This window comes from Apodemus sylvaticus, chromosome 2 (genome assembly GCF_947179515.1).
Source record: "Apodemus sylvaticus chromosome 2, mApoSyl1.1, whole genome shotgun sequence".
Lineage (NCBI taxonomy): Eukaryota > Metazoa > Chordata > Mammalia > Rodentia > Muridae > Apodemus > Apodemus sylvaticus.
Genome location: NC_067473.1, coordinates 25,741,971 through 25,814,059, shown reverse-complemented (window position 1 = coordinate 25,814,059; position 72,089 = coordinate 25,741,971). Strand labels below are relative to the sequence as shown.

At 41.0% G+C, this 72,089-nt stretch overlaps 2 protein-coding genes and 1 pseudogene across 2 annotated transcripts; 1 reads left to right on the top strand and 2 right to left on the bottom strand.

Annotated features, from left to right (window-relative positions):
- Positions 1-33,583: 33,583 nt before the first annotated feature.
- Positions 33,584-52,170, bottom strand: LOC127677785 (disks large homolog 5-like). Its single transcript, XM_052172789.1, has 6 exons — positions 52,106-52,170; positions 42,214-42,401; positions 41,180-41,339; positions 39,090-39,233; positions 38,272-38,455; positions 33,584-33,727 (listed from the first exon to the last, which is right to left on the bottom strand). Exons 1-6 carry the CDS (start codon positions 52,168-52,170, stop codon positions 33,584-33,586), a joined length of 885 nt encoding a protein of 294 aa, XP_052028749.1.
- A 183-nt stretch (positions 52,171-52,353) lies between these two features.
- On the top strand, positions 52,354-57,019 carry LOC127677784 (guanine nucleotide-binding protein subunit alpha-12-like; annotated as a pseudogene).
- A 924-nt stretch (positions 57,020-57,943) lies between these two features.
- On the bottom strand, positions 57,944-61,049 carry LOC127677783 (disks large homolog 5-like; the record flags this gene model as incomplete). The annotated part of the gene is made up of 3 exons (XM_052172788.1): positions 57,944-57,961; positions 60,123-60,303; positions 60,937-61,049. Coding segments are annotated over 3 exons (312 nt in total), but the record flags the coding sequence as incomplete, so codon positions are not given.
- Positions 61,050-72,089: the final 11,040 nt, after the last annotated feature.

The following is a 72,089-nucleotide window of genomic DNA, read 5'->3' as shown; positions in this document are numbered from 1 at the left end:
CTTCTGCATCAGGAGCCGGCTGTGCAGGTTGCTAGAAACACAATCTTCATAGTAAGATCCTGCAGGCTCCTCCTCCCATTCCTACATCAAGGTTCCATTAACCCCACCAGGACCTAGGTTCCCATGAATACCTAATGCAGTACATCTCAATACATTATTAAGAGGTACACAGAGAATAGCAACTTGAGGGAAGAAAAAGTGATTGCTGCAGTCCAAACACAAATATGGTTGCATGTCTCTCCAAAAGAACGGGGTATCTGAAACTATCCATGGCAGCCCAATGCATTTCAGCAACATCAATTAGTAGGTTGCAGATACCCTCAATGCAGGTCAGTAGAACCAAGAGGAAGGCATTGTATCCATTTGTTAGATCACATTTAGCTCTGTAAAACCATCCCTGAGTCACACAAATCTAGTCATGTACTATAACCCTCTCATGATCTGAATCACTCTTCTAATGAGAGGCTCCTGATGATGCCTGGACAATGTTAGGGTGAGTAACAGTCTCTTACAGACTTTGAAACTGACAGGAGAAGTCCCAAGGCACAGTGATGGCCAAAAGGCCAAAAAGGTAGAATCAGACCTGCAGACTCTCCAGTCCAGGAACAAAGGAAGTCAGAAATGGCCATTGCACACCTGGTGACCTCCATGAACAGTACTTACCGATAGAAGTTAATCTCCTTCTTGAGATCCTGTAAGTTCTGTTTGGCCTCAATATTCTCCTTCTCTAAGGTGTGTAGAAATGTCATAATCTCCTTCTCCTTTAACTTCAATTTTTCATATAACGGATTTGGTGTGTAGTATGGTCTGTCCCCAGGAAGATAGAACTCCATGAACATGTGCTTTTTTTTAAAAACACCTTTTCAGAAACCAAGACACATACACATTTAAGTATTTTAATTAATTAATTAATTAATTTATTTATTTATTTATTTATTTATTTATTTATTTATTTATTTATTTTGGTTTTGTGAGACAGGGTTTCTCTGTGTAGCCGTGGCTATCCTGGAACTCACTCTGTAGACCAGGATGGCCTTGAACTCAGAAATCAGTCTGCCACTGCCTCCCAAGTGCTAGGATTACAGGCGTGTGCTACCATAGCCCTGCTGAAAATGTGTTTCTTTTTTTGTCCTATTTTTTCTTCGATATATTTTATATTTATATTTCAAATGATTTCCCCTTTTCTGACTTCCACTCTAGGAAATTTCCATAAGCCCTCTTCCCTCCCCCTACTCCCTCATCCACCCCTTCCCACTTCCCTGTTCTGGTATTGCTCCATTCTGCTACTGCTTTCCATAACCAGGGGCCACTCCTCCGTTCTAAGAACACATGAACACAGACTGGGTCTTGCACTCCCAGCACAGGAAGGTCAATTCCTGGATTCTACATGCTGGGATCTTTTTCATCTTTGGAAACTTTTTATCCTTTCCCAAGGACAGCATAAGCTATGTATCCAGATGGAGTGTGCCCTGGCTCCCTGTGTTTACTCATTAGCTCTGGAGGGGCAGTCTAGTTCCTTGTGCTCTCAAGAGCCTAGGCCACAGGTCATTGCCAACTAGACACCTGTGATTATATTTTCTCTGTTTTCACAATAAGTATTGTAATTCCTGGATAACTAATACTTTAGAGGCAGACATTACACATAATTCTTGAGGTGATACCATACATAATGACCTCTTTATAATCTGCCCAAGAGATGCAGCTGTATGCATAAGTGTGCCCATGAAGGGAAGGATCAATGCTATTTAATTTGATTCCTACTTTAACCACAAGAATCTCTGTCTCCTCTGCCCTCCCCTCCCCTCCTCTCCTCTCCCCTCTTCTCCTCTCCTCTCCTCTCCTTCCCTCCCCTCCTCCCCCATCCCCTCCCTTCTTCTCCCCTTTTCACCCCTCCCCTCTTCTCTCCTCCTCTCTTCTCCCCTCTCTCTCTCTCTCTCTCTCTCTCTCTTGATTTTTTCCCCTGAGGCAGGGTTTCTCTGTGTAGCCCTTGCTGTCCTGGATATCACTCTGTAGACCAGGCTGGCCTCGAATTCAGAAATCTTCCTGCTTCTCCCTCCCAAGCATATTAAAGCCATATGCTACCTCTGCCTGGACTGACCAGAACTATTTAAAGTAGGGGCTCCCAGACATCAGCACTCAGCTCACCTTGAAACAGCATTTAAATCCTCAGTCCAAAACACAGAGCACAAGATTCCTAAGTGTGGGGGTAAATATAAACACATAAAACAGAATCACATGTATGTACATGTAGAAGCAAACAGACTCATAGACTGGCACACACAAATTAGGTGAAAAGGACAGAGAGCCACAAAATGAGAAATAGAGACAGAATGAGAGAGAATAGGATGAGATTCAGACGAAGTGTATGCAACATTACTGTCTCAGAGTACCCTGGATGCCAGAGTTCCCTGAATTTAGAAGAGTAGAGAGGAATATAAACATTCAAAAATTCTTTCCCAGGAGATAACACAATCTTGTGCACCCCCACACATGTACACACAAAAAACAGACATACAGTCATGTATACACACATAAGAAGGAGAAAATTAGACACAGTCACAGAATGAGAAAGAGTGAATCTGAGACAGAATCAGAGAGAACACAACGATATGCAGAAGAAATACAACATTACTGTCTCAAAGTATAAGACACACAGAAAAGAGGAACAGGCAGATCCTCAGGCGTCTAGTCAAGAACTGAGATGAACAATGTGGGACCAGGCCCCGCCTTCTGCATCTAGCAGTTTCCAGCACTCAGTCAGCTACCAGTCCAGTACAAACACTCACAGCAAACTCTCAGCTCCTAAAACCTCACAAAGCACCTCCTTTCAAGGGCTTTCAAAATGCTTTCTGGGAACTCACTCTCCATTTTCTGTATCCCTGAATCAGACCACAAGTCCCACTTTTGACCTGGAGGATGCAGAGGACTCAATTTCCCATCTTACTCCTGTGAAAACTGCAGGTTCTGCCTCTCCTCTAATAAGGGTTTAGGGACATGAGGTTTTGCCCAGGGATATCATGAAAATAATTCTTCCTATGATTCACCATCTTAAAAAGACAAGTGTGGCATTTTGGACTCCATACAAACACCACAGCATTTGGAGGGATGCATACCTCTTGTTCATGGCTCCCTCTGTGACATAGATCAAGCGATCTCTCAGCTCATTTCTCTCTTGGGTAACGAGCTGCAGCTCTCTGGTCAGCCTCTCCTCTTCCTCCTTGGCCTGCTTCTTTCTCAGGAGAGTTACAGGAGATGATGTCTGCCTGCCAGCCCCTGTAGGTAAAAGAACACAAGTGAACTTAAATGTTGGGAATGCATAGAGTGTAGACAGTCTACTCTGAGGCCTATAAAGTAGGACAGCAGGACTTAGAACCCAGTGACACCACACAGAGTTTCGTCCAGGCTTTAGATGCATCCTCAGTGGACCTCAGTTCTCCCATCACTCTATAGAGACTAGGAGATGTAAGCAGCCATCTGTGTCCTCTGTCTCCCTATGTATTCTTATGATGACCACAGAGATGGCTTCTCCTGGCTAATTAACAAATGCACAGAGTGAAACTTGTCCTCAGAGTACTCAGTTCTTCGGTTTCTCAAGTCACATGATGAATTCATGATGTTCAGATCTCCTACCCTGTTACTCTTGGCCCATGACATAGCCTTAAAATGTCCTGCATGGGGAGAACATGGCTAACACACTGACCAATTATTTCCTCTACTGAAACACCAAACACTCCAGCAGTGGCCAGAGGGTGGAGTCTCTGGGTGTAGTTACAGTACAATAATACCTGCCGCTCACAACCAATGATAAGCTAAGGAGAACATTGAGGGAGAGGAAATCAGAGTAGTTCTGAGAATAAGAGGTGATGGCCAGGGGTCACAACTCTCTTCCTTGTACTACTGTCAGAGAGAAACTGAAGCTAAAAGAAGCGTGGTAGTGAAGGCATTGATGCCCTGCACCTTAATTGGTGTAGGTTAGATCCTCTGTGACTCCTGATGGTCTCATTGTGTCCCCAATTAACAACCATAATACCCAGTGAAAGAGAAAAATTGGAGTTCACATCATTACAGCTTTGATCTTGCCATATCCTGCTTTAAGAGATGAAAAAATAATGTTCTGATATACTTAATGTTCAAAAGTTGTGAAAATCCTGGAATCTCTTTTGCTTCCAAGAAGCTTCAATTCCTTTGTCGCATTTCTAGAAAGGCCAGCTCATGCCACCCTGGTAGGAAGCTCAATATCCACTTCCCAGTACTTACTCCACATTCTCCATGACCTCCTTTGTCCTTCATTGCTCTCAGATGAAAGGCCAGCTTCCTTCCTCCTCTTTCTTATCTCTCTGCATCCACATTGGTTCCCTGAAAAAGTTGTCTAATTTGGGCGAACATGTCTATCAATGTATCCTCTAGACACTGACTGGGAAACCTCAGGGCTTGTGCTGTTGCTACAATACTGGTGACATCATAGCTCATGCCAAGATCTCTCCAGGAGACAATAGAATGCTCAAGAAGGGACTGCTGATGTCATGGGTTACAGCCTTCTGCTCCCTGCTAATTTTCTTCCTTAACAAGAAGCTGAGGTGCCCTTTCCTGGAGACTCTCCTGGGACATAGCCTTTGAGCCCATCACCCTTACAAAGCCAGGGTTTCCTCTAGGCTTGATTAACATAACCTCAGCAATCCCTGTGCATTTAACTGAGGGTTTTTTTCAAACCATTCTCAGAAATGTATCATCCTACCTCACATTTCCCTCAATCAGCAATATGAGACATTAACATCTCAGATTATCTACTGAGATATCACTCAAGTTTCAATATGCAGTCAAAACGTTTCCTGTCTTATGTACAGGTGCATGAAATCACATCCAGAGCCTGCAGGGCAAATTAATATGTGGATGTATGTTAGGGGCTACACTCATGAAGTCTTCTTCTTAGCATTTGAAGTTGCCTCAAGATGTCTTAGCAGAGAAAGAGTTGCACACATCATAGTGTTGGCAAGAGTCTGGAAATCAGTTGGCAGAGGAAATTAAAAAAAAAAAAACTTTCCTGGTTCCTCCCTCCCCATAAATTCCATAAGCACTCTTCCCTCCACCCATTCCCTAAACAACCCCCTCCCACTCCTCTGTCCAGGTAATCCCCTACATTTCTGCATCAAGACTTTCCAGGACCATGGCCCTCTCCTTCCTTATCCTTGGGAATCATTTGATATGTGAATGTGTCTTGGAATTCAGAGCTTCTGAGCTAATTAATATCCACTAATCAGTGACAGCATTTCATGTCTTAAGATGATGTTTTCCAGTTCCAATCATTTGCCTAAGAATTTCATGATTTTTTTATTTTTAATTGCTGAGTAGTATTCCATTGTGTAAATATATCACATTTTCTGTATCCATTCCTCCATTGAGGGACATCTGGGTTCTTTCCTGCTTCTGGCTATTATAAATAAGGATGCTATTGTGAAGGGGGTCATTTCCATAACTTCTTTCTCAGCCTGCTTATCCTTTTAGTATAGGAAGGCTACTGATTTGCTTGAGTTGATTTTATAACCTGCCACTTTGCTGAAGTTTTTTATCAGCTGTAGGAGATCTCTAGTGGAGTTTTTTTGGGTCACTTAGGTAGACTATCATGTCGTCTGCAAATAATGATAGTTTGACTTCTTCCTTTCCAATTTGTATCCCTTTGACCTCCTTGTGTTGTCTAATTGCCCGAGCTAGTACCTCAAGTACAACATTGCAAAGATAAGGAGAATGTGGGCAGCCCTGTCTAGTCCCTGATTTTAGTGGTATTGCTTCAAGTTTCTCTCCATTTAGTTTGATGCTGGCTACTGGTTTGCTGTATATTGCTTTTACTATGTTTAGGTATGGGCCTTGAATTCCTGTTCTTTCCAAGACTTTAAGCATGAAAGGATGCTGAATTTTGTCAAATGCTATTTCAACATCCAGTGAAATGACCATGTGTTTTTTTTCTTTGAGTTTGTTTATGTAGTGGATTGCATTGATGGATTTCCGTCTATTGAAAAAACCCTGCATCCTGGGATAAAAATAAATAAGTAAATAAATAAGGATGCTATATACATAGTGGAACATGTGCCCTTATTGCATGCCAGGGAATACTCTGGGTATATACCCAGGAGTAGTATAATAGTGTCCTCTGGAAGTATCCTGCCCAGTTTTCTGAGGAACAGCCAGACTGATTTCCAGAGTGGCTGTACCAGCTTGCAATCCCACTAGCAGTGGAGGAGTGTTCTGCTTTCTCCACATCCTCGCCAACAACTAACTCCTGAGTTTTGAACCTTAGCCATTCTGAGTGGTGTGAGGTGAAATCTCAGGGACGTTTTGATTTGCAATTCCCTGATGACTAATTATGTTGAACATTTCTTAAGGTGCTTCTCAGCCATTCAAAATTCTTCAGGTGAAAATTCTTTGTTTAGCTCTGTACCGCATTTTTTTTTATTTTTTTATTCGATATAATTTATTTACATTTCAAATTATTTCCCCTTTTCTAGCCCCCCACTCCCCGAAAGTCCTGTAAGCCCCCTTCTCTTCCCCTGTCCTCCCACTCACCCCTTCCCACTTCCCCGTTCTGGTTTTGCCGAATACTGTTTCACTGAGTCTTTCCAGAACCAGGAGCCACTCCTCCTTTCTTCTTGTACCTCATTTGATATGTGGATTATGTTTTAGATATTCCAGTTTTCTAGGTAAATAACCACTTATTAGTGAATGCATACCATGATTCACCTTTTGAGTCTGGGTTACCTCACTTAGTATGATGTTCTCTAGCTCCATCCATTTGCCTAAGAATTTCATGAATTCATTGTTTCTAATGGCTGAATAGTACTCCATTGTGTAGATATACCACATTTTTTGCATCCACTATTCTGTTGAGGGATACCTGGGTTCTTTCCAGCATCTGGCAATTATAAATAGGGCTGCTAGGAACATAGTAGAGCATGTATCCTTATTACATGGTGGGGAGTCCTCTGAGTATATGCCCAGGAGTGGTATAGCAGGATCTTCTGGAAGTGAGGTGCCCAGTTTTCGGAGGAACCGCCAGACTGATTTCCAGAGTGGCTGTACCAATTTGCAATCCCACCAGCAGTTGAGGAGTGTTCCTCTTTCTCCACACCCTCTCCAACAACTGCTGTCTCCTGAATTTTTAATGTTAGCCATTCTGACTGGTATAAGATGAAATCTTAGGGTTGTTTTGATTTGCATTTCCCTAATGATTAATGAAGTTGAGCATTTTTTAAGATGCTTCTCCGCCATCCTAATTTCTTCAGGTGAGAATTCCTTTTTTAACTCTGTACCCCATTTTTTAATAGGGTTGTTAGGTTTTCTGGAGTCTAACTTCTTGAGTTCTTTATATATATTGGATATTAGCCCTCTATCTGATGTAGGATTGGTGAAGATCTTTTCCCAATTTGTTGGTTGCCGATTTGTCCTCTTGATGGTGTCCTTTGCCTTACAGAAACTTTGTAATTTTATGAGGTCCCATTTGTCAATTCTTGCTCTTCTTCAGGTGAAATTTTTTTGTTTAGCTCTGTACCCCATTTTTAATAGGATTATTTGGCTCTCTGGAGTCTAACTTCTTGAATTCTTTGTATATATTGAATATTACGGTTATCAGATATAAAGTTGGTGAAGATCATTTCCCAATTTGTTGGTTGTCATTTTGTCTGATTGATAGTGTCATTTGCCCTACAGAAACTTTGTAATATTATGAGGTCCCATTGTCAATTCTTCCTCTTAGAGCATAAGCTATTGGTGTTCTGTTTAGGATATTTTCCCCTGCACCCATGTGCTCATTGCTCTTCCCCAGTTTCTTTTCTATTAATTTTTGTGTGTCTGGTTTTATTGGAGGTCCTTGATCCATGATCCACGTGGAGTTGAGCTTAATACAAAGAGATAATAATGGATCATTTTGCATTCTCCTGCATGCTGACCTCCAGTTGAACCAGCACCATTTGTTGAAAAGGCTACCCTTTTTCCACTTGATGGTTTTAGCATTTTTGTGGAATATCAAGTGAACGTAGGTATGTGGGTTCATTTCTGGGAGTTCAGTTCTATTCCATTGATCTACCTGCCTGTGACTGTACCAATGCCATGCAGCTTTTAACACTATTTCTCTGTAGTACTGCTTGAGGTCTGGGATACTGTTTACCACAGAAGGTCTTTAACTGTGGAGAATAGTTACATTCTCTCTCTACAAGTGTTTCTTGCTGGAAATAGGAGAAGTGGAAATGATCTTCCCCATTCGTGAAAAATGGAGCATAAATGAGGACTGGGACACCAGCAGTGTCTCCTGGCCTTTGTATGCTTAGACTGGGTTCACAGGGAAGGTGGAGTGACAATTTTGTGTCCCTGTAATCCTGAAATCCTGGATGTGTCAGACCTCCTGGGAGTCAAGTTGCCTCTGGGATCTTGTAATCCTTTTGTGACCAATCCCCTGGGATCCTGGAACCCAGGAATACTGTGATTCTGGTCATGTTAGAGCATGTAGGATTATAGTTTCCTCTTGGTGTTGCTGGACTGCCTTCAGAGTTAGCAACCAAGTTAAACCAGCCAAGACTGAAATGTACCCATACTACTGGTCGGGCATGTAACCTGTGTTTCTGGATCCCACTAGTCCCAGTTATGTCCAGTGGTGTTAGAACAGATGTTTTGTCCTCCTTATGTATCATCCTATGATCCTGGGTGTTTTAGAGCTCCTGGAAGTGGGACTTCTGGGTGTTACAATTCTGTCAACAGAGTTCATGACCAAGGTAAACCAGCCAGTCTAGTGCCCTAATCATTTAAAAGAGAGATATTAATAAGTAAAACCTCAATAAATGGGAAATCACCCCCTCTAATAAATCTCTCAAAAGAAAAGTTATCAAACAAAATTTTTTACAAAAAACTTGAAACTTGGTTTTTTTTTGGAATCTGTTTTGGACAACAATTACATTCTAGAAAATAGTGTATTACTTCTGACAGTGTGTTACTTCATATATTCCTTGGCAAAACTGACACAGTTATACAATTACCTCAAATATGAATGAGTGACTTAAATTAAGCAAAGTTTTCTTTGTTTGTTTTTTAAAGTTCTAATTGCCATAGTGGATAGGGAAAATAAAAGGAAGTGTAACTAACTCATGAAGAACTACAGGGAACATATTTTTCTTTTAATTTTTTATTAGATATATATTTTTTCTTTTAAATTTTTAATTAGATACATTCTTTACATTTCAAAAGTTGTCCCTTTTTGTGGTCCCCCCTGAAACTCCCATAACCCATTTCTCCTATCCCTGTTCCCCAGTCAACCCACACCAGCTTCCCTGTCCTGGTGTCCTGATATTCCCATAAACTGCAGCATTGAGACTTCCTGGACTCAAGGGCCTCTCCCTGCTTTGATGTCCAAAAACTCAGGAGACAGCAGTTGTTGGTGAGTATTTGGAGAAAGAGGACTACTCCTACACTAGTAGTGGAATTGCAAGGTGGTACAACCACTTCAGAATTCAGTTTGGTTGTTCCTCAGCAAATTAGGCATATTACTAATAGAGGATTCTGCTATACCACTCCTGAGAATATACCCAAAGGATTATCAACTATTTAATAAGAACACATACTCTACTATGTTTATAGTAGCCTTATTTATAATAGCCAGAAGCTAGAAAAAACCCAGATGTCCCTCAAAAGAGGAATGGATACAGACAATGAGGTACGTTTACACAATGGAACTATTCAGCTATTAAAAACAATAAAATCATAAAATTCTTAAGCAAATAGATGAAACTAGAAAATATCATCCACTCACTAATAAGTGGATATTAACCTAGAAAACTGGAATACCCAAAACATAATCCACACATCAAATGAGGTACAAGAAGAACAGAGGAGTGGCCCCTTGTTCTGAAAATACTCAGTGAAGCAGTATAGAGCAAAATCAGAAGAGGGAAGGGTTGGGTGGGAAAACAGGGGGACGGAAGGGGACTGATGGGACTTTCGGGGAGTAGGGGTCCAGAAAAGGGGAAATCATTTGAAATGCAAATAAATATATCAATAAATTAAAAAAAAAGAAAAGAAAATATCATCCAGATTGTGGTAACGCAATCACAAAAGAACACACAGTACCATGGTACATGCTCACTGATAAGTGGATATTAGCCTAGAAGCTTGGGATAATCAAGATACAATTCACAGACCAAATGAAGCTCAAGAAGTAAGAATTAAGTATGGATACTCTCATCTTTCTTAGAAGGGGGAGCAAAATACCCACAGGAGGAGGAACAGAGACAAAGTGTGGAGAAGAGCCTGGGGGAAAGATTATACTGAGACTGCCCCTCCTAGGGATCCATCCCATATACAGTTACAAAACCCAGTCACAGTGCTTGCTGAGAGGAGCCTGATATAGCTGTCACCTGGGAGGCTCTGCTAGCGCATGAAAAATACAGAAGGGGACACTCTCAGCCAACCATTGAACTGAGCACAGGGTCCCCAATGGAGTAGCTAGAGAATGGACTACAGGAGCTGAAGAGGTTTGTAGTTCCATAGAAGGAACAACCATTTGAACCACCAAGTATCCCCATAGCTCCCTAAACCACCAACCATGGAAGAACCCATTGCTCCAGATGTTTATTCAGCAGAGGATGGTCTTGCTGACCATCAAAGGGAGAGAAGGCCCATGGTCCTGAGAAGACTCGATGCCCCAGTATAGAGGAATGTCTGGACAGGCAATCAGAGTGGGTGGATTGGTGAGCAGGGGGAGGGGTATGGGTTAGGGGATTTTCGGTGGGGCTGGGGAGACCCAAAGGTGGAAAACATTTTAAATGTAAATAAAGAATATATTTAATAAAAAAGAATCAATGAGTCATTTTGACTAAAATAGTGTAGGTGAGGATTATTTACAGTTATGTGAAGACTTAAAGGTAGGTGACTCTACAAAGTTTCCCATGAACCCCTCTGGAAATTGCAATGTAGAGCTCTCTTTATGATTCCCAGCAGTGTTACATGCAGATATTCCCAGAAATACAGCAAGTCCAGGTGTCTCTCTTCCCAGCTTGTGTTTCTAGCTTTCTTAACCTGGCCTTGTGTAACCTTTTTAATTTTGAGATTATTTGAGAATTGTGAGTCTCTCATTTCCATAATTGAAGGAGCCTTCTCCTTCCTTTATAAGTAAAATCAATTTTCACTAGTTCAACTAGAAACTCCTGAGCATTAAGGAGCCTTTCCTTAGTATGGTCCCTTTAAATTCTGAGAGAATTGTTACACAGTAAAGAAATCACCGTACTTATGGTGGTGCTATGTTGAATGATTCCTGACCTTTATTACAATGTCTAGGTAAATAAAAATTGAAGGGATCTGTGAATAAACAATTGTCTTATGAATGCATTTCAAATATATTATTAAAAATATACAAATAAATAAAAAGAAAAATTCTTCCAATGTATACAGTTGCTTGTTTTTCAGTTTATTCCAGGTGTATTCAAGTTGACACTAAAAATAGAGATCACACTATATAGAAACAAAATAAACTAAGAAACAATGTGTGCATATATATGTTTAAAAATATGAGTGTGTGTGTGTGTGTGTGTATGTGTGTGTAAGTGCTTCATTGAGATGTATTGGATCCCATGAAATGTTTGTTCAAGAGTATAAAGTAATCCAGTTGTGTGATTTCTTTTTATTTTCAAGCTCATCCTTCAGAAAATAAACAATTTTTTCAAAAGTGAAAGCAAAAAAGTAATCTCCTTTCAGCAAAGCCAATAGAAGATAGCAACACAAACCTCAATTGTTCCTTAATACCTCTTAATATTAATGTTCTCAATTTCTCCATAAAAGACATAGACTAACAGACTGGATACATAACAAAAACCCAGTATTTTGCTGCATATAGGAAACACACATTGGTGGCAAAAAGAGACACTACCTCAAAATAAAAGGCAGGGAAACAATTTTCCAAGAAAATGGTCCCAAGAAACACGCTGCAGTGGCCATTCTAATATTGATTAAAATCAAGATTCAACCAAAATTTTTTTTTTGATGAGCAGATCATAACTTTTTTTAATTAGATATAATTTATTTACATTTCAAATGATTTCCCCTTTTCTAGCCCCCCCACTCCCCGAAAGTCCCGTAAGCCCCCTTCTCTTCCCCTGTCCTCCCTCCCACCCCTTCCCACTTCCCCGTTCTGGTTTTGCTGAATACTGTTTCACTGAGTCTTTCCAGAACCAGGGGCCACTCCTCCTTTCTTCTTGTATCTCATTTGATGTGTGGATTATGTTTTGGGTATTCCAGTTTTCTAGGTTAATAACCACTTATTAGTGAGTGCATACCATGATTCACCTTTTGAGTCTGGGTTACCTCACTTAGTATGATGTTCTCTAGCTCCATCCATTTGCCTAAGAATTTCATGAATTCATTGTTTCTAATGGCTGAATAGTACTCCATTGTGTAGATATACCACATTTTTTGCATCCACTCTTCTGTTGAGGGATACCTGGGTTCTTTCCAGCATCTGGCAATTATAAATAGGGCTGCTATGAACATAGTAGAGCATGTATCCTTATTACATGGTGGGGAATCCTCTGGATATATGCCCAGGAGTGGTATAGCAGGATCTTCTGGAAGTGAGGTGCCCAGTTTTCGGAGGAACCGCCAGACTGATTTCCAGAGTGGTAAAAAGGAGAAGGAAAGAAACTTCATACTAGTCTAAGGAAACATTTACCATTATGAACTCTCAATTCTGAACATCTATGCTCCAAATGCAAAAAAAACCAACATTCATAAAAGAAACTTTATTAAAGCTCAAAGAACACACTGCACCTCAAACAATACTAGTGGGAGATTTCAACACCCCACTCTCATTAGTGGGCAGACCATGGAAACAAACTAATCAGACACATTGAAACTAATAGAAGTTAATTGGGATCTTTCAGAAGTGACATACCCAGTTTTCGTGGAACTGCCAGACTGATTGCCAGAGTGGTTGTACTAATTTGCAACCCCACTAGCAGTGGAGGAGTGTTCCTCTTTCTCCACATCCTCGCCAACACCTGATGTCTCCTGAGTTTTTAATCTTAGCCATTCTGACTGGTGTAATGTGAAATCTCAGGGCTGTTTTGATTTGCATTTCCCTGATGACTAGTGAAGTTGAACATTTTTTAAGATGTTTCGCCACCATCCAAAGTTCTTCAGGTGAGAATTCTTTGTTTAACTCTGAACCCCATTTTTAATAGGGTTATTTGGCTTTCTGGGGTGTAACTTCTTGAGTTCTTTGTATATATTGGATATTAGCCCTCTATCTTATGTAGGGTTGGTGTAGATGTTTTCCAAAGTTGTTGGTTGCCGATTTGTCCTTTTGATGGTGTCCTTTGCTTTACAGAAACTTTGTAATTTTATGAGGTCCCATTTGCCAATTCTTGATTTTAGAGCATAAGCTATTGATGTTCTCTTCAGGAACTTTCCCCCTGTACCGATGTCCTCAAGGGTCTTCCCCAGTTTCTTTTCTATTAGATTCAGAGTGTCTGGCTTTATGTGGAAGTCCTTGATCCATTTGGAGTTGAGCTTAGTACAAGGAGACAAGGGTGAATCAATTCTCATTTCTGCATGCTGACCTCCAGTTGAACCAGCACCATTTGTTGAAAAATCTATCGTCTTTTCATTGGATGTTTGCAGCCCCTTTGTCAAGGATCGAGTGGCCATAGGTGTGTGGGTTCATTTCTGGATCTTCAATCCTGTTCCATAGATCTGCCTGCCTGTCACTGTACCAATACCATGCAGTTTTTAACACTATTGCTTGGTAATATTGCTTGAGGTCTACCACTCCTGGGCATATACCCAGAGGATTCCCCAGCATGTAATAAGGATATATGCTCCACTATGTTCATAGCAGCCCTATTTATAATAACCAGAAGCTTGAAAGAACCCAGGTATCCCTCAACAGAAGAATGGATGCAAAAAATGTGGTATATATACACAATGGAGCCATTAGATATATACACTATTTCAGCCATATATACACTAATTCAGCCATTAGAAACAATGAATTCATGAAATTCTTAGGGAAATCGATGGAGCTGGAGAACATCTTACTAAGTGAGGTAACCCAGTCTCAAAAGATCAATCATGGTATGCACTCACTAATAATTGGATATTAGCCTGGAAAACTGCAATACCCAAAACATAATCCACACATCAAATGAGGTACAAGAAGAACAGAGGAGTGGCCCCTGGTTCTGGAAAGACTCAATGTAGCAGTATAAGACAAAACCAGAACAGGGAAGTGGGAAGGGATGTGTGGGACAACAGAGGGAGGGAAGGAGGCTTATGTGACTTTTGGGGAGTGGGGGACCAGAAAAGGGGAAATCATTTGAAATGTAAATAAAAAATATATCGAATAAAATTTAAAAAAAAAAATAAAAGAAGTTAATTGTGGCTGTCCTACAAGTTCAGAGGTTCAGTCCATTATAGTCACGGCAGGGAGCATGACAGCATCCAGGCAGGCATGGTGCTGGAGGATCCAACAGTTCTACATCTTGTTCTGAAGGCAAACAGGAGAGGTCTGATATCCTTAGAAGCTAGGAAGAAGCTCTCAAAGCCCACCCCCACAATGACTTACTTTTTCAACAAGGCCATACCTACTCCAACAAGACCATACCTCCAATAGTGCCAATCCCTGGGCCAAACATATACAAAAAAACACAATTATAAAAGTTAGCCACCACTAATAAAACTTCCAGGTTTATATCATCTTGGTTTATAAATTTCTCATGACTCAATTTTATAATATCTTTAGAAACAGGGTTGACTATCAAACTCTGGATGTTGACCAAAAGCAATAGCAAGTCTGTAATGTGTATGGATGGGAAGGTATCTATGGAAAACCACTGAACAACAATTGCAAAAGAAGTAACATCAATCTGGTGATAGAATTTGTATTTCCTAGACCAGATGTCTATAAATTTATTGTTCTCCTGCTGCAGGTTAACTCCATTTAAATTGCAAGGGTTCTCAGCCTTCATAATGATTCAGCCCTTTAATACAGTTGTTTGCCTTGTGGTGACCAACCTCCAACTACAAAATTATTTTGTTGCTTTTATTTACAGTTCTGACATTAAGTCATAACTGTAATTTTGCTATTGTTATGAATTGTAATGTTAATATCTGATATATAATATATCTGATATATTACCTTCCCCCAAAGGAGTTGCAACACACAGGTTGAAAACAGCTACTCCTGTGTGTGTGTGTGTGTGTGTGTGTGTGTGTGTGTGTGTGTGATTTGTTTGTTTGTTTTGCCTCTTTGTCAAAACCCAGATGAATGTAAGAGCATAGCCTAATATCAGGGTTCTCACTATTACTCCATTAGTCAATGTGTCTCTTCTTATGATATTAATATATTGTTTTTAATACTATGACTTGTAATCAACTAAAAATTATCAATGGTAATGGGTCCACCTCTGTTTTACTGTTTTATTATTTAAGATTATCTGGACTACCCTGCTCATTTGTGATTCTGTATTAGTTTTTAGATTCTTTTTCCCCTATTCTATGAAGCTCTTTATTGGAATTATGATGGGATGCATTTAAACCTTTAGATTGATTCTGGTAGGATTCCATATAACAATATTAATCCTATTATATTTGAACATGGAAAGGCATTCCATTTTTTGGTTTCTTATTCAATTTTTTCTGTGTCTTATTGTTTTCATTGTATCAGATTCAATGCATTCCCAGCAAAAGTTTAAAACAATTAATTACAGTTCTTGATAGAACCCTTCTTACATTCATATGGAAAAGCAAAACAGTGTGTTATTTACATTTTCCATTACTGTGAAAAGACACAGTGACCAAAGCAAATTTGTTATAAGAGACAACATTTAATTGGGGCTGACTGACTTGTTCTGAGGTTCAGTCCATTATCATCATTGAGAGTAGAGCAGAGTTCAAGATGGAGGAGCTGTGAGAAGGAGGGGTGTCTTCTGCATGCAAACAGGTGAAGGCTATCACAAAGGAGGTCCTCAAAGCCCAACCCCACTGTCACACATCTATTCCAAGGAGGTCACACCTTTTAACAGTGCTATTGCCTTAGTCAAGCATATTGAAACCACACATTCCATTCCCTGGCTAAAATAAGCTTGTTCAAATGGATGAGTCTATTGTGGCCATACCTATTGATACTATAACAGAAAATATACTTAATCAAACTCAGATGTCCCATGGACCCTAGGAGGTTCAAGAATATTAAAAGTCCAAATTCATTGTCTCTTCTTGCATACACACAATCTCTAAAGTATAATCCCTATAAAATCAAAAGAAGATGTAGATCACATGTGTCTAAAATGACAGGATATATACTGCCATTTAAAAATGTCATACTGAGAAAGTTCCAGACTAAAGGAAGACAAAACCACAGCTTCTCAAATTGCAACTCTTAAGTTTCCATGTCTGAACATCTATGTTCCAAATGCCAGGGCACCCACATTCATAAAATAAACTTTACTAAAGCTAAAAGCATGCATAATAGTGGGAGATTTCAACACCACATTCTAATCATTGGACAGTCCAGGGAAACCCAAAGTTAACAGAGACAGAATGAAACTAACAGCTGCTACTGACAATGGAATAACAGATATCGAAAGAATATTTCATCCTAAAACAGAAGAATATACCTTCTTCTCTGTACCTCAAGTTCACCATCCTCTTGATCACAAAAAAAGCTTGAACTGATGCAAGAAAATTGAAATAATCTGATGCATCCTATTAGATCTCCATGGACTAAGGCTGGTCTTCAATACCAACAAAAACAACAGAAATCCCACATACACATGGGAGCAGAACAATACCCTACTCAATGCAAGGTGGTCAAGGAAGAAATAAGAAGACATTTTAGAATTTAATGAAGATGAAGTTACAACATATTCAAATTTATGGGACACAATGAAAGCAGTGCTAAGAATAAAATTCATAGTTCTGAGAGCCTCCAAAAAGAAACCGGAGACAGCATACACTTGCAGCTTAATAGCACACCTGAGAGCTTTAGAACAGAGAGAAGCTAATACACCCTGTGGATTGCATGAGGAATAGAATGCAGGAAATTATCAAAATCAGGGCTGAAATCAACCACGTTGAAACAGAAAGATCGATACAAAAAAAAAAAAAAAAACAAAAGCAAAAACAAAAACAAAAAAACAAAAAAACAAAAAACTAGGAGCTGGTTCTTTGAGAAAATCAACATGATAGATTAACTTTAGCCAGACTAATCAGAGGGTACAGAGACAGTATCCAAATTAACAAAATCAGAAATGAAAGGGGAAAAATAAGAACAGAAACTAAGGAAATTAAAAAAATTATATTTCTGTGTATCTTAAGAGTCTGGCGTTTCCTCCGAAAACTGGGCACCTCACTTCCAGAAGATCCTGCTATACCACTCCTGGGCATATACCCAGAGGATTCCGCACCATGTAATAAGGATATATGCTCTACTATGTTCATAGCAGCCCTATTTATAATTGCCAGATGCTGGAAAGAACCCAGGTATCCCTCAACAGAAGAGTGGATGCAAAAAAATGTGGTATATCTACACAATGGAGTACTATTCAGCCATTAGAAACAATGAATTCATGAAATTCTTAGGCAAATGGATGGAGCTAGAGAACATCATACTAAGTGAGGTAACCCAGACTCAAAAGGTGAATCATGGTATGCACTCACTAATAAGTGCATATTAACCTAGAAAACTGGAATACCCAAAACATAATCCACACATCAAATGAGGTACAAGAAGAAAGGAGGAGTGGCCCCTGGTTTTGGAAAGACTCAGTGAAGCAGTATTCGGCAAAACCAGAACGGGGAAGTGGGAAGGGGTGGGTGGGAGGACAGGGGGAGAGAAGGGGGCTTGAGGGACTTTCGGGGAGTGGGGGGCTAGAAAAGGGGAAATCATTTGAAATGTAAATAAATTATATCGAATAAAAAAAATTAAAAATAAAGATGTTGCAATCCCAATTTATTTTTCAGCCTTTACCATTTCAATAAAGATGTCTACTGACTTTTATAATTCATGTTGTATCTAGATACTTTGCTGTAGTTGTTTATCAGCTGTAGTTCTCTGGTACAGCTTTGGAATCACTTACATCATTTTCTTTCTTTTTTTTATTTTTTTTTTATTTTTTATTTCCCTTATGAACATCGATGCAAAAATACTCAATAAAATTCTTGCCAACTGAATCCAAGAACACATCAAAACGATCATCCACCATGATCAAGTAGGCTTTATCCCGGAATGCAGGGTTGGTTCAATATATGGAAATCCATCAATACAATCCACTACATAAACAAACTCAAAGAACAAAACCACATGGTCATTTCATTGGATGCTGAAAAAGCATTTGACAAAATTCAGCATCCTTTCATGCTTAAAGTCTTGGAGAGAACAGGAATTCAAGGCCCATACCTAAACATAGTAAAAGCAATATACAGCAAACCGGTAGCCAGCATCAAACTAAATGGAGAGAAACTTGAAGCAATCCCACTGAAATCAGGGACCAGACAAGGCTGCCCCCTTTCTCCTTATCTTTTCAATATTGTACTTGAGGTACTAGCTCGGGCAATTCGACAACATAAGGAGGTCAAAGGGATACAAATTGGAAATGAAGAAGTCAAACTATCATTATTTGCAGATGACATGATAGTCTACCTAAGTGACCCAAAAAACTCCACTAGAGAGCTCCTACAGCTGATAAACAACTTCAGCAAAGGGGCAGGTTATAAAATCAACTCAAGCAAATCAGTGGCCTTCCTATACTCAAAGGATAAGCAGGCTGAGAAAGAAATTTGGGAAATGACCCCCTTCACAATAGCCACAAACAGTATAAAGTATCTTGGGGTGACTCTTACCAAACATGTGAAAGATCTGTATGACAAGAACTTCAAGACTCTGAAGAAGGAAATGGAAGAAGACCTCAAAAAATGGGAAAACCTCCCATGCTCATGGATCGCCAGAATCAATATAGTTAAAATGGCCATTTTGCCAAAAGCAATATACAGATTCAATGCAATACCCATCAAAATCCCAACTCAATTCTTCACAGAGTTAGAAAGAGCAATTATCAAATTCATCTGGAACACTTACATCATTTTCAAATTCAGTACTTTAACGTTTTCCTTTACCTTTTCTATCCTCTTAATGTCGTTTTGGTTTATGATTGCTCTCACTAGAAATTAAAGGACTCTAATGAATATATTGTGAGAGAGTGAGTAGCCATTCCTTGGCCTTGATTTTAATTAAAGAACTTTAAGTTTCTCTCCATTTAATTTGATGATCTCTATAGACTTGGTATTTATTAATTTTATTATGTTTAGTTATTTGCCTTTTATCCCTGCACTACAGGACTTTTAGAGTTTGATCTTGTCAATGATATTTTATCCATCTAATGATCATGTGGTTATATTTCTTTCATTGTGGTTAATTGGTAGATTGCATTACAGTGTTTTCCTATATTGTACCATTCTTGCACTCTTGAAAAGAAGCCTACTTGATCAAGGTAGAGAATGTCTTTTGTATGTCCTTGGATTCAGTTTGCAAATATTTTATGGAATATTTTTACCTCAATGTTCATAATGGACATTGTTCTGAATACCTTTTTCATGATGAATATTTGTGTGCTTTATGTATCAGTTTGACTGTGGCCTCAGAGATTGAGTTTGGCAAGATTTCATCTATTTTTATTCACTGGAAGTCTTTAAAGATTGTTGGTATTAGCACTTTTTTAAAACTCTGGAAGAGTTCTGCACTAAAATTATTTGAACTTTTGCTATTTGTTTTGGGGAGTATTTTGATGACTGTTTCTATTTCCTTAGGGGTTATAAGATTACTTTATCACTTTTCAGATCTGGATTGAGTTTGGATAATTGATGTCTGTCTAGAAAGTCATTTAGGTTATCCATTTTTTTGGAGTATAGGTTTCTGAAATTAGAACTACTGATTGTTTTCAAGCCACCAGTGTCTATCGTTATATCCCCCTTTTCATTACTGATTTTGATAATTTGGGTGTTTTCGTTCTGCCTTTTGATTAGTGAAAGTATTGTCTACTTTGTTGATTTTATCAAAGTACCAGCTCTTCATTTCCTTGACTATATTATTCTCTTTTTTCAGCCCAGATTTTATTTCCTGCCATCAAATCCTATCTCTCAGTGGTTTCAGGTTTTGCCTGACATTGGGAACTGGATCATGCAATAAATGAAGCTCTTGCTGTTTTGTGTGTGGTTGATGTATACCACAACTTTACTGGACACATTATACAGCCAGCATTTAGAATGTATTTAGCTGTTCCATCATGTCAGTGTTATCTGCAAGTTGTCATGAGACATTAACAGAGCCCTATACAAACCTCTGTTTGTCAGAAGTCAGTCAGAATGGATGACAGAATGCTTTTAAGCCTGGGAATGGTTCAGTTAGCTGGGAGAGAAAATACAGCAGGATATTTCACATTGTACATTGAGGACAATTTAGTCTGGTTAGAACTGACAGGAAATATCATCTCATGTCACAAGCGTCAGTTGAAAAATCCATGTTAATGTATGCATTTGCTAGTGTCTATCAATCAAACCAAAAACTGTGATAACCCATATGTGAGTAGGCTTATAAAGACACAGACAACTTACATGTTCTAAGATTCTCAAGGAAACCCCACAAATACAATAGTAACCTGGTAGTTTGTTCTAAATCATGTCTCACCTTGTTCCCATTGTGCTACTGATGACTCTTTCTCCATAAGAATCAGCTTGTAAAAGCCAGAGGACCTAAGGTAGAGAATAACCAAAGCCTCTCTACCCTGATGCTCTGGAGGCTGAGCTAAATGCCCTGGTTTTCCAGTAGCTGTTTGTGGACCCACTGGCTTACTTCCTTGACATTTTTAACACTCTGACTATCCTAAGATGTCAGTTAGTCAGTTCCATTCAAAAAGTAAGAGTCACTAGGAAGAAACTATCCATGTCCTCTCAGAACTTCTTTGGCAAAAGAGCAGCTCTACCTGTCCCTCCTAGGTTCCACACTTGCACAGTCATGCTTTCCAGTGGACACATGTGCTCACAGCTGCAGGCTTCCTTCTCTGTGGCTGCTCTTGAGCTTCCTCTCAAAGCTCGTAGATCCGCACTCATTTTTTTTTTGTTAGCAAGAGTGATTCATTATCCCAGCACAGCCTATAGGAGGCCAGTCTCCATTCTGAATTTCACATATATGCCTAGTTTACAGTGTCATCCCATATGAGAGGGGAAAAATCTGCACTAAAATTGAAAATAAGATTACTGGGGCAAAACCTAAATGCCCACAGAGCAGTGGTAATATCAGAGACCTGTACTGATGCCTGGCAGCATAAAACCATGAGCATGTGCAGCTCAAGTAATGGTACCTAAAAGTCTCCTGAGATGTCTGCACTCAATTTTATGTGATACAGTCCACATAACATATCACATGATCTGGAAGGACAAGGGCCAAGTGTAGGAGATGTGATTAAGACTGACAGGTTAGAAAATCTAATGCTGACAGAAGACCAACATGGTACCTAACAATCATCTACTGCAACTGCCTGCAGTTATATCGAATGCATTACCTGGAAGGGAAGCTGGGGATGAATGGGAAGACAGTGAGAAAGGAAGGAGACCATGACCACAGATTGCTGATCAAGGTCCAAGTATTAATCAGTGACTAAGAATTTAAAGTTGGGGGCCAAGATTCTTTCCCCCAAGGTTTGAGAGTCTGCTCAGCCTGTGTTGGCTCTACCTCTCCACGGCTAGGTGGGTAGACTGCTTAAATTAGGGAATTGTAGATCTGGAAGAACACTGGACGTCACCTTGGTCTGAGCACTCCCCTCTATGTGTAGGAGATTGTTGCAAGCACTGAGGTCTGGAATTCCTGCTAAAATGGCCGCTGGGTGTAGGAGTCGGGCAAAATATACAACAGAAGAAATTATTGCTTCTTCCTGCTTCTGAGGCAACTGCACACAGGCAGGTCACATACATACAGTAGGAAAACACACAATTGCCATTAATAATAAATATGAATCTAAACAGCCACCAAACCAAACCAAACAAAACAAAACAAAAACCAGAAAATGCATGATCAATGACAATAACACCTGTACATGAGAATACATGACAGCATGGATCTATTATGGCAGTAATTAAATCATAAACTGTGTATCATTGGGGGAAACCACAATATTCATACAGAAAGACATTGCCTTATATAACCTAGTTGAGGTTGAATTCACTCTGCATCCCAGGCTGCCTAGAGCTTACAGAGATCCATCTCTGACTGTGAGATCTAGGTCTACAGAAGAGGACAGAACACATGAATAAGAAACATTGTCTTAAGAGTCCCGAGTCACAAATAAATTTTTATTCCTCAGAAATACAATTTAAAGAAAATAGGCTTCAAATGACAATTACTATATGAAACAAAGATCTCTCACTGTGCTTTTAGCAACACAGATGTACAGCCTGTTTCTCCTCTTGTACATATTGTGGCAGGGCAGTCACCTCAGTTATCTCTCAAGGGGTGTTTTCAGAACAGGAAAGGGAACAACTTATGAATTGGGTGGCTCACTGGCTAGGTATTTAGGGCCTATTCACCATGAGGAATTGAATTATGTAGAAGAAGATTCCTCCAAGGAGTTTTTTGGCTGTTGAGAATGGAGCTCAGCAGGGGGCTCCTGAGGTGGCAACTCATTCTGCAGTAGGCCCTCTTCCTGGGCTGTGGAAATTTCAGCTTTTGCTACAGTTTTGGAGACCTAGAAGAGGAAGGGTCTTATTAAGACAGAAGCTTGGTCAGGAACTAAATGTCAGCTGTCAGGCTGCTGCTTCCCACCAGCTCAACAGGAATGTTATCATTGACCATTTAACTGACACCATTGGTGTTGTAAGTTGAGGTAGGGCAAAATATCCAGTAACATTTACCAAATACATGGGCTGACAAGCTGCTACTCAGACATCTATCAGTGCATAACATGAAATGGGCAATTGGAAGAGACCTCATTATGTTGCAGGAAGTAAGGAAAATGCCACAGGGCACCCAGATCAGTGACAATGAGCAGCAATTATTTTGTATTTTCATTTGTATTTTAACCCTGTAAGATGTTTCCATTTTGGAAGTCACAAGATCCTTTCATGACCTCTGTTGCAGGACCTAGAACTAACTTGTTCTAAGCTCTGCAAAGCATCCCACCTATCATTACCACATGGAGGAAACTGGCATGTTATTGATCTTTCATCCTTACTAGTCTTCACATTAAAGAGGAGTAGCAAGGTATACTTGCCAATACTTCAGTATATCACAAGTGACTAACATCTCAGAATACTTGTGCATAGACTGAGCAATGAACAACTACATTCCATGAGGTAGATGGCTCCTTGGGAGTGTGGATTAGAAAATGCTGGGTGAAAGCAAAAATGGATGCAGTGGGCAAATGTTCTCAGTCAGTAATAGCCAAGCTGAGCTGCTTAAACTTACCTGATGTTGTTGGTCCTGGAGAATTCTGGACTTCTCCTTTTCGAATTTATCATTCAGATTCAAGTCAATCAGGTATTGCTGAATGATGGTCCAATTAGCATGTACTTCCTTGTTCTCCTGCTTCAGTTCGTCCAACCTCTTATTCATAATGTCTTTCTGTATCAGGAGGCAGCTCTCCAGGTTCCTGGAAACACAATCTGCATGGTAAGATCCTGCAGGCTCTTTCTCCCATTCTTACATCAAGGTCCCATTAACCCCACTAGGATACAGGTTCCCATGGAGAACTAATATTTCCATGAGAGCTGCACAAAGTGAAAATAGCAAATTGAGGAAAGAAAAAAAAATTATTGCTGCAGACCCAACACCAAAGGGTTGCATGTCTCAGCAAAAGAAAGAGGGATCTCCAACTATTCATGACACTGCAATGCATTTCAGCAATATCAATTTGTAGTTTGCAAATCCCCTCAAAATAGGTCAGTAGAATCCGGAGGAGGACATTCTATTCTTGGGTGGCATCACATTCAGCTCTGTAAAACCATACCTGAGCCCCACAAACATAGTAATGTATAATAAATTTCTCATCATATATATCACTCTTCTATTGAGAGGCTCCTGTGGATGCCTGGACAATGCCTGTAGGAGTAATGGAGTAAGGAGTCTCTTAGAGATTTTGAAAACTGATTCCAAAAGTCCCAATGCACACTGAATGCTAAAAAGCAGAACAGATAGTACCAGTCCTGCAGACTCTCCAGTCCAGAATCAAGGAAGGCAGAAACATACATTCCATACCCGGTGGAATCCCAAAACTATACTTACCGATAGAAGTTGATCTCCTTCTTGTGTTCCTCGAATTTCTGTCGGGCCTCAATGTTCTCCATCTCTAAGTTTTGTAGAAATGACATGATCTCCTTCTCTTTTAACTTCAAGTTTTCATAGAATGGATTTGGTGTATAGTAGGGCCTGTCCCCAAGAAGACAGAGCTCCATGAACTTTTGCTTTTAGGAACACATGAACTCAGACTGGGTCTTGTATTACCCCAGCCCAGGAAGGTCAATTCCTGGGTTCTATATGCTGGGATCTTCTTTATCTTTGGAAACTTTTATTCTGTCCTAAGGACAGCAGAAATTAGGCATCCAGATGGATGTTGCCTGGGCTCCATGTGTTCACTCAGTAGTGCTGGAAGGGCAGTCTAGTGCCTTGTGCTATCAGTAGCCTTGGCCACAGGTCTTTTCCTACTACATACCTGTGATTATATTTTCTCTGTTTTGACAAAAGTATTCTACATCCTAGATAATTACTTCTTCAGAGGCAGACATTATACATAATTCTAGAGATTAGACCATCCATCTCAAATGTTTTATAATGGACCAGCATAAGCACATATATGTACAGGTACACACACACACACACACAGAATGCCACACAGAAAGAAGAAGGGTAAAGGTACACACAGCCAGAGAATGAGAAACAGAGACAGAGACAGAAACAGAGATATCAAATTAAGAACCAGTAGAACCAGTACTGTCTCGGAATATACTGTTTTTCCCAGATTCCTGAATTTCAGAGTGGAGAGAAATATAAACAAGAAAAATTCATGCACAGGGAAAATACAATCATATGCACACACACAAGTGTACACACACATGGACACAGAAATACACACACACAATCTTAGGTATACACTTGAGAATTAGAAAAGGAGACAGAGTCAAAGAATGAGAGAGAACATGATTCAGAGACAGAAGCATCAAGAACAATAGCATCTTGAACTCTCAGAGTATAAGGCATACAGAAAAATAGGAACAGGCATGAACCTCAGGTGTCTAATCAAGCACTGAGATGAACAATGTGGGACAAGGGCCTTCCAGGTGCATCCAGGAGCTTCCTTCACTCACTTAACTGCCAGGCATGTACAAAAACTCACCACAAACTCTCAAGTCCTAGTGCCTCACAAAGCCACCTCCTCTCAAAGTCTTTCCATGCACACTCTGGAAACTCACTTTCTATAGCCTCTATCCCTGAATTCTCTTTTCAATTGGAGGGATCAGAAGGGACTATTCCCCATCTCAGTCCTGACCCAGTTTCAGGTTCTCTCTCTCTTCTAAGATGTATTTAGGCACATGAGATTGGGTACAGGGACATTATGAAGATATATCTTTCTAGGATGAATCACCTTAAAAAGATTATCATGACACTGGTGATCCCAGACAAATAACAGAGAATTTGGAGGGATGCATACCTCTTATTCATGGCTCCCTCTGTGACATACATTAGGCGTTCTCTTAGAAGATTTCTCTCTTGGGTAACGAGCTGCAGCTGTCTGGTCAGCCTCTCCTCTTCCTTCTTGGCCTGCTTCTTGCTTAGGATTGTTGCATGGCATGATGTGTTCATGCCAGCCTCTGTAGAGAGAATAACACAAGTGAACTTACATGGTGGCAATGCACAAAGTGTATACAGATGACCCTGAGGCCCATAAGAAGGACAACATGCCTAGAACCCAGTGACAACACAGAGTATGGTCCAGGCTTGAGATGCCTCCTCAGTGGATCTCAGCTCTCCCATCACTGTACAGAGACCAGGAGATGTAAGCAGACAGGTGTGTACTCTGTTTCCCTACACATGCTTATGATGACCAGAGAGATGACTTCTTTTGGCTTATTGACAACTGCTAGGGGTATATCTTGGCTTGAGAGCGCTCAATCCCGGGGTTTCACATGTCAGATGATAAATTCACTATCCACATTTACTTCAGTGCTTGGAGATGCTCAGATCTCCTGCCCTGTTACTTTAGTCCCAGGACATTGCCATCAAAGGTCATGCAGGGGGAGAACATGGCCAACACACTGATTAATTTCCTCTACTGAAACAACAAACACCCCAGAGATGGCCAGAGGATCTAGTCTCTGACTCAGTGTATCAACACTTACAGGTCTTTGGTTACAGTACAGAAATGCCTGCCACACACAACTAGTGATAGAAATAGCTATGGTGGAAACTCTGTTAAGGAGTGGAGGTCAGAGGAGTTCTGAGATCAAAACGTTATTCCCAGGAGCACAACTCTTTCCCTGGTACTACTGTCAGAGAAAAGCTGAAGCTAAAAGAACCCATGGGAGGGGAAGCAGTGATTCCCTGCCCTAAACTGGCATAGGTAAGTCCCTCTGTGACTCCTGATGGTCTCGTTCTGTCCCCATGTAATAACCAGAATACCCAGAGAAAGTAAAGACTTGGAGTTCTCAGCATTAAAGCTTTGACATGGCTTCTCCTACTTTAAGGGATGTAGAAAATAATGTTCTGACATCCTTGATGTACAAGAGTTGTGACAATCATGGAAATTCTTTTGTTTCCAAGAAGCTCCAATTCCTTTGCCCCTTTGCTAGAAAGACCAGGTCAGTCACTCTGCCAGGAAGCTCAACTTCCTTTCCCAGTACTTAATCCACATTCCCCCAAACACATTCTTAGTCCTTCATTACTCTCAGATGAAAGGCCAACTTCCTTCCTCCTCTCTCTAGTCTTTCTTCCATCCACATTGGCACTCCCAAAATGTTTGCAGAGTTTGGCAAACATGTTCATCGAAGTATCCTCTACAAACTGAGTAACTCCAGTGCTTCTCCTGTTGCTACAACACTGGTGAGATCACAGCTAATGCCAAGAACTCTCCAGGAGACAATAGAATGTTCAAGAATGGAATGCTGATGTCATGGGTTATGGTATTGGCTTCTTGCTAATTTTTTCCCTATACTGACAGGAAACTTAGGTGTGCTTTCTTGGAGACTCTCCTAGGTCATAGCCATTGAGCATATCCACTAGCCATTGATCCATTGAGATCCAGAATGACCCTCTTTACCCTCCCCTGTCCCCAGTCCCACTGCCCTAGGAACCTGCCTAGTGCCAGAAGGTCAGGAATGCACAATCAGCCACTGCTCCCAGACCCTAGCATAGCTCCCTGCTGCTTCCAGGCTCCTCCCTGTCCTTTCAAGGCTCTGGGCATTGAGGAGCCAGAAGATGCTTGGTGCTACCTTTTGACATTGTTCACTGCTAACATCACCCTGGAGAACAAAATCGCATAAAAAAAATTAAGATTTAACAGTTTTGTGTTTGTCCTGTATTCATAGCTGCTCTCAGCAGCAGGTTGAACTAGTCTGAGCAGTTAATGATTCAAACTCTTGACCAAGTAATTTATGTCTAATAAAATATCTCCGTGAGGGTGTGGGGCTTAGGGGAGGGCTTGAGGGGAAAAATGGATCAATTGGCATTCTACTACATTCTTAACTCCACTTGAACCAGCACTATTTAATGGAAATGCTGTCTTTATTCCACTGGATGGTTTTACCTTCTTTGTCAAAGATCAAGTGACCATAGGTGTGTGGGTTCAATTCTGGATCATCAATTCTATTCCATTGAACTACTTGCCTGTGCCTGTTCCAATGCCATGCAGTTTTTGTCAATATTGCTCTATAGCCTAGTTTGAGGCCAGGGATAGTGATTTCACCAGAAGTTCTTTTATTATTGAGAATAGTTTTCATTATTGTGTGTGTGTGTGTGTGTGTGTGTGTGTGTGTGTGTTATTTCAAATGAATCTGAGAAATTTTCTTTCTAACTCTGAAGAATTGACTTGGAATTTTGATTGGGTTTGCATTAAACCTGTAGATTGCAAGATTGTGAGATGACATTTTACTCTGTCCATCATGCTGATCCTCGGGCTTGGGACATTTTTCCATCTTTTAGTTCTTTGATTTCTTTCTTCAGGGATTTGAAGTTCTTGCCAAACAGATTTTTCACTTGCTTCATTAGAGGTTTAGAGTTATAACAAGATATTTTATATTATTTGTGACTATTTTGAAAGGTATAATTTCCCTAATATCTTACTCAGCCAATTTATACTTTGAGTAGGGGAATGGCTGATGATTTGGTACAATTAATTTTACATCCAGCCACTTTGCTGAAGTTGCAGGATCTCTCTGGTAGAAATTTTGGGGTCCCTTTTGTATACTATCATATCAACTGAAAAGAGTGATATTTTGACTTCTTCCTTTCCAATTTGTATCCTTTTGTCCTCCTTGTATTGTCTTATTGCTCTAGCTAGAACTTCAAGTACTATTTTGAATAGGTAGTGCTTTGCCTTGTCCCTGATTTTAATTGGATTGCTTTGAGCTTTTCCACATTTAGTTTGATGTTGGCTATTGGTTTGCTGTATATTGCTTTTCTTATATTTAGGTATGAAACTTGAATTCCTGATCTCTCCAATACTTTTTACATGAATGGGTGTTGTCTTTTGTCCAGTGCTTTTTCAGTATTTAATGAGATAACCATGTGATTATTATCTTTGAGTTTGTTTATAGAGTGGATTACATTGATGGATTCCCATACATTGAACCATTCCTGAATGAAGCCTACTTAATCAAGGTGAGTGATTGTTTGGATGTGGTCCTTGATTCAGTTTGTGAGAATTTTATTGAGTATTTTTGCATTGATATTCATAACTGAAATTGGTCTGAAGTTTTCTTTCTTTTTTGGTTCTGTTTATGGTTTTGGAATCAGTATAAATGTGCCTTCATAGACTGAATCCAGTGATGTTCCTTTTGTTTCTGTTGTTTGAAAGCATTTGATGAGTATTGGTAGTAGATCTTCTTTGAAGTTCTGATAGAATTCTGCACTAAAATCATCTGTCCCTGGATATTTTTGCTTGCAGGACTTCTAATGACTGCTTCTATTTCTTTGCAGGGGTGTGGTGCTATATAGATGGTTTATCCTGATTTAATTTTAGTAAGTGGTATCTGTGGAGAAAAATTATCTATTTCATCCAGATTTTCCACTTTTGTTGAATACATTCCTTTTTAGTAGAATCTGAATCTGAGTAGATTTTTTTTGTATTTACCCAGTCTGTTGTTATTTCTTCCATTTCATTTCTTATTTTGTTAATTTGAATAGTGTTTCTATGCCCTCTAGTTATTCTGGCTAAGGATTTATCTATCTTGTTGATTTTCTCAAAGAAACAGCTTTTGGTTTTGTTGATTCTTGGTATAATTCTGTTTCTTTCTCCTTGATTGATTTGCATCCTGAATTTCATTATTTCCTGCCATCTACTCCCCTTGAGTGTGTTTGCTTCTTTTTGTTCTAGAGCTTTCAGATGATCAGTTAAGCTGCTAGAGTAAGATCTCTCTAATTTCTTTTTTTTAATATTTTTATTTTCTATATTCTTTGTTTACATTCTAAATGATTTCCCCTTTCCTGGATCCCCCCTCCCCATATGTCCCATAAACCTTCTTCTCTCCATCCCTTCTCCAATCACCTCCCTCCTTTTTCTCTGTCTTTATATTCCCTTTTCATGCTTCCCTCTAATTTCTTTATGGAGGAACTCAGGGCTATGAATTTTCCTCTTTGCATTTCTTAAAGTCCTTAAAGTTCCTATTCATCCTACTACTAAGTTATAAAAATTCATGTTGGAGTGGGCTTCAGGAACAGCTTAGCTGCTAAGACCACAGGTTGTTTCTAGTAGAAGACATGAGTTTAGTTCCCAGAACCAGTTTCAGGGAATCTGGTGCCTCTTCTGATCTTTGTGTGCACTAGGTCCCATATGCAGTGTACATATATACATACATACAGGTAAACACTCATACACATAAAAAGTAAAAATAGAAATACAACTTGGTGCTGGCCATGGTGGCACATGCCTATGATTCCAGCATTTGTGAGTCAGAGGCAATGGATCTCAGTGTTTCAGGCCAGCCAGGGCTACAGGGTATTGAGACCCTGCCTCCAAAACTAAACAAGTTGGGAATAAATGGCAATGGGGTGGGGGACAAAAGATGTCCACTGATAATGAGTCTTTTGCTAATTCAAGTGTGATTTTTGCCATTTACTCCTCTTGGATGTATTTGCTTCTTTTTGTTCTAGAGCTTTCAGGTGTACTGTCAAGCTTCTAGTGTATGTTCTCTTCATTTTCTTTATGGATGCACTCAGAGCTTTGAGTGTTCATCTTAGCACTGCATTCATTGTGTCCCATAAGTTAGGGGATGTTGTGTCATCATCTTCATTAAATTCTAAAATGTTTCCTTATATCTTCCTTGACCAAGTTATCATTGAGTAGGGTATAGTTCAGCTTACACGTGTATGTGGGATTTCTGTTGTTTTTGTTGCCATTGAAGAGCAGCCTTAGACTGTGGTGATCTAATAGGATACATGGAATTATTTCAATTTTCTTGTATCAGGTGTACCTTGTTTTGTGAACGAGAGGATGGTCAACTTTGGAGCAGGTGCCATGAGGTGATGAGAAGATATAATCTTCTGGTTTATGATAAAATATTCTTTTGATATCTGTTATAACCTGGTCAATAACTGCTGTTAGATTCATTCTGTATCTGTTTAGTTTGGGTTTCCATGATCTGTCCAATGATGAGGATGTGGTGTTGAAGTCTCCCACTATTATTGTGTGAGATGCAATGCATGATTTGAGCTTTAGTAAAGTTTATTTTATGGATGTGGGTGCCTATTCATTTGTAACATAGATGTTCACCCAGGAAAACTTAGAGTTGCAGGTTGAGAAGCTGTGTTTTTGTCTTGCTTTAATCTGGTACTTTCTCAGTATGACATTTTTTTAAATGGTGGGATATATATCTTGTGATATTAGATGCCTGTGACTTACTTCTTCTGATTTTATAGGGGATTACAATTTAGAGATTGTGTGTATGTAAGAAGAGACTTTGAATTTTGGACTTTTAACATTTTTGAACCTCTCATGATCTATGGGACCTCTGAGTTGGATTAAGAATATTTTCTGTTATGCTATGGATTGGTATGGCCACAATAGACTCATCCATTTGATCAAGCTTATGTTAGCCAGGGAGTGGAATGTGTGGTTTCAATAAGCTTGACCAAGGAAATACCACTGTTAAAAGTTGTGGCCTCCTTGGAGTAGGTGTGTGACAGTGAGATTGGTCTTTGAGACCCTCCACGTATCTATAAACTAGACAGTCTTTTGTTTGCATGCAGAAGAAGACACAGCTCCTTCTCACTGCTCCTCCATTGCCATACCATCTTGGACTCTGCTCTACTCTCAATGATGATAATGGACTGAACCTTTGAACCTGTCACCCAGCCCCAATTAAATGTTGCCTCTTATAACAAAGTTGCTTTGGTTGTTGTGTCTTTTCACAGTAAAGGAAAACCTAACTAAGACACTGGGCTTTTTGTTTATCCATATGAACAGAAGAAGGGCTCTATCAAGACCTGTAATTAATTGTGTTGGGATTTTGATAGGAATGTATTGTATCTGTAAGTTGCTTTCCCTCAGATGTCCATTTTCTCTATGGTAATCCTTGTTAACTCTGACCATGGAAGCTCTTTCCTTCTCATGATAATTTTTTCCAGATTTTTCTTTGTATGGTTCTCTTTGTTTCCACTTGATTGATTTCGGCCCTGAGTTTGATGATTTCCTGTCTTCTACTGCTCCTGGGTGAATTAACTTTTTCATTCCAGGCCATTCAGGTGTGTCCTTAAGGTGCTAATGTATGCCCTTTCCGGTTTCTTTTTGGAGACACTCAGGGCTATGAGTTTTCCTCTTAGCACTCCTTTCATTGTGTCCCACAATTTGGGTATGTTGTGCCTCTATTTTCTTTAAATTCTAAGCAGTCTTTGATTTCTTTATTTCTTCCTTGACCAAAGTGTCATTGAGTATTGTTCAGCTTTTCTATGTATGTGGGCTTTCTGTTGTTTTTGTTGCTATTGAGGACAACTCTTACGCCATAGTGATCTGATAGGAGGTATGGGATTATTTTGATCTTCTTATATCTGTTGAGGTATGTCTTGTGACCAATTATATGGTCGATTTTGGAGAAAGTACCATGAGGTACTATATTCTTTTGCTTTAGGATAAAATGTTCTCTCAATATATATCTGTTAAATCTAATTGGTCCAAAACTTCAGTTTGTTTCACTGTGTCCCTGTTTAGGTTCTGCTTTCCTGATGAGTTCATTGAGGAGAGTGGGGTGTTGAAGTCACCCACAACTATTGTGTTAGGTGCAATGTGTGATTTGAGCTTTAGTAAAGATTCCTTGACAAATGAAGCTGCACTTGCATTTGGAGCATAGATTTGAAAATTTTGTCTTATAGGTCTTTCATTGCTTGCATAAACTTATACCAAGATACAGTTTATTAATTCTGTGTACTGTATGTTGTGGCTTTCCTAATATTTTCAGCTTCTTTATCCTTTCAATAAAAACAGCTACTGACTTTTTTAAGTTCATTATGAATCAAGAGACTTTCCCTGTAGGTGTTTATTAGGTATAGTTCTTTTGTACATCTTTATGAATCACTTAAATATACTCTCATATCATGTGTAAATAGCAATACTTTGACATTGTCCTTTACCTTTTGTATGCCCTTGATGTCATTTTGTTGTCTGATTGTTCTAGGTAGAAATTCATGGGCTATATTAAATAGATAGGAGCTGAAGTCTCCATTCTAATAGAGTTCTATATTTTAGAAGTAGGAGAATACATGTCAGCATGGAGAGAGTGTGTCAGTGATTACATCCTAAAGTGTGTATCCATGGGAGAAGCCACATTATTCATACAAAAGACCATTGTCTTGTATACCCTAGTGGACTTTGAAATCAGTCTGTAGCCAGGCTTCTTGGGGCTTACAGAGATCCATCTGTGGTTGTGAGGTCTATGTCTACAGGATAGGACAGAAAACCTGAATAAGTAATATGGTCTCAAAAGTGAGGAGTTACAAATAAATTTTTATTCATCAGAAATACATTTCAAAAACAGGCTTTTAAAGATAATTTCTATAAACAGTGAAAAGCATAAGGAAAAACAGCAATAACAATAATATATAATATCCAATAACATAACAAGTAACAAAACAGCCAAAAACCAAACAGCAACCAAAATTCTAACAGTAAATTATATGAACCAGAGTTCTCTCACTGTACCTTCAGTAACAGGGACATACAGTCTGTTTCTTTTCTTGGACATGTGGTGGCAGGGCAGTCACGTCAGTTCTCACCCAAGGGGTGTTGTTTGTACAGGAAAGGGAATAAATTCCTGAATTGATTGGCTCACTGGCTAGGTAGTTAGTGCCTATTCAACCTGAGGAGTTCAATTATGTGGTAGAAGACTCATCCAAGGAATTTTGTGGCTGTTGAGGATGGAGCTCATCAGGGGCTTCCTGAAGTGGCAACTCATTCTGTAGGAGGCCCTCTTCCTGGGCTGTGGAAATTTCAGCTCTTGCTATACTCTCTGCATCCTAGAAGAGTAAGGCAGTTATTAAGACAGAGGCTTGTTGGGAACCTAAATGTCAGCTGTCAGGCTACTGCCTCCCACCCTCTCAACAGTAATGATATCATTGGTATTTTAACCGACACCATTGCTGTTATAACTGCAGGCACAGCAAAATATCCAGCAATATTAACCTATTACATGGGCTGACAAGCTGCTACTCATTTTTTTTATTCGATATAATTTATTTACATTTCAAATTACTTCCCCTTTTCTAGGCCCCCCCTCCCCGAAAGTCCCGTAAGCCCCCTTCTCTTCCCCTGTCCTCCCACCCACCCCTTCCCACTTCCCCGTTCTGGTTTTGCTGAGTACTGTTTCACTGAGTCTTTCCAGAACCAGGGGCCACTCCTCCTTTCTTCTTGTACCTCATTTGATGTGTGGATTATGTTTTGGGTATTCCAGTTTTCTAGGTTAATATCCACTTAATAGTGAGTGCATACCATGATTCACTTTTTGAGTCTGGGTTACCTCACTTAGTATGATATTCTCTAGCTCCATCCATTTGCCTAAGAATTTCATGAATTCATTGTTTCTAATGGCTGAATAGTACTCCATTGTGTAGATATACCACATTTTTTGCATCCACTCTTCTGTTGAGGGATACCTGGGTTCTTTCCAGCATCTGGCAATTATAAATAGGGCTGCTATGAACATAGTAGAACATGTATCCTTATTACATGGTGGGGAGTCTTCTGGGTATATGCCCAGGAGTGGTATAGCAGGATCTTCTGGAAGTGAGGTGCCCAGTTTTCAGAGGAACCGCCAGACTGATTTCCAGAGTGGTTGTACCAATTTGCAACCCCACCAGCAGTGGAGGAGTGTTCCTCTTTCTCCACACCCTCTCCAACACCTGCTGTCTCCTGAATTTTTAATCTTAGCCATTCTGACTGGTGTAAGATGAAATCTTAGGGTTGTTTTGATTTGCATTTCCCTAATGACTAATGAAGTTGAGCATTTTTTAAGATGCTTCTCTGCCATCCAAAGTTCTTCAGGTGAGAATTCTTTGTTTAACTCTGTACCCCATTTTTTAATAGGGTTGTTTGGTTTTCTGGAGTCTAACTTCTTAAGTTCTTTATATATATTGGATATTAGCCCTCTATCTGATGTAGGATTGGTGAAGATCTTTTCCCAATTTGTTGGTTGCCGATTTGTCCTCTTGATGGTGTCCTTTGCCTTACAGAAACTTTGTAATTTTATGAGGTCCCATTTGTCAATTCTTGCTCTTAGAGCATAAGCTATTGGTGTTCTGTTCAGAAACTTTCTCCCTGTACCGATGTCCTCAAGGGTCTTCCCCAGTTTCTTTTCTATTAGCTTCAGAGTGTCTGGCTTTATGTGGAGGTCCTTGATCCATTTGGATTTGAGCTTAGTACAAGGAGACAAGGATGGATCAATTCGCATTCTTCTGCATGCTGACCTCCAGTTGAACCAGCACTTTGTTGAAAAGGCTATTTTTTTTCCATTGGATGTTTTCAGCCTCTTTGTCAAGGATCAAGTGGCCATAGGTGTGTGGGTTCATTTCTGGATCTTCAATCCTGTTCCATTGATCCTCCTGCCTGTCACTGTACCAATCCCATGCAGTTTTTAACACTATTGCTCTGTAGTATTGCTTGAGGTCAGGGATACTGATTCCCCCAGATTTTCTTTTGTTGCTGAGAATAGTTTTAGCTATCCTGGGTTTTTTGTTGTTCCAGATGAATTTGATAATTGCTCTTTCTAACTCTGTGAAGAATTGAGTTGGGATTTTGATGGGTATTGCATTGAATCTGTATAGTGCTTTAGGCAAAATGGCCGTTTTAACTATATTGATTCTACTGATCCATGAGCATGGGAGGTTTTCCCATTTTTTGAGGTCTTCTTCCATTTCTTTCTTCAGAGTCTTGAAGTTCTTGTCATACAGATCTTTCACATGTTTGGTAAGAGTCACCCCAAGATACTTTATACTGTTTGTGGCTATTGTGAAGGGGGTCATTTCCCTAATTTCTTTCTCAGCCTGCTTATCCTTTGAGTATAGGAAGGCCACTGATTTGCTGGAGTTGATTTTATAACATGCCACTTTGCTGAAGTTGTTTATCAGCTGTAGGAGCTCTCTAGTGGAGTTCTTTGGGTCACTTAGGTAGACGATCATGTCGTCTGCAAATAATGATATTTTGACTTCTTCCTTTCCAATTTGTATCCCTTTGACCTCCTTATGTTGTCGAATTGCCCGAGCTCATACCTCAAGTACAATATTGAAAAGATAAGGAGAAAGGGGGCAGCCTTGTCTGGTCCCTGATTTCAGTGGGATTGCTTCAAGTTTCTCTCCATTTAGTTTGATGCTGGCTACCGGTTTGCTGTATATTGCTTTTACTATGTTTAGGTATGGGCCTTGACTTCCTGTTCTCTCCAAGACTTTAAGCATGAAGGGATGCTGAATTTTGTCAAATGCTTTTTCAGCATCCAATGAAATGACCATGTGGTTTTGTTCTTTGAGTTTGTTTATGTAGTGGATTGTATTGATGGATTTCCGTATATTGAACCAACCCTGCATTCCCGGGATAAAGCCTACTTGATCATGGTGGATGATCGTTTTGATGTGTTCTTGGATTCGGTTGGCAAGAATTTTATTGAGTATTTTTGCATTGATGTTCATAAGGGAAATTGGTCTGAAGTTCTCTTTCTTTGTTGGATCTTTTTGTGGCTTTGGTGTCAGCGTGATTGTGGCTTCGTAGAAGGAATTGGGTAGTATTCCTTCTGTTTCTATTTTGTGGAATAGTTTGAAGAGTATTGGTGTTAACTCTTCTTTGAAGGTCTGGTAGAATTCTGCACTGAAGCCATCTGGTCCTGTGCTTTTTTTGGTTGGAAGACTTTCTATGACTCCTTCTATTTCTTTAGGCATTATGGGACTGTTTAGATGGTCTAGTTGGTCCTGATTTAATTTTGGTATTTGGTATCTGTCAAGGAAATTGTCCATTTCCTCCAGATTCTCCAGTTGTGTTGAGTACAGGCTCTTGTAGTAGGATCTGATGATTTTTTGGATTTCCTCAGTTTCCGTTGTTATATCTCCCTTTTCATTTCTAAGTTTGTTAATTTGGATACTTTCTCTGTGCCCTTTGGTCAGTCTGGCTAAGGGTTTATCTATCTTGTTGATTTTCTCAAAGAACCAGCTCCTGGTTTTGTTGATTTTTTGTATGGTTCTCTTTGTTTCTACTTGATTGATTTCGGCCCTGAGTTTGATGATTTCCTGCCTTCTACTCCTCCTGGGCGAAATAGCTTCTTTTTGTTCTAGGGCTTTCAGGTGTGTCATTAAGGTGGTAATGTATGCTCTCTCCATTTTCTTTTTGGAGGCACTCAGGGCTATGAGTTTTCCTCTTAGCACTGCTTTCATTGTGTCCCATAGATTTGGGTATGTTGTGTTTTCATTTTCATTATGTTCTAAAAAGTCTTTAATTTCTTTCTTTATTTCTTCCTTGACCAAGGTATCATTGAGTAGAGTATTGTTCAGTTTCCACGTGTATGTGGGTTTTCTGTTGTTTCTGTTGGTATTGAAGACCACTTTTACTCCATAGTGATCAGATAGGAGGCATGGGATTAGTTCTATCTTCTTATATTTGTTGAGGTCTGTCTTGTGACCAATTATATGGTCGATTTTGGAGAAGGTATCATGAGGTGCTGAGAAAAAGGTATATTCTTTTGTTTTAGGATAGAATGTTCTATATATATCTGTTAAATCTAATTGGTACAAAGCTTCAATTAGTTTCATTGTGTCCCTGTTTAGTTTCTGTTTTCCTGATCGATCCATTGAGGAAAGTGCAGTGTTGAAGTCACCCACAATTATTGTGTTAGGTGCAATGTGTGCTTTTAGTTTTAATAAATTTTCTTTTACGAAAGAGGGTGCCCTTGCATTTGGGGCATAGATGTTCAGGATTGACAGTTCTTCTTTTTGTATTTTTCCTTTGACCAGCAAGAAGTATCCCTCAGGGTCTCTTTTGATGACTTTGGGTTAAAAGTCAATTTTATCTGATATTAAAATGGCTACTCCAGCTTGTTTCCTGAGACCATTTGCTCACTGGGTTACAGGTGGAAAGGAAAATTCCACATGCCACACAGATCAAAGACAAGGGAATAACATATTTCTTATTAGTCTTTGAATTTTAACCCTGCAAGATGCTTCCCACTGTGGAAGTCACATGACGCTTGCGTGACCTCTGACACAGGACCTAGAACTTACTCAAAGCTCTGTAAAGTAGTCCACGTATCATGAGCAGGTGTAGGAATGCTGCATGATATTGATCTATCACCCTTACTGGTCTTCAGAATAAAGAGGAGTAGAAAGGTATACTTGCCATATTTCAGCTTATCTCAAGAGGTTCACAACCCAGAATGTGCATAGCCCTAGCAATAACCAACTACATTCCATGAGGTGGGTGGCTGCTTGTGACTGTGCATTAGAATGGTGCTGCGTGAAAGCAAAGATGGATGCAGTGGGAAAATGTTATCAGTCAATATAAGCCAGGCTGAGCTGCTTGTACCTACCTGATGTTGTTGGCCCTGGAGGATGCTGGTCTTGTCCTGTTCATCTTTAACATTCAGGTTCAAGTCAAACAGGTATTGCTGAATGATGGTCCAATCAGCATGTACTTCCTTGTTCTCCTGCTTCAGTGTAACCAATCTCTTATTCATAATGTTCTTCTGCAACAGGAGCCGGCTGTGCAGGTTGCTAGAGACACAATCTTCATGGTAAGATCCTGCAGGCTCCTCCTCCCATTCGTACATCAAGGTCCCATTAACCCCACCAGGACCTAGATTCCTAGGAATACCTAATGCAATACATCTGAATACATTCTTGAGAGGTACACAAACAGAGAATAGCAACTTGAGGAAGAAATAAATGATTGCTGCAGTCCAAACACCAATAAGGTTGCATGTCTCTCCAAAGAACACGGTATCTGAAACTATCCATGACAGCCCAATGCATTTCAGCAACATCAATTAGTAGGTTGCAGATACCCTCAATGCAGTCAGTAGAATCAGGAGGAGGGCATTGTATCCTTTTGTTAGATCACATTTAGCTCTGTAAAACCATGCCTGAGTCCCACAGACCTAGAACTATACCATAACCCTCTCATGATCTGAATCACTCTTCTAATGAGAGGCTCCTGATGATGCCTGGACAATGTTAGGATGAGTAACAGTCTCTTACAGACTTTGAAACTGACACCAGAAGTCCCAAGGCACAGTGATGGCTAAAAAGCAGAAGGGATAGAATCAGACCTGCAGACTCTCCAGTCCAGGAACAAAGGAAATCAGAAATGGCCATTGCACGCCTGGTGACCTCCATGAACAGTACTTACCGATAGAAGTTAATCTCCTTCTTGAGATCCTGGAAGGTCTGTTTGGCCTCAATATTCTCCTTCTCTAAGGTGTGTAGAAATGTCATAATCTCCTTCTTCTTTAACTTCAATTTTTCATATAATGGATTTGGTGTGTAGTATGGCCTGTCCCCAGGAAGATAGAACTCCATGAACATGTGCTTTTTTTTAAAACACCTTTTCAGAAACCAAGACACATATACATCTAAGTATTTTATGTATTTATGTATTTATCTTTATTCATTTATAATTATTTATTTATTTATATTTATATTTTTTTTTGTATTTTTGAGACAAGGTTTCTCTGTGTAGCCCTCAGTGTCTTGCAACTCACTGTATAGACAAGGCTGGCCTCAAACTCAGAAATCCATCTGCCACTGCTTCTCAAATGCTGGGAATACAGGTGTGTGCTACTATGGCCTGGCTGAAAATGTGTTTCTTTATTTTTTTTTGTTCGATATATTTTTTTATTTACATTTCAAATGTTTTCCCCTTTTCTGGATTACCACTCCCCAAAAGTCCCATAAGCACTCTTCCCTCCCCCTACTCCCTCATCCACCACTTCCCACTTCCCTGTTCTGGTATTGCCCCATACTACTACTGCTTTCCATATCCAGGGGCCACTCCTCTGTTCTAAGAACACATGAACACAGACTCGGTCTTGTACTCCCAGCACAGGAAGGTCAATTCCTGGATTCTACATGCTGGGATCTTTTTCATCTTTGGAAACTTTTTATCCTTTCCCAAGGACAGCATAAGCTATGTATCCAGATGGAGGGTGCCCTGGCTCCCTGTGTTTACCCATTAGCTCTGGAGGGGCAGTCTAGTCCCTTGTGCCTTCAATAGCCTAGGCCACAAGTCGTTGCCAACTAGATACCTGTGATTATATTTTCCCTGTTTTAACAACAGGGATTATAATTCCTGGATAACTAACACTTCAGAGGCAGACATTACACATAATTCTTAGATGAGACCAGACATAACCAATGCTTTATAATCTGCCCAAGAGGTGCAACTGTTTACATAAATGTCCCCATAAAGAGAAGGAACAGTGCTATTTAAAGTGGGGGCTCCCAGACATCAGGACTCTCATCACATTGAAACTGCATGTAAATCCGCAGTCCAATACACAGACCACAAGATTCCAAAGTGGGGAGGTAAATATAAAGATACAAAACAGAAGCACTTGTATGCACACCTGGAAGCAAACAGACCCATAGACTGGCACACACATATTAGGAGAAAAGGACACAGAGCCAGAGAATGAGAAATAAAGACAGAAACAGAACCACAGAGAATAGAATGAGAATCAGCAGAAATGTGTGCAATAATATGGTCTCAGAGTACACTGGATGTCAAAGATCCCTGAATTTAAAAGAGTAGAGAGAAATATAAACATGTAAAAAATTAATTCACAAGAGACACCACAATCATGTGTACACACACATGCATACACACAGAAACAGATATACACACATATGTAAGGGAAAAAAGAGACAGAGTAACAGAAAGAGAGAGAGAGTGAATCAGAAACAGAAGCATAGAGAACATGAGATTCAGAAGAAATGCATGCAACATTACAGTACCAGAGTATATATAAGTCACTCAGAGAAAGAGGAACAGGCAGAGCCTCAGGCATCTAGTCAAGCACTGAGATGAACAATGTGGGACCACACCCCTCCATCTGCATCTAGCAGTTTACAGCACTCAGTCACCTGCCAGTCCAGTACAAACACTCACCACAAACTCTCAGCTCCTAGAACCTCACAAAAGCACCTCCTTTCAAGGGCTTTCCAAAAGCACTCTGGGAACTCACTGACCATTGCCTCTTTCCCTGAATTCTTCACTCAGACTATAAGTCCCACTTGTGACCTGGAGGAAGCAGAAGAGTCCATTTCCCATCTTACTCCTGACCAAGCTTCAGGTTCTGCCTCTCCTTTAAGAAGTATTTAGGGACATGAGGTTTGAGCCAGGGATATCATGAAGAATCACCTTCCTATGATCAACCACTTAAAGAGACAAGTGTGGCATTGACTCCAGATGAACACCACAGCATTTGGAGCAATGCATACCTCTTGTTCATGGCTCCCTCTGTGACATAGATCAAGCGATCTCTCAGCTCATTTCTCTCTTGTGTAACGAGCTGCAGCTCTCTGGTCAGCTTCTCCTCTTCCTCCTTGGCCTGCTTCTTGCTTAGGACAGTTACAGGGGATGATGTCTGCCTGCCAGCCCCTGTAGGTAAGAACACAAGTGAACTTACATGGTGGGAATGCATAGAGTGTAGACAGTCTACTCTGAGGCCTATCAAGTAGACCACAGGCCTAGAACCCAGTGTCACCACACAGAGTTTCGTCTAGGCTTTAGATGCATCCTCAGTGGATCTCAGTTCTCCCATCACTCTATAGAGACTAGGAGATGTAAGCAGCCATCTGTGTCCTCTGTCTCCCTATGTATTCTTATGATGACCACAGAGATGGCTTCTCCTGGCTTATTAACAAATGCACAGAGTGCAACTTGGCTTCAGAGTCCTTAGTCCTCTGGTTTCACAAGTCACACTATAAATTCACTATTCACAAGTACTTGAGTGCTGTATGATGTTCAGATCTCCTATCCTGTTACTCTAGGCCCAGGAAATGGCCTTAAAACATCCTGCAGGGGGAGAACACACTGATTTATTTCCTCTATTTAAACAACAAGCACTCCAGAAGTGGCCACAGGATGGCATCTCTGCTGGGTTTATCAATTCTGATAGGTCTTTGGTTACAGTACAATAATTCCTGCCACCCACAACCAGTGGGAAAGCTAAGGTGGGAACTTTGAGGGAAAGGAGGTCAGAGTAATTCTGAGAACAAGAGGTTATCAGCAGGGGCACAAATCTCTCCCTGGTTCTATTGTCAGAGAAGCTGAAGCTAGAAGCATGGTAGTGAAGGCAGTGATGCCCTTCCCTAAATTGGTGTAGGTTAGATCCTCTGTGACTCTTGATGCTCTCATTCTGTCCCCAAGTAACAACCACAATACTCAGTGAAAGTGAAGAATTGGAATTTGCTAGAAAGGCCAGCTCGGGCCACCCTGCCAGGAAGCTCAATATCCACTTCCCAGTACTTACTCCACATTCTCCATGACCACCTCCTTTTTCCTTCCTTACTCTCAGATGAAAGGCCAGCTCCCTTCCTCCTCTCTCTAGTCTCTCTCCCATCCACATTGGTTCTCCGAAATAGTTTTCTGAGTCGGGCAAACATGTCTATCAGTGTATCCTCTAGACACTGACCGAGAAACCTCAATGCTCTGCTGTTGCTACAACACTGGTGACATCACAGCTCATGCCAAGAACTCTCTGGAAGATTATAGAATGTTCAAGAAGGGACTGCTGATGTCATGGGTTACATAAAGCCTTTGGCTCCCTGCTAATTCCCCCCGCCCCCCTGTACTGAACATGAAGCTTAAGTGCTCTTTCCTGAAGACTCTCCTGGGGCATAGCCACTGAACCCATCTTCCTTCCAAGGCCATGGTTTACTCTAGGCTGAATTGCCATCATCTCAGTAATCCCTGTGTTTCTAACTGACGGTTTCCTTTTCAAACCCTTCTCAGAAATGTCTCATCCCATCTCAAATTTCCTCATCAACAATATAAACCTTTAAAATGTACTGAGAAATAACTCCAGTTCTAAAGTGCAGTCAAAAGTTCTCCTGTCTTTGGTACAGGTGCATGAAATTACATCCAGGCAGAGCCTGCAGGGCAGGGTAATATGTGGATGTGTGTTAGGGGTTACACTCATGATATCTTGTGCTTAGTTTTTTTAAAGCTGCCCCAAGATGACTTAACAGAGAGAGATACAGTGGGAGAGAGAGAGAGAGAGAGAGAGAGAGAGAGAGAGAGAGAGAGAGAGAGAGAGTTGCTGTCCTCATGGTTCTGGCAAGAGTCTGGAGATCAGTTGACAGAGGAAAGTAAAATATTGGAGCCACCAATGTAAAGGCCCTCAGGAAGAGTCTCATTTCTGCACCAGTGTCACCATAGGAGGATTGCTTATTGCCCTCTATAATCTATACAATGAGATTATGTCAGAACAAAATAAAATAGTCAAAATTGGTAAGGGTGTATGAAAATATAATAGATGTATGTTAGTGCACAGAGCAAGGGCCTAACATCTTTTGCTTGGGTTCATGATCGGCCCCACAAACCAGAAAAACACCTATCTCAAATAAATAGGGATGGATTAATGAATGTAGATCATAATACTGATTGAACAGGACCACATATCAGATTTTGGGAGATGATCCACGGCTACAAACATTTATATTCATCAACTTCTAAAGCAAAAAACAAAGTCAAACAAACAAACAAACAAACAGAAAACCCAAAATACATGTAGCTTCTATGAAGTTGTAGGAAGTGTCCAATGCTCATTTCTGATCAGGTCATTTTAGATATAAGAGTGTATATTGACCATTAATTTGATGGGTCCTATGTAAATTTTGTTGAACATTATAAGTTTAACAAATATCATAAATAACATAAGAGTATGTGTCAACATGACCTTCCCTGGGACAAGTTACTTTTCTGTGTTAGTGATTTGGCAGGCACATTATAGCAGTAATCGAACTAGGGAGCTGACATAGAACAAAATGTCTGTAGCTACACTGGTGGGTACACACCTCAGCATTAGAAAATCCAGGTCTCTGTCAGTGACTAGTCCTGTCCTACCATTCCTAGGAGCCCCACTTGTAAGCCTAACAACGGTAAAGTGGAAGCAGGATTATCTGAGGTGAAAGTTAGCCTGGGAGGCCAGGTAGAGGATGAAATGGAATTTTTAAGACTCGTTTTCAGAGAAAACACTGAAACACACCCTCCATTCAAGGCCTCACCTACCAATCTTTGTCTATTTTAATGAACTTACCATTTTTCTCTCTGCAAGTGTTTCTAGCTGGGAAGATGGAGAAGGGGAAATGTTCTTTCTTTTCTAAGGATTTTTTTCTCTCTTTCCCTGGGTTCACATTAAGAAATGAAGAAGGTTTATGGGACATATGGGGAGGAGGGATCTGGGAAAGGGGAAATCATTTGGAATGTAAACAAAGAATATAGAAAATAAAAATATTTTAAAAAAAGAAATAATGAGAGTGGGTATCACCATCTGGACAACTGAGTATTATCCACTGCAGCTAGCATGATACAGTGCTAGTTACAATCTCTAGCTCTCCTGAGTGCCACAGCCACATCACCACATATCAAGTGCTGAGGATAAAACCCAGTGAACTTTTCGAGGGACTTCACAGACACCATCAGAGATACTACACTTCCTGGCCCTGAGAGTAAATCAAGCAGACACAATGTGAACTTAGTGGGATATTTAACCATACATGTTTCTCCCACCCCCATATTTCTGCATTCAATCCAGGGCAGAGTTCATGCACCTCTCTCCTAGCTTTATCTTGATATACTTCCCTAGTGCCCACATATTTTATAGATTTGGGTGTAGTCAAGCAATTGCTGTCCTCAGTAAGATGTGAAGAGTATGAATGGCAAGTGGCCACACTGTATTTGCTTCTACATGTACATTGTTGAAAATGGAGCATAAGTGAGGAGTGGGACACCAGCACTGATTCCTGGCCTTTGTGTGCCTAGACTGGTTCACAGGGAAGTTGGAAGGACACTTTGGGATCCCCTGCAGGGACAGAGTGAGGTGCAATTGTCACTGAGAAGGCTGAGCAACACTGCTCAGGCCCCTCCTTCAGGTAACAAACACCTTTTCTATTCTCCTTCCAAGGAGCACCTGTTGAGGCCATAGAACTTGTATAAACATGGTAAGGTTATGCAGAAATTTTTCCTAATGATACATTTTTTTAGGATAATTTTTTGTGCCATAGCATAACTGTAGCAAATTTGTCACTTGCTATCCATCTATTTCATACCTTTGTTGTAACATGCCTACATGATCTTCATATAAAACAAAAGCAAAAAATCTTGATTCAGACCAGTGTCATGCTGTCCATGTACCATGTTATATGCTGTATGTTGTGAGGATTTTAATCAGGAAATTCCACATCTATATCCTTCACCTAGAACCCATCAAATTCAAGGTCAATATGCAGTATTATGTCTAAAGTGGCTTGAGTCAGGGCCCTTTGCTTGTATGATGGTGCTCCCCCATCCACGCACCTTCTCCTCCCCTACTGCTTCAGCACTCCACTCCACTGGGGCATCAATCTTCCATGGGACTAAGGGTCTCCCACCTGTTGAGACAAGGCCATTCCCTGCTGCAATGTCTCCTGCTCATGTTTGAGCTGTTGCCCTTATTGGTCCATCGTGGTGGGTGTATTCATCAAACCATCCCTGTTTAACTTAATTCAGTGTTCCTGTGGATTGTTGGGTGACCCCTGGACACCAACCCTTCCCTTCAGCAGCACCTAGGACAATGAGCCAAGGTCAGGAATGGTGATATCTTGGTCTAAAATATGTGACATGTGGGATGGGTAATTAATCCCTTGTGTTAAGGATCAGGAGTCTCCTTGGTGCTTTTTTTTTTTTTTTTATTATTCGATATAATTTATTTACATTTCAAATGATTTCCCCTTTTCTAGCCCCCCCACTCCCCGAAAGTCCCGCAAGCCCCCTTCTCTTCCCCTGTCCTCCCACCCACCCCTTCCCACTTCCCCGTTCTGGTTTTGCTGAATACTGTTTCACTGAGTCTTTCCAGAACCAGGGGCCACTCCTCCTTTCTTCTTGTACCTCACTTGATGTGTGGATTATGTTTTGGGTATTCCAGTTTTCTAGGTTAATATCCACTTATTAGTGAGTGCATACCATGATTCACCTTTTGAGTCTGGGTTACCTCACTTAGTATGATATTCTCTAGCTCCATCCATTTGCCTAAGAATTTCATGAATTCATTGTTTCTAATGGCTGAATAGTACTCCATTGTGTAGATATACCACATTTTTTGCATCCACTCTTCTGTTGAGGGATACCTGGGTTCTTTCCAGCATCTGGCAATTACAAATAGGGCTGCTATGAACATAGTAGAACATGTATCCTTATTACATGGTGGGGAGTCTTCTGGGTATATGCCCAGGAGTGGTATAGCAGGATCTTCTGGAAGTAAGGTGCCCAGTTTTCGGAGGAACCGCCAGACTGATTTCCAGAGTGGTTGTACCAATTTGCAACCCCACCAGCAGTGGAGGAGTGTTCCTCTTTCTCCACACCCTCTCCAACACCTGCTGTCTCCTGAATTTTTAATCTTAGCCATTCTGACTGGTGTAAGATGAAATCTTAGGGTTGTTTTGATTTGCATTTCCCTAATGACTAATGAAGTTGAGCATTTTTTAAGATGCTTCTCCGCCATCCGAAGTTCTTCAGGTGAGAATTCTTTGTTTAACCCTGTACCCCATTTTTTAATAGGGTTGTTTGGTTTTCTGGAGTCTAACTTCTTGAGTTCTTTATATATATTGGATATTAGCCCTCTATCTGATGTAGGATTGGTGAAGATCTTTTCCCAATTTGTTGGTTGCTGATTTGTCCTCTTGATGGTGTCCTTTGCCTTACAGAAACTTTGTAATTTTATGAGGTCCCATTTGTCAATTCTTGCTCTTAGAGCATAAGCTATTGGTGTTCTGTTCAGAAACTTTCTCCCTGTACCGATGTCCTCAAGGGTCTTCCCCAGTTTTTTTTCTATTAGCTTCAGAGTGTCTGGCTTTATGTGGAGGTCCTTGATCCATTTGGATTTGAGCTTAGTACAAGGAGACAAGGATGGATCAATTCGCATTCTTCTGCATGCTGACCTCCAGTTGAACCAGCACCATTTGTTGAAAAGGCTATCTTTTTTCCATTGGATGTTTTCAGCCTCTTTGTCGAGGATCAAGTGGCCATAGGTGTGTGGGTTCATTTCTGGATCTTCAATCCTGTTCCATTGATCCTCCTGTCTGTCACTGTACCAATACCATGCAGTTTTTAACACTATTGCTCTGTAGTATTGCTTGAGGTCAGGGATACTGATTCCCCCAGATTTCCTTTTGTTGCTGAGAATAGTTTTAGCTATCCTGGGTTTTTTGTTGTTCCAGATGAATTTGATAATTGCTCTTTCTAGCTCTGTGAAGAATTGAGTTGGGATTTTGATGGGTATTGCATTGAATCTGTATAGTGCTTTAGGCAAAATGGCCATTTTAACTATATTGATTCTACCGATCCATGAGCATGGGAGGTTTTCCCATTTTTTGAGGTCTTCTTCCATTTCCTTCTTCAGAGTCTTGAAGTTCTTGTCATACAGATCTTTCACATGTTTGGTAAGAGTCACCCCAAGATACTTTATACTGTTTGTGGCTATTGTGAAGGGGGTCATTTCCCTAATTTCTTTCTCAGCCTGCTTATCCTTTGAGTATAGGAAGGCCACTGATTTGCTTGAGTTGACTTTAGAACCTGCCACTTTGCTGAAGTTGTTTATCAGCTGTAGGAGCTCTCTAGTGGAGTTCTTTGGGTCACTTAGGTAGACGATCATGTCGTCTGCAAATAATGATAGTTTGACTTCTTCCTTTCCAATTTGTATCCCTTTGACCTCCTTATGTTGTCGAATTGCCCGAGCTAGTACCTCAAGTACAATATTGAAAAGATAAGGAGAAAGGGGGCAGCCTTGTCTGGTCCCTGATTTCAGTGGGATTGCTTCAAGTTTCTCTCCATTTAGTTTGATGCTGGCTACCGGTTTGCTGTATATTGCTTTTACTATGTTTAGGTATGGGCCTTGAATTCCTGTTCTCTCCAAGACTTTAAGCATGAAGGGATGCTGAATTTTGTCAAATGCTTTTTCAGCATCCAATGAAATGACCATGTGGTTTTGTTCTTTGAGTTTGTTTATGTAGTGGATTGTATTGATGGATTTCCGTATATTGAACCAACCCTGCATTCCTGGGATAAAGCCTACTTGATCATGGTGGATGATCGTTTTGATGTGTTCTTGGATTCGGTTGGCAAGAATTTTATTGAGTATTTTTGCATCGATGTTCATAAGGGAAATTGGTCTGAAGTTCTCTTTCTTTGTTGGATCTTTGTGTGGCTTTGGTATCAGCGTAATTGTGGCTTCGTAGAAGGAATTGGGTAGTGTTCCTTCTGTTTCTATTTTGTGGAATAGTTTGAAGAGTATTGGTGTTAACTCTTCTTTGAAGGTCTGGTAGAATTCTGCACTGAAGCCATCTGGTCCTGTGCTTTTTTTGGTTGGAAGACTTTCTATGACTCCTTCTATTTCTTTAGGCATTATGGGACTGTTTAGATGGTCTAGTTGGTCCTGATTTAATTTTGGTATTTGGTATCTGTCAAGGAAATTGTCCATTTCCTCCAGATTCTCCAGTTGTGTTGAGTATAGACTCTTGTAGTAGGATCTGATGATTTTTTGGATTTCCTCAGTTTCCGTTGTTATATCTCCCTTTTCATTTCTAAGTTTGTTAATTTGGATACTTTCTCTGTGCCCTTTGGTCATTCTGGCTAAGGGTTTATCTATCTTGTTGATTTTCTCAAAGAACCAGCTCCTGGTATTGTTGATTTTTTGTATGGTTCTCTTTGTTTCTACTTGATTGATTTCGGCCCTGAGTTTGATGATTTCCTGCCTTCTACTCCTCCTGGGCGAAATAGCTTCTTTTTGTTCCAGGGCTTTCAGGTGTGTCATTAAGCTGGTAATGTATGCTCTCTCCATTTTCTTTTTGGAGGCACTCAGGGCTATGAGTTTTCCTCTTAGCACTACTTTCATTGTGTCCCATAGATTTGGGTATGTTGTGTTTTCATTTTCATTGTGTTCTAAAAAGTCTTTAATTTCTTTCTTTATTTCTTCCTTGACCAAGGTATCATTGAGTAGAGTATTGTTCAGTTTCCACGTGTATGTGGGCTTTCTGTTGTTTCTGTTGCTATTGAAGACCACTTTTACTCCATAGTGATCAGATAGGAGGCATGGGATTAGTTCGATCTTCTTATATTTGTTGAGGTCTGTCTTGTGACCAATTACATGGTCGATTTTGGAGAAGGTACCATGAGGTGCTGAGAAAAAGGTATATTCTTTTGTTTTAGGATAGAATGTTCTATATATATCTGTTAAATCTAATTGGTCCAAAGCTTCAATTAGTTTCATTCCTTGGTGCTTTTTATGTCCTTGTTGGTCATGTGCAACAGCCTCAAGAGTCCAGTTCTGATTTTCCTTGGGATCATCATGTTCCCATCATGATTTCTATAGCAGATAGAACATTGCTAACTTATGTTGCAGTGTATTCATTTACATTGTAAACCCCAAGATTGTGTCATTTACAGGATACATTTTTTATTGTGTGTCTCAGACCTTTAACCAAAGAGCTTTCTGTTTACTGGAAACAAGTACTTTATTGTCCTTTGGCTTAGCCCAAGTACACACCTTTATTGCAGGGCAAACAAATGTCAACTCCAGGGCAAGAAGTAGAGCAAGGAACCAGTTGAAATGGAATCAGTATAACAAAACAAAATTATTATCTTTAAGTTGAAAGATATATAAAACAGTGTGGAGAGGGATAAAGAATGCTTTCCTTCTGGGAGGTCAGTGGGGTATAACGTCAGGTGAGGGCTTTCCCTGCCTCTCTGACCTGGCAGGTTTTTGCCCCAGCATCTGGCTCCTGAGTCTTCATTGTTAAAATTAAATGGCTTGCATATGTGTATTGTTTTAAATGTATTTATTAATCATTCCATTCGAATAAATCCAAAATGATATACCACTTCCTGGTTATGTCTCCAACAACCCCTCAAACCACATCTTCCCTTTCTCCCTCCCCTTTGCCTGTTTGAGGGCCCTCCCCCACTCACCCTTTCCTGCCCTACAGATTCAGCATCCCACTACCCTGGGGCATCAATCCTCCACAGGTCTCAGGGCCTCTCCTCCCATTGCTGTCAGGCAGGGCCATCCTCTGCTACAATGTATCTGGAGCTAAAGATCTCTCCCTGTACACTCCTCTGTTTATGGTCTACTCACTGGGAACATTGGGTGATCCTGGCAATAGATGTTGTTCTTCCAGTGGGGTTGCAATTCCCCTTGACCCTTCAGCTTTTCCCCTAGTTTCCTCACCAGTTTCCCTGACCTCTGTCTAATGTGTGGCACCAAGGGTAAGTTGCCTCTTGCACTTCCCTAAGAACCTTCACAAGAGGTTCCTGTCTGCAAACATCTTTTGACCACACCCTCAGTGTCTGTTTGGTGTCTGCAATTATGATGGATCCCCAGGTAGGGCAGCCCCTGGATGTCCCTTCCTTCTGTCTCTGCTCCATTTGTTGTCCCTGTTCTTCCTTTGCTGAGGAACATTTATGGGTTAAAATTTGGAAATGAGTGTGTGGCATCATCCCTTTAAGAAGGAGGGGGTCTTAGGGTTGTTTAACTGTGTGGAGGTGTACCTATCCCCTGGAAGTGGTCTCTACAGGTTCTATTTCCACTTTCTCTGGACATTAGGACTAAAGTCCTCCCCCTCGGGTCCTGGGAACCTCACGTTTCCCTGGTGTCTGTGTCCCTCACATCGCTAACCCAGTTCCTCTCCCCCCGCTACACATTTTTGTTCCATTTCCAGACCCTCTTTACTTCTCTCCTATCCTCTCCAGTACCTAATACTGCCCCTTATTTCCTCCCTCACCTCTCTCTCTCCCAGGTCTCCTCTACCTCCACCTCCCACCATCATCCTGTTACCCCCTCAATGCAGGACTGAAGCAGCCATGCTCTGGTCTCCCTTCCTTCTAAGGTCCATAGTGTCTGTGGGTTGTATCATGGACATTGTGAACTTTATGGCAAATATCAACTTTTTAGTAAACACATACCATGTGTGTTCCTTTGTGCCTGGGTTACCTAACTCAGGATATTTTCTAGATCATCCATTTGCCTGCAAATTGTATGAAGTCATTGGTTTTTTAATTGCTGTAACCATACTTTCTGTATCCATTCTTCCATAGAGGGGCATCTGGGTTCTTTCTGGCTTCTGATTATTATGAATAAGGCTGCTATGAACATAGTGGAATATGTGTCCTTTTTATATGTCAATACATTTTTGGATGTATGCCCAGAAGTGATATAGCAGGGTCTTCAGCTAAAACCATTGCCAGTTTTCTTTGGAACCACCAGAGTGATTTCTTCTTATTCCAAGTGGAATCCACTGTTGACTTTGGAAGCATCCTTGTGATTTAAGAAGCATGAGTAGGCTGCTCAGGAGGAACTAGTGGGAAAGGTTACTAGGATGATCAATACTAGAAACACATTTTGGTTGGCCTTAAGCTGTGCATATGCTCACACCTCTGTGCATCAGGCTTTTATTTGAGAGCTTCTTTCTCGGACAGCTCTGGAACTATTCTATTGGAGACTTGCATCTATTACTGGGAGCCTCAGATGCACACCCCGGGATGCCAGGGTGTTACAGTCCACATCTGCAGATGGCCTTCATCTTCCCTGGAAGCCTGTCCTAAAGGAAATGGAATCACACTTCACCAGCGGGATTTGGAGCAGGAGCAACTTCCTGATGGATAGTTTCCTCCCATAGAATCTTTAAAATAGAGTTGCTTCATATTTGTCATTTTTTTCTTTTAACTGAATGAAAAGACACAGGATATATTTTTTCAAGACTCACTTTGTGAATTTATATGCTTATGGTGTTAACATGAGACAGTTTATTACATATTCAATTTAGAGACAAGTTGGAATGTTTCAATTTTTTCTCTAACAATTTAGCATACAGCAAATGACTTGCCCTTATCTCTTAAAGGATCCAAAAGTGCTTTCTCAAACTGACAGAATAAACAAGGAATACTATGTTAATGGGACAATAAATTATTGACCATAAATAACATTTTCTCATTATTAGCTATTTGAGACAAACCCTGAAGTGCCCAGAATTGAATTTGTAATGCTAGTCTTCGCCTTCCCCTCCGCCCCTCAGCTGGCCAGGTGAGTGAAAGCCTCTGGACAGCAGTGGTGAAGGTGGACACAGCCTGAGGGAGAGGCGGGCAGTGCAGAGCTTGTCCAGGGAGGCCCTTGCCAGCTGAGGGGTGTCCATGAGGAGCCGGCCTCAATGGGGCATGACCGAGCCCTGAGGAAGGCCATGTCCCGGTAGTGCAGACCCTCAGCTGCTGCTTGCTGCCTTTAGAGGCCTTAGACCATGAGCACCAGGCAGGCACAGTGCGAACCTCAGAGCTCCAGGCCCAGTGGCACCGCTGAGACATCAATGCTGAGCTATGGCGGCTTCTCAAGATACTGCTGATGGGCACAGGCTAGAGCAGCAAGTCCACCTTCCTCAAGCAGATGCACATCATCCATGGCCTGGAGTTCGACCCGAAGGCCCTGCTGGAGTTCCTCTACACCATCCATCTTCAACAACTTCCTTAAGAGTACTTTGATTTCTTCAGTTCCTCAATTGAGGCTTTCGTCTCAGAAGATTCTAGCTGTGGTCCTGAGAATCGAGACCCTCATGCCAGAACAGACAAGGCGGTATGCACTGGCTGCAAACTTGATGGGGAGGCTCAAGGGTGCTTGTAGACCCTCGGGACAAGCTCAGCATTCCCTGGCCGCACTCCGAGGAGGAGAAGCAGGGATGTTTCTGATGGCCTTGAGAACAAGTCAGGCCTGCCTGTGGAGCCTGCCACCTTCCAGCTACTTGTGCCAGTGCTGCGTGCACTCTGGAGAGACTCGGGGATCAGGGAAGCCTTCAGCCGCAGAAGTGAGTTACAGCTGGGTGAATCAGTGAAGTACTTCCTGGATAACTTAGATTGGATTGGCCAGCTGAACTACTTACCCAGTAAACAAGACATCCTGCTGTCTAGAAAGGCCACCAAGGGAATCGTGGAACTTGACTCTGTTATAAAGAAAATCTCATTTAAGATGGTAGATGTGGGCAGCCAGAGGTTGCAGCGCCAGAAGTGGTTCCAGTGCTACCCTGGGATCACATCCATTCTGTTCATGGAGTCCTCCAGTGAGTACAACCAGGTCCTCATGGAGGTGAGGCACACCAGCTGGCTGGTGGAGTCCATGAACATCTTCGAGACCATCATCAACAACAAGCTCTTCTTCAATGTTTCTATCATCCTCTTCCTCAACAAGATGGACCTCCTCATGGAGAAGGTGAAGTTGGTGAGCATTGAAAATCACTTCCCAGATTTCAAGGGTGACCCCACATGGCTGGAGGATGTCAGCACTGCCTAGTGCAGTGCTTTGACAGGAAGCACAGGAACTGAGCAAGCCCCTGTTCCCCCACTTCTCCACTGCCATAGACACCTGTCGCCTGCCTGGACCTGCAGTGGGCGAATCAAATCCACACCATCCAATACCTGGCCCAAGAGAGCTGGACTACCAGCCCCACCAGGGAGCTCTGGGAGAGGACGTGGGAGTGTCAGTTGTAGGACAGAATCCTGAATGGTGCAACTACAGAATCCAAGCCATCATTCTGGTGTTGATCTGTAAAACCTGGGAACACAGCTTTCTCCCTCCCCCTAGAAACTCCTTCTTGCTGACACAACTTAACCAGGGTTCAGGTGTTTACAGACACACACCTGTGCTCCCATTAATGACAGAAACACAACCCCAGCTGGTCTTGCAGATGACTCTTCCCTCTGACATGCAGGTTCTCACTGAGACACACTAACTCGGAGGCTTGGCCTCACATTCGGCTGTAGAGGGGCAAAGGATGCAGCTAAGCTCAGAGTGGCCAAGATCAGGCCTCAGTGCCACCTACCAAAGTGTACACACTGCCTTTAAGACCATTCCAATGCCTTCTGAGTTCCTGTGCTCAGGCATATCAGGATGAGCAAAGAGGCTGGGTCAGGGGTCCACACTCCCTACTGTAGAGAACAGGTGGGAGGTGTGACCCTGCCTTAGTGCCCCGGCAGCCACTCTCCATGGCTTCATGCCCAGCGTGCCGCAGTGTGGGAAGGTGGCCTCTGAAGCAGCTCTGGCCAGCCTGTGCACACATAGTGGTGCTCTCTACTCCTTCTCCAGTCCCTCCACAGCACATGGCAAAGATGCATAACGAAGTGGCCTTGTAGGTTGTCTTACTTGATGGTGGCCTGTAGTGTCCCCTGTCCTGGGCTCTGAAAGTGGCCAGAGATGCTCTGTAGGTCTAGAGCATCTTCAGTCTTGGCTTCTTTTTTTTTCTTAGTTTATCTGAGACAGGGTTTCTCTGTGTAGCCCTGGCTGTCCTGGAATTCACTCTGTAGACTAGGCTGGCCTTGAACTCAGAAATCCACCTGCCTCTGCCTCCCAAAATGCTGGGATTACGGGCATGCACCACCACTGGCTGGTTCCAGTCTTGTCTCCTTGGTGGGCCCCAGCCACTCACCATTCAGGAGCAGCCCTGGGCTCTGCACACCATCCTCACCATTGCCTTCACACAGCATGTTCTGCTCACAGTGTCTGGCAAGCTGCTTTCTGTCACTGTGCACACAAAGCCAGTTGGCACCCTTCTAGCCCTGGTCCATGAGTGTGCAGAAGGCCATGCTACCTGCTTCACAAGTCGTCACAAGCTGAGGGGATGTTGCCAGATTATTATGATTGACCAGCAACCTTTCAGGGATCCTTGGGGGTTTCAAGTCCACACACAGGGAGCAGCCCTCACCAGTTGCCCTTTGTATCTCTCAGTGCTGAGGCTCAAAACAGACACAACATGTTCCCAGCTCCTGTTGGGTCACAGTGACCAAGGGGAGTGTGGGGTTGCCAGGGAGAGCGCTGTCCTCTGATAGCCTGCACATATGTACCAGTCTCTGAAAGCTGGCAGCATGTGAGTAGCAAGATGTGAACCTGCTTTAGGAGCCAATCAGAGGTTACCAACGAGAGCCAATGAGAGACTGTCAAGCAGATGCTAGTGCTTAGACACTATCCTTTCACCTTTCTTTCATCTTGATGAAAGAATGTGATCTGAGTTATAAATCGCTTTGGAATTTATTGAAACTTCCTTTGTCACAGTTCTATGGTCACTAGATGAATGTACTATTTTCTTTTTTATATCCATGTGAGTGTGAAATTTCCATCTAACTAGGCAAGTTTAAATATTAATTGGGTTTCTCCACCTTCTCATAAGCTTCCTTTATTCCTGACATCGTTTTTCTGACACAGACAACATAGACTTGTCCTCTCTAACTTTCATTCATTGCTTCTTACTGTGCTGACATTTTTGCCCCTGTATTTACAGTGACTGCCACTGCCTTCAGATCTTGTTTATCCGCTACCAATTTCCCTTTTATCGATTGTTTTCAGGAAATAATTTATTTGGTCTGTGTCTCTTTGTTTCTGTCTCATATGCATGTGCGCACACACATGTGAAGACAGAGTCCATGTTGGGCTCCCTCTATAATGCCCACTTTCACTTTAGACGCAGGGTCCCATTTTGGAGCTGTAGCCTGCCATTTTAGCTAGAATGGCTGGCCAGAGAGCCCTTGGCATCCACAGTGCCTTTTTCTCCGTGGAGATGTCATCATCATGGGTGTCATGTTAAATCCATGCCTGTTTTAAAAATTATTCTGCCTTCTCTTGTCAGAAACTATATCTCAATAGTTTTGCTGCTTCCTATTTGTTCTTTAGCAAACAGGATACTTAGTGTTGTGTTACTGTTGGGTTTGATATTCATGTTGCTTCATGCATCTCTGGTGGATTGCTTTTAGCTTGTGTGTGTGTGTGTGTGTGTGCGCGTGTGTATGTGTGTGTTTTGAGTGTATGTATGTGTGTCCCTGTGAGTATTTGCCACATGTGTTCAGTTGTACATGGAGTTCAGAGGAGGGCATCAGCCTCCTCAGAGCTGGACTTCGTTGTAAGCCAGCCATGTGTGTGCTGGCAACTGAACTCAGGTCCTCTTTATTTGATGGGTCCCAGGTAAAGTTTTTTAGAACATTATAAAGTTAACAAACATCATACAGAGTACAACAGGATGAGATCACCATGACCTTGCTCTGAGTCAAGTTACTTTTTCTGTGTCATTTATTGCATATTTCAGCAACAATCTGAAATAGGGGGCAGACATGGAACAAAATGGCTGTAGCTATACTGGTAGGTACAGGCCTTAGCATTAGAAAACCCAGGTCTCTTTCAGTGACTAGTGCTTTCCTCAGAGTCCTAGGAGGCCCTTGTGTAAGATTAGCCACATGTTATTTTTTCCATATTCATTCTTGAGATATTTGAACATCTTGTCCTATAGGTCTTTTATTGCTTGCTTAGACTTATACCAAGATACATTTTTATTAATCCTAGGTATTGTAAGATGTGGCTTTCCTAATTCTTTTTAGCTTTTTATCATTTCAATAAAGACAGCTTCTTACATTTTTAAGTTCATTGTCTATCTAGAGAGTTTCCTGTAGGTGTTTATCAGCTGTAGTTCTATGGGACATCTTTAGGAATCACTTATGAATATTATCATATGTGCAAATAACAGTTCTTTGACATTTTCCTTTATCTTTGGTATCCCCCTGATGTAGTTTGGTTTTCTGATTGCTATAGGTAGATATTCATGGATTAAGTTGAATAGATAGGAGGAGAAATCTTTTCCTGGCCTTGATTTTAGTGAAATAGCTTTAAGTTTCTCTCCACTGAATTTGATGTTTTCTATAGACTTGATGATTATTGCTTGTATTATGTAATTATGTGACTTGTATCCCTGTTCTATAGGACTTTTAATATAACAGGGAGTTCAACTTTGTCAGTGATCTTTTCACCATCTAATGAGATGATCATGTGCTTATATATTTCAGTGTAGTTTTGTTAGATTGAATTGATGGATTTTACTATATTGTACAATGCTCGCATTCTTGAAATGAAGACTGCTTGACAATGGGAAGGGATATCTTTTGTGTGTTCCTGGATTCTGTATGCCTGTATTTCATTGACTATTTTTGCATCAATGTTTAAAATATAAAGTGGTCTGAATTCCCCATTCATGTTGAATCTTTGTGTTTTAGGTATCAGCTTACCATAGCTTGAGAGAATGAGGATGGCAATATTCCTTCTCTTTCTGTTCATTGGAATAGGTTGAAGAGTGTTGGCATTAATAGCTTTTTCAAACTGGTAGAATTAGGCGCAAAATTCATTTGGCCTTGCCCTGTTTGTATTGGGAGCCTTTTGATGATAGTTACTATTTCCTTAGGGATTATAGGATTATTTAGTTCATTTTGCAGATCTAGGTTAAACTTGGGTAATTGGTATCTGTCTAGAACACTATTTCATTTATATTTTCCAGATTAATGTATGCATCTGATAGTGTTTATCAAACAAACCACAAATTGTTGTGAGAACCCATAAGTGATTTTGAGACCCAGGCCACTTCCAAGTTCTAAGATGTTCAAAGAGACCCCACAATAAGATAAAACATGGTAGTGTGACCTAAGTCTAGGATCTGCTTGTTTCCAGTGTACTACTGATGACCCTGTCTCCATCAGGATCAGCTCATAAAAGCCAGAGGACCTAAGGTAGAGAGTAAGTTAAGCCTCTCTACCCTGATGCTCTATAGGCTGAGCTAAAAGCCCTGGTTTACCTCTAAATGTTTGTGGACCCACTTCACCACTTCCTCCATATTTTAATACTCTGACTAACCTATAGTGTCAGTTAGTCAGTTCCATTCAAAAACTAAAACAGTCACCTGGATGAAACTATATTCACTGTACTCACAGATCTTCTATGACAAAAGTGCAGCTTTGCCTGTCCCTCTTAGGTTCCACATTTGCACAGTCATGCTCTCTATCAGAAACATGGCCACAGCAGCAGTCTCTACTCACTGTGGCTTCCCTTGAGCTTCCCACCAAAACTGCTGCGATTAAGATCTGTTTCTTGTTACCAAGATGTATTCATTATCCCATCACAGACTACAGGAGGCTAGTCTCAATTCTGAAGTTTACAGATATGTCTAGTCTACATTGTCATCCTAGATTAGAGGTGAAAACATTTTCAGTAAAATTGAAAAGAAGGGCTATTGGGGCATAAACCTGAAGACCCAAAGAGCAGTGGTCCTATCAGAGACCAGCTTTGATACTTGGCCCCACAAGACAATGAGCATGTGCAGCTAAATCCCCTGAACCTAAACATCTCCTGAGATTGCTCCACTCAGTTGGAGGTGATCCAGTTCACATAATACAGCACAAGTGATGTGGAAGGTAAAAAACCACCCGCAGGAGATGTGGGGATGACTCACTGGTTAGAGCATCTACTGTACTCAGAAGACCCACAAGATATCTAACAATCATCTACAACATGGAAAGTTATTACTTCTTGTGTCATCTGACTAGACTTCACTAAGGAAGGGACACAGACCTACAGAAGTAAAAACACCCAATTCTAATAAATAATAAAAAGGAATCTAAACAGCAACAACAAAAACACAGAAAATATCTGGTCAATGATAAAATGTCTGGTCATCTATCATAAGTTACTTGCGGGCAAGTGTATACAAAGGCCACTATCTCTATTCTGTGATTATCACTTATGCTCTCTTGCAACAAAAGCTAAGGCACATGGCTCTGTGATTCCTCATTCCTTATGTATTCATTTGTGAATGTGGTAATTTTCCCAGCAGTTGTACATCAAGTGATAGTACATTACTCAATAACAGATACAGAGGGCCAATAAGAAATGTGTGCAATAGAATGCTATATTTTAGGAGTAGAATACATGACAACAAGGATAAAGTATCACACATCATAAAGTGTTTATCCATGGGGGAAGCCACATTATCCATAAAAAAGACCATTGTCTTGTATTCCAAGGTAGGCTTTGAATTCAATCTGTAGCCCAGAAGTCCTGGAACTTACAGAGATTCATTTCTTCTTGTGAGTTCTAAGTCTACAGGACAGGATAGTATAAAAACTTGAATAAGGAACATGGTTTCAAAAACGATGAGTATCTAAAAAATTTTTATTCATCAGAAATACATAAGAAGATGGGTTTTAAATGAAAATTACTATAAAAAGTGAAAAGCATAAACAAAAATTAAAAGCAATAACAATAATTTATAATATCCATAATATCAATATAATAATATTAATTTATAACATAACAAATAGCAAAGCAACAAAAAGCAAAACATCAACCAAAACTAACAGCCTGTTTCTTCTCTTGGATACAGACTGGCAGGTCAGTCACCTCAGTTCTCTCCCAAAGGGTGGTGTCAGCACAGGAAGTGAATAACATACTGAATTGCCTGGCTCACTGGCTAGGGAGTTAGGGCCTATTCTCCCTGAGGAACTGAATTATGTGTAAGAAGATTCCTCCAAGTTATTTTGTGGCTGTTGGAGTTGGAGATCAGCAGTGTCTTCCTGAAGTGGCAACTCATTCTGCAGGAGACCCTTTTCCTGGGCTGTGGAAATTTCAGCTCTTGCTACACTCTCTGCATCCTAGAAGAGGAAGGCAGTTATTAAGACAGAGGCTTGTTGGGAACCTAAATGTCAGCTGTCAGGCGCTGCCTCTCAACATCTCAACAGGAATGTTATCGATGATCTTTTAACTGACACCATTGCTGTTATAAGTGCAGGCACAGCAAAACATCCAGCAGCATTCACCAAATACATGGGCCTGAGAGCTGTTACTCAGACTTCTATCAGTGCATAACAAGAAATGGGCAATGAGAAGAGAGCTCACTGGGTTACAGGAAGAAGGGAAAATGCACAGATCAAAGACAAGAAGAAGAACATATTTTGTATTAGCATTTGGATTTTAACCCTACAAGATGCTTCCCACTGGGGAAGTCACATGACCCATGCATGACCTCTGTCACAGGACATAGAACTTGCTCAAAGCTCTGCAAAGCAGCCCAACTAACATGAGCATGTGTAGGAATGTGGTGTCTTATTGATCTATCACCCTTACTACTCTTCAGATTAAAGAGGAGTAGTAAGGTATACTTGCCAATACATCAGCTTATCACAAGGCTAACAACCCGGAATCTTTGTGCAGAGACTACTCAATGAACAACTGCATTCTCTGAGGTGGGAGGGAGTGTGGATTAGAAAGGTGCTAGGTGAAAGCAAAGGTGGATGCAATGGGAAAACGTTATCAGTCAGAATAAGCCAGGCTGAGCTGCTTGTACCTACCTGATGTTGTAGGTCCTGGAAGATGCTGGGCTTCTGTTCACCTTTATCAATCAGGTTCAAGTCAACCAGGTATTGCTGAATGATGGTCCAATCAGCGTGTACTTCCTTGTTCTCCTGCTTCAGTATGACCAATCTCTTATTCATAAGGTTCTTCTGCATCAGGAGCCGGCTGTGCAGGTTGCTAGAAACACAATATTAATGGTAAAATCCTGCAGGCTCCTCCTCCAATTTCTACATCAAGGTTCCATTAACCCCACCAGGAGCTAGGTTCCCATGAATACCTAATGCAGTACATCTCAATACATTCTTAAGTGGTACACAAACAGAGAATCGCAACTTGAGGGAAGAAAAAGTGATTGCTGCAGTCCAAACACCAATATGGTTGCATGTCTCTCCAAAAGAACAAGGTATCTGAAACTATCCATGACAGCCCAATGCATTTCAGCAACATCAATTAGTAGGTTGTAGATACCTTCAATGCAGGTCAGTAGAACCAAGAGGAAGGCATTGTATCCATTTGTTAGATCACATTTAGCTCTGTAACACCATCCCTGAGCCACACAGATCTAGTACTGTACTATAACCCTCTCATGATCTGAATCACTCTTCTAATGAGAGGCTCCTGATGATTCCTCTACAATATTAGGATAAGTAACAGTCTCTTACAGACTTTGAAACTGACAGAAGTCCCAAGGCACAGTGATGGCTAAAAGGCAGAAGGGATAGAATCAAACCTGCAGACTCTCCAGTCCAGGAACAAAGGAAGTCAGAAATGACCATTCCACACTTGGTGACCTCCATGAACAGTACTTACCGATAGAAGTTGATCTCCTTCCTGAGATCCTGGAAGTTCTGTTTGGCTTCAATATTCTCCTTCTCTAAGGTGTGTAGAAATGTCATAATCTCCTTCTCCTTTAACTTTAATTTTTCATATAACGGATTTGGTGTGTAGTATGGCCTGTCCCCAGGAAGATAGAACTCCATGAACATGTGCTTTTTTTTTTAAAAAAACACCTTTTCAGAAACCAAGACACATACACATTTAAGTATTTTAATTTATTTTTATTTATTTATTTATTTTGGTTTTTCGAGACAGGGTTTCTCTGTGTAGCCGTGGCTATCCTGGAACTCACTCTGTAGACCAGACTGGCCTCGAACTCAGAAATCTGTCTGCCACTGCCTCCCAAGTGCTAAGACTACAGGCGTGTGCTACCATGGCCAAGCTGAAAATGTGTTTCTTTTTTTTTTTCCTATTTTTTCTTCGATATATTTTTTTATTTACATTTCAAATGATTTCCCCTTTTCTGACTTCCACTCTACGAAATTTCCATAAGCCCTCTTCCCTCCACCTATTCCACAATCCACACCTCCCCACTTCCCTGTTGTGGTATTGCCAAATTCTGCTACTGCTTTCCATAACCAGGGGCCACTCCTCTGTTCTAAGAACACATGAACACAGACTGGGTCTTGTACTTCCAGCACAAGAAGATCAATTCCTGGATTCTGCATGCTGGGATCTTTTTCATCTTTGGAAACTTTTTATCCTTTCCCAAGGACAGCATAAGCTATGTATCCAGATGGAGGGTGCCCTGGCTCCCTGTGTTTACTCATTAGCTCTGGAGGGGCAGTCTAGCCCCTTGTGTTCTCAATAGCCTAGGCCACAGGTTGTTGCCAACTAGACACCTGTGATTATATTTTCCCTGTTTTGACAACAGGGATTGTAATTCCTGGATAACTAATACTTCAGAGGCAGACATTACACATAATGCTTGAGGTCTTGAGGTGATACCATACATAATGACCTCTTTATAATCTGCCCAAGAGATGCAACTGTATGCATAAGTGTGCCCATGAAGGGAAGGATCAATGCTATTTAATTTGATTCCTACTTTAACCACAAGAATCTCTGTCTCCTCTCCTCTCCTCTCCTCTCCTCTCCTCTCCTCTCCTCCCCCCTCTCTCTCTCTCTCTCTCTCTCTCTCTCTCTCTCTCTCTCTCTCTCTCTCTCTCTCTCTCTCTCTTTTCTGACGCAGGGTTTCTCTGTGTAGCCCCCGCTGTCCTGGATATCACTCTGTAGACCAGGCTGGCCTCGAATTCAGAAATCTGCCTGCCTCTGCCTCCCAAGTGATGGGATTAAAGGCATATGCTACCTCTGCTTGGCCTGAACAGAACTATTTAAAGTAGGGTCTCCCAGACATCAGGACTCAGATCACCTTGAAACAGCATTTAACTCCTCAGTCCAAAGCACAGAGCCCAAGATTCCTAAGTGTGGAGGTAAATATAAACACATAAAACAGAATCACATGTATGTACATGTAGAAGCAAACAGACTCATAGACTGGCACACACAAATTAGGCGAAAAGGACAGAGAGCCAGAGAATGAAAAATAAAGACAGAGACAGAACCAGAGAGCATAGGATGAGATTCAGAAGAAGTGTATGCAACATTACTGTCTCAGAGTATCCTGGATTTCACAGATCCCTGAATTTCAAAGAGTAGAGAGGAATATAAACATTCAAAAATTCATTCCAAGGAGATAACACAATCATGTGCACCCCCACACATGTACACACAAAAAACAGACATGTATATACATGAGAGGGAGAAAATTACACACAGTCACAGAATGAGAGAGAGTGAATCTGAGATAGAAGCAGAGAGAACACAATGATATGCAGAATAAATACAACATTACTGTCTCAGAGTATAAGACTCACAGAAAAATAGGAACAGGCAGATCCTCAGGCGTCTAGTCAAGAACTGAGATGAACAATGTGGGACTAGCCCCAGCCTTCTGCATCTAGCAGTTTCCAGCATTCAGTCACCTACCAGTCCAGTACAAACACTCACAGCAAACTCTCACTTCCTAAAACCTCACAAAAGCACCTCCTTTCAAGGGCTTTCAAAATGCTTTCTGGGCACTCACTCTCCATTTCCTGTATTCCTGAATCTTTACTCAGACCACAAGTCCCACTTTTGACCTGGAGGATGCAGAAGACTCCATTTCCCATCTTACTCCTGTGAAAACTGCAGGTTCTGCCTCTCCTCTAATAAGGGTTTAGGGACATGAGGTTTTGCCCAGGGATATCATGAAAATACATCTTCCTATGATTCACCATCTTAAAAAGACAAGTGTGGCATTTTGGACTCCATACAAACACCACAGCATTTGGAGGGGTGCATACCTCTTGTTCATGGCTCCCTCTGTGACATAGATCAAGCGATCTCTCAGCTCATTTCTCTCTTGTGTAACGAGCTGCAGCTCTCTGGTCAGCCTCTCCTCTTCCTCCTTGGCCTGCTTCTTGCTCAGGACAGTTGCAGGGGATGATGTCTGCCTGCCAGCCCCTATAGGTAAAAGAACAAAAGTGAACTTAAATGTTGGGAATGCATAGAGTGTAGACAGTCTACTCTGAGGCCTATCAAGTAGACCACAGGCCTAGAACCCAGTGACACCACACAGAGTTTCGTCCAGGCTTTAGATGCATCCTCAGTGGACCTCAGTTCTCTCATCACTCTATAGAGACTAGGAGATATAAGCAGCCAGGTGTGTCCTCTGTCTCCCTATGTATTCTTATGATGACCACAGAGATGGCTTCTCCTGGCTTATTAACAAATACACAGAGTGCAACTTGTCCTCAGAGTCCTCAGTTCTGTGGTTTCTCAAGTCACATGATGAATTCATGATGTTCAGATCTCCTACCCTGTTATTCTTGGCCCAGGACATGGCCTTAAAATGTCCTGCATGGGGAGAACATGGCTAACACACTGACCAATTATTTCCTCTACTGAAACACCAAACACTCCAGCAGTGGCCAGAGGGTGGAGTCTCTGTCTGGGTGTAGTTACAGTACAATAATACCTGCTACTCACAACCAATGATACGCTAAGGGGAACTTTGAGGGAGAGGATGTCAGAGTAGTTCTGAGAAGAAGAGGTGATGGCCAGGGGGCACAACTCTCTTCCTTGTACTACTGTCAGATAGAAACTGAAGCTAAAAGAAGCATGGTAGTGAAGGCATTGATGCCCTGCCCTAAATTGGTGTAGGTTAGATCCTCTGTGACTCCTGATGGTCTCATTCTGTCCCCAAGGAACAACCACAATACCCAGTGAAAGAGAAAAATTGGAGTTGACACCATTACAGTTTTGATCTTGCCATCTCCTGCTTTAAGAGTTGAAAAAATAATGTTCTGATATCCTTGATGTTCAAGAGTTGTGAAAATCCTGGAATCTCTTTTGCTTCCAAGAAGCTTCAATTCCTTTGTCGCTTTGCTAGAAAGGCCAGCTCGGGCCACCCTGGCAGGAAGCTCAATATCCACTTCCCAGTACTTACTCCACATTCTCCATGACCACCTCCTTTGTCCTTTATTACTCTCAGATGAAAGGCCAGCTTCCTTTCTCCTCTCTCTTATTTCTCTCGCATCCACATTGGTTCTCCGAAAAAGTTTTCTGATTCGGGCAAACATGTCTATCAATGTATGCTCTAGACACTGACTGAGAAACCGCAGGGCTTGTGCTGTTGCTACAACACTGGTGACATCACAGCTCAAGCCAAGAACTCTCCAGGAGACAATAGAACGTTCAAGAAGGGACTGTTATGTCATGGGTTACATGTAGCCTTCTGCTCCCTACTAATTTTCTTCCTTTACTTAACAGGAAGCTGAGGTGCCCTTTCCTGGAGACTCTCCTGGGACATAGCCTTTGAGCCCATCATCCTTACAAAGCCAGGGTTTGCTCTAGGCTTGATTGACATAACCTCAGGAATCCATGTGCATTTAACTGAGGGTTTTCTTTTCAAACCTTCTCAGAAATGTATCATCCTGCCTCACATTTCCCTCAATGAGCAATATATGACATTAACATCTCAGATTATCTACTGAGATATCACTCAAGTTTTTTTTTAATTTTTTTATTCGATATAATTTATTTACATTTCAAATGATTTCCCCCTTTCTAGCCCCCCACTCCCCGAAAGTTCCATAAGCCCCCTTCTCTTCCCCTGTCCTCTCACCCACCCCTTCCCACTTCCCCGTTATGGTTTTGCCTAATACTGCTTCACTGAGTCTTTCCATAACCAGGGGCCACTCCTCCTTTCTTCTTGTACCTCATTTGATGTGTGGATTATGTTTTAGGTATTCCAGTTTTCTAGGTTAATATCCACTTATTAGTGAGTGCATACCATGATTCATCTTTTGAGTCTGGGTTACCTCACTTAGTATGATGTTCTCTAGCTCCATCCATTTGCCTAAGAATTTCATGAATGGATGCAAAAAATGTGGTATATCTACACAATGGAGTACTATTCAGCCATTAGAAACAATGAATTCATGAAATTCTTTCACTCAAGTTTTAATATGCAGTCAAAACGTTTCCTGTCTTATGTACAGGTGCATGAAATCACATCCAGAGCCTGCAGGGCAAATCAATATGTGGATGAATGTTAGGGGCTACACTCATGAAGTCTTCTTCTTAGCATTTTAAGTTGCCTCATGATGTCTTAGCAGAGAAAGAGTTGCACACATCATAGTGTTGGCAAGAGTCTGGAAATCAGTTGGCAGAGGAAATTAAAAAAACACTTTTCTTGGGCTGGAGAGATGGCTCAGTGGATAAGAGCACTGACTTCGCTTTAGAAGGTCCTGAGTTCAAATCCCAGCAACCACATGGTGGCTCACAACCATCTGTAATGAGATCTGATGCCCTCTTCTGGGGTGTCTGAAGACAGCTACAGTGTACTCATATACATAAAATAAATAAATTAAAAAAAACACTTTTCTTGTTCTTCCCACCCCCCATAAATTCCATAAGCCCTCTTCCCTCCACCCATTCCCTAACCGACCCCATCCCACCCCTCTGTACAGGTAATCCCCTACATTTCTTCATCAAGGCTTTCCAGGACCATGGCCCTCTCCTTCCTTATCCTTGGGAATCATTTGATATGTGAATGTGTCTTGGAATTCAGAGCTTCTGAGCTATTTAATATACACTTATCAGTGACAGCATTTCATGTCTTAGGATGATATTTTCCAATTCCAACCATTTGCCTAAGAATTTTATGAATGTATTGTTTTTAATTGCTGAGTAGTATTCCATTGTGTAATTATACCACATTGTTTGTATCCATTCCTCCATATAGGGACATCTGGGTTCTTTCCAGCTTCTGGCTATTATAAATAAGGCTGCTATATACATAGTGAAGCATGTGTCCTTATTGCATGCCAGAGAATTCTCTGGGTACATGCCCAGGAGTGGTATAACAGTGTCCTCTGGAAGTATCATGCCCAGTTTTCTGAGGAACAGCCAGACTGATTTCCAAAGTGGTTGTACCAGCTTGCAAGCCCATCAGCAGTGGAGGAGTGTTCCTCTTTCTTCACATCCTCACCAACACCTCCTGTCTCCTGAGTTTTTAACCTTAGCCATTCTGAGTGGTGTGAGGTGAAATCTCAGGGTCGTTTTGATTTGCATTTCCCAAATGACTAATCATGTTGAACATTTAAGGTGCTTCTCAGCCATTCGAAATTCTTCAGGTGAAAATTCTTTGTTTAGCTCTGTACCCCATTTTTAATAGGATTATTTGGCTCTCTGGAGTCTAACTTCTTGAGTTCTTTGTATATATTGAATATTAGCCCTCTGTCAGATATAGGGTTGGTGAAGATCTTTTCCCAATTGTTGGTTGCCATTTTCTCCAGTTGACAGTGTCATTTGCCTTACAGAAACTTTGTAATTTTATGAGGTCCCATTTGTCAATTCTTCATCTTAGAGCATAAGCTCTTGGTGTTCTGTTTAGGATATTTTCCCCTGTGCCTATGTGCTCATTGCTCTTCCCCAGTTTCTTTTCTATTAATTTCAGTGTGTCTGGTTTTATTGGAGGTCCTTTACCCACGTGGAGTTGAGCTTAGTATAAAGAGATAAGAATGGATCATTCTGCATTCCCCTGCATGCTGACTTCCAGATGAACCAGCACCATTTGCTGAAAAGGCTACCCTTTTTCCACTTGGTGGCTTTAGCATTTTTGTGGAATATCAAGTGACCATAGGTGTGTGGGTTCATTTCTGGGACTTCAATTCTATTCCATTGATCTACCTGCCTGTCACTGTACCAATGCCATGCAGCTTTTAACACTATTTCTCTGTAGTACTGCTTGAGGTCTGGGATACTGTTTACCACAGAAGGTCTTTAACTGTGGAGAATAGTTACATTCTCTCTCTACAAGTTTTTCTTGCTGGAAAGTAGGAGAAGTAGAAATGGTCTTCCACATTCGTGAAAAATGGAGCATAAATGAGGACTGGGACACCAGCAGTGTCTCCTGGCCTTTGTATGCTTAGACCGGGTTCACAGGGAAGGTGGAGTGACAATTTTGCATCACCTGCAGGGACAGAGCGAGGTGGAATGGGCACTGAGAAGGCTGTGCAACACAGCTCTAGCACCTCCATTCAGGTAGAAAACACAATTTCTTTTCTGTGTCCAGGAGCCATTGTTGAGGCCACAGAACTTGTGGAAACATAGTAAGGTAACACAAATACATTTTTCTAATGATAAAATTTTTCTTGATGAGGTTTGCCCCATAACATAACTGTAGCATATTTATCACACAGCAGACATCAATTTCATACTGTTACTGTAATATACCTCCTAGTCATGGATATAAATCAAAAGAAAAACATCTTAATTTGAACAGGGTCATCATGACCATGTTATGTTCTTTATGTTGTGAGGTTTGTTAATCTTATGAAATTCTACATCTATATGCTTTCCATAGAACCCATCAAATTCAAGGCCAGTATATAATATTATGTCTAAAATAACTTGAGTCAAGGTGCTCATAGGGTAGCATTTCCAGTACCTTTGCATGAGCTCTTTGTAGTTTATACACAAAGCTGTAGCTGAGAAATATCTAGTGCAGTTTTGATCTGTTGTCCTGATTGGTCAAACTTGTGGTGTGCCTTAGATAACCCATCCATGTATAACTGAATTCCATGTTTCTGTTGTTTGTTGGGTAACCCCTGAACATAAACCCTTCCATGCTGCAGCACTTAGGACAATGAGCCAAGGACAGGAATGGTAACATCGTGGAATAAATTATGTGAGAAGAGGGATGGATAGTTTATCCCTTGTGATAATGATCAGGGGTGTCCTTGGTGCTTTTTTGGTTCCTATTGGCCTTGTGCAACAGCTTCAAGAGCCCAGTTCTGATCTTCCTTTGGATCATTGTGTCCTCATGAATATGCACTCAGACATGCCTAGAAACAAGCAGAACAATTGACAGAGAGCTTGATTTCTGTAGTGGAGGGAACATTGCTAACTTATGTTGCAGGATATTTGTTCACACTGTAAACCCCAAGATTGTGTTATTTACTGAAAAGAAAAAATATTTGTGTAGCTCAGCCCTAGCACAGAACTTTAACCAAGAGCTTTCTGTTTACTGTACTTTCTTGTTCTGTGGCTCAGCCCTAGCACACACCTGTGTTGCAAACCAAAAGAAGGTCAACTCCAGGTCAAGAGGCAGAGCAAGTAAGCAGTTGGAAGAGAATGAATATAAATAAAAAAGCAGGAAGAACTAGGAAGTTTTGTAAGTTGAATGATGTTTAAGACAGTGTAGGGAGGGATAAAGAATGTTCTCCCTCTGGGAGGTCAGGGGAGTAGGAAGGTCAGCTGGGTGCTTTCCCTGTCTCTCTGAGTTGGCAGGTTTTCACCCCAGCATCTGGCTCCTATGTCTTCATTGTTAAAGTTTAATGTCTGGCATATGTGTATTGTTTTAAATTTATTTATAAATTATTCATTGCAATACATCTCAAATGATAAGCCACTTCCTGGTTAACCCACACAGACCCCTCAAATCTCATTTTTCCTCTCACCCTCCCCTTTGCCTGAATGAGGGTGCTTCCCTACCCACCTACTCTCTCCTGCCCTACTGCTTCTGCATCCCACTATACTGGGGCATCAAACCTCCACAGGACAAAGTGCCTCCCCTCCTATTGCTGTCAGGCAAGACCATCATCTGCTACAATTTATCTACATCTATAGATCCCTCCTGTACCTTGCTCAGTTTGCTGACTAGCTTCTGGGAGCAATTGTTGACCCTGCCAGCAGATGTTGTTCTTCCTGTAGGGTTGCAATTCCCCTCTGTCCCTCCAGCTTTTCTTCAAACTCACCCACTAGGATCCCTGAGCTCAGTCTACTGACTGGCTCCAATTGTCAGATGCTGGGCAGACCTTCCAAGGTGCCATGCCTGAGGATTCTGTCAGCAAGGGGTTCTTGACCAGAGCAATAGTGTCTGTTTTGGTGTCTGCAGACATGATGGATTCCAAGGTAGGGAAGTCCCTGAATGACACTTCCCTCAGTCTCTGCTCCATTTGTTTTTCCTGTTCTTCCTTTGCTCAGGAACATTTATGGGTGAAAACCTATAAGAGGGTGAGTGGCACCCTCCCTTAATGGAGGTGGTGACATGTGGATTCATGGGAGCCTTACCTATCCACTGGATGTGGTCTCTACCGGTTCTATCTCCCCCTTCTCTATGCACTTTGGCTAAAGTCATCCCTTTCAGGCTCAGGGAGTTTTTCCTTTCCCAGAGGGAAAACTCATATTGCGATCCCCAGTTCTTCATCACCCCTACATATTTTTCTTCAATTTCTTGACCTTCTCCATTACATGATACTGCTCCCTTATTTCCTCCCCCTCCTCTCTCCCTACACCACCCAAGATCATCCTGTTCCCCCTCAATGCAGGACTGGAGCATCCATACCGTCTTCTCCCTTCCTTACAAGCTCCATATGGACTGTGGGCTGTATTATGTGCATTGTGAAATTTAGGGCAAATATCTAATATCACTAAACACATATCATGTGTGCTCCCTTTTTTGTCTGGATTACTTCAGTCAAGATGAACATTTCCAGTTCCATCCATTGGCCTGTGAATTGTATCAAGTCATTGTTTTTTAATTTGTGAGTAGTACTCCATATGTAACCACATTTTCTACATCCATTCTTCTGTTGAGGGACATCTAGGTTCTAGCCAGCTTCTGGGTATAATAAATAAGGCTGCTATGAACATAGTGGATCATGTGCTCTTGTTATATGTTGGAATATTTTTTGGGCATATGCCCAGTTGTGGTATAGCTTGGCCTTCGGGTAAAACTATTCCCCTTTTCTCAGAAACTCCCAGATCGATTTCCAAAGTGGTTTTACCAGCTTGCAGTCCCACAAGCAATGGAAGAGAATTACCTTTTACCCACAACCTGGCCAACATCTGCTGTCACCTGCATTTTTGATCTTAGCCATTGTGATTTGTGTGAGATGGAATCTCAATTTTTTTTTAATTTGCATTTCTCTGATGACTTAGGATGTTGAACATTTCTTTAAATGCTTCTCAGCCATTCATTCGAGATTTCTTCGTTGAGATTCTCTGTTTAGTTCTGTACTCCAGTTTTTTTTCTATTTTTTTATTCGATATATTTTTTATTTAAATTTCCAGTGGTTTCCTCTTTTCTAGCCCCCCCCACTCCCCGAAAAGTCCCATAAGCCCCCTTCTCTCCTCCTGTCCTCCCACCCACCCCTTCCCACTTCCCCGTTCTTGTTTGCCCTATACTGCTTCATTGAGCCTTTCCAGAACAAGGGGCCACTCCTCCGTTCTTCTTGTGCCTCATTTGATGTTTGGATTATGTTTTGGGTATTCCAGTTTTCTAGGTTAATATCCACTTATTAGTGAGTGCATACCATGATTCATCTTTTGCATCTGGGTTACCTCACTTAGTATGATGTTCTCCAGCTCCATCCATTTACCTACGAATTTCATGAATTCATTGTTTCTAATGGCTGAATAGTACTCCATTGTGTATATATACCACATTTTTTGCATCCACTCTTCTACCCTTGAGGACATCGGTAGAGGGAGAAAGTTTCTGAACAGAACACCAATAGCGTATGCTCTAAGATCAAGAATTGACAAATGGGACATCATAAAATTACAAAGTTTCTGTAAGGCAATGGACACTATCAAAAGGACAAATCGGCAACCAACAAATTGGGAAAAGATCTTCACCAATCCTACATCAGATAGAGGGCTAATATCCAATATATATAAAGAACTCAAGAAGTTAGACTCCAGAAAACCAAACAACACTATTAAAAAATGGGGTACAGAGTTAAACAAAGAATTCTCACCTGTAGAACTTCAGATGGCAGAGAAACATCTTAAAAAATGCTCAACTTCATTAGTCATTAGGGGAACGCAAATCAAAACAACCCTGAGATTTCACCTTACACCAGTCAGAATGGCTAAGATTAAAAATGCAGGAGACAGCAGGTGTTGGCAAGGATGTGGAGAAAGAGGAACATTTCTTCACTGGTGGTGGGGTTGCAAATTGCTACAATGACTCTGGAAATCAGTCTGGCTGTTCCTCCGAAAACTGGACACCTCACTTCCAGAAGATCCAGCTATGCCACTCCTTGGCATATACCCAAAAGATTCCCCAGTATGTAATAAGGATACATGCTCCACTATGTTTATAGCAGCCCTATTTATAATTGTACTCCAGTTTTTAATAGGGTTTTTTGGTCTTTTGGAGTCTAACTTCTTGATAGTATATTTTAGCTATGAGCCCTCTAACAGATGTGTGGTTAGTAAAGATCTTTTTCAATCATTAGTTTATCATATTGTCCTGTTGAAAATGTCCTCTGCTTACAGAAGCCTTGCTGCTTTATGAGCTTCCATTTGTTGATAGTTGATCTTAAAACATAAGGTATGGATATTCTATTCTAGAATTTTGCCCTGTGTTCAGGTTTGCGAAGCTCTTCCCAACTTTCTCCCCTATAAGATTCAACATATCTGATTTTATGTGGATGTACTTGATCCTCTTGGACTTGAGTTTTGTATAAGGAGAAAGGAATGGATCAATTAGCATTCTTCTACATGCTGACTGCCAGTTGAACCAGCACCATATGTTGAAAATGCTGCCTTTTTCCACTGGATGGGCT

Excerpts from the sequence above, each read along its gene's own strand:
- LOC127677785 (XM_052172789.1), bottom strand. The coding sequence starts at position 52,170 with ATGGCCTTCCTCAGGGCTCGGTCATGCCCCATTGAGGCCGGCTCCTCA. Across the intron at positions 41,340-42,213 it reads GTGGTCATGGAGAATGTGGA|GGGCTGGCAGGCAGACATCA; the intron begins GTAAGTACTGGG and ends TCTTACCTACAG. Across the intron at positions 38,456-39,089 it reads AAGGAGATTAACTTCTATCG|CAACCTGCACAGCCGGCTCC; the intron begins GTAAGTACTGTT and ends TTGTGTCTCTAG.